Genomic DNA, 65,470 nt, shown 5'->3' with positions numbered 1-65,470 from the left:
TTTTTAGCATGGTCAGCCCCCCCCCCCCCCCACTTTGAAAACCGTTTCGCGGCCCCTGCATACATCTGCAATATATGTATTTCTTTATCATTATATATCCAGAAAACCAAAAACATGAATAAATATAGCTATTCTAGTATGGTGAGGAATACATTTAGGCAATGGTCTTATTTTTCAAGAAGCAGTGTTTTGTCGTAATTAGCATAATTCACTAATTAACATACATGTGTAATACATGTATAGGCCTACATGGATTACTTTGACATTTTATATCCAGAAAGCCTGAGAGGCGATATATCGTGGATGCAATATCTATATGTGTACTGAAGCAATGACATCACAAACATTCTTTTTGCATTTCATCAGTTTTTTGTACCATTTTTCGACTGAGCATGATGTAAAACATTCATTTGGCGGGAATTGGTCCATATGGACCCAAGCTGTGGACATATGAATACACAGTAAGCCCCATTGAAATGAGTGTATATTGGCCTGGTTCCAAACAGTTATGAACCAAGCCAATTAACACTGGTTTCAATGCAACTTATTAGGTATTCATTTCAATAGTCATACCTTGGGCCTACCATGGGCCAATTCATGTCAAAGCTGGTTTGGTTTTTCATCAAGCTCTACTGAGGCTATCAAAAACTCTGAAATGCACAAAAGAAATTTGATGACGCCACACTTGGGGACTCTATTCATTGAAGTTTGGTGTCATGATAATTGCAATATCATCATCATAACATACAGCACTGGAATGCAGTCATTCTAAATCAGAAAACATCTCTCCCAATATTGACATCCTGGCATGGAATGGCTGGGCTGAGCAATTGACGGCCGAGTTCAGTCCTCTCTGACTCAAATGTCTGCCGCCCTCGCTTGAATCCTCCCTGATATAATTCTGAATCCACTTCAACCGATCTTTCCTTCGGTTTAACGTCCTCAAAGCGTGCTCTATCCTGGAGTACTCATCGGTTGCACTGCCGCAGCACGATAGGGCCCCAATGTCTATAGGGTGTGCCTCAGTGTTGAAGATATACCCTCCAGTGCCGAGGAAACATTTACCGTGGGGCGTGTCCACAATTTTGGCGTGGCCTCCGTCTTGGTGGATGAAATTGTCCGGGTCAAAGAGAAGGTAGAGATACTTGAGGGTTTCAGCCAGAAAGAAAGACTCCATGCGGTTGTCCAACCTATGGGTCCTGACATCTTTTACCTGTATTACACAAAAGGAGAGCTTTTAATTTAATAGAAATAATGTATGTACATTTTTTAAAAAAAGTCATTTTTACAACTGCTTTACTGAAAAATGTATTAGCATTACTTTGAAATGTACATGTGAATAGGAGAACACAAAATTTCAAGAAAGTTAATGGAAAATTTACAGGGCAATTTAGAGGGCAAATCAGATACGACCAAAGTATGGGTTAAATGTAAGCAACAATAAGTGATTTAAAATATATTTTTCTATTTAGAATAGCTTTGACATGTTTTATACATGTTAACGAAGAAAACAGAATTTGAATGTTAGAATTTTTGGAAACCTTGAGATTGTATTCAAATCGACTCTTACACTGGTATAGCCACACTCTGTCTTGGTAGTTTCGATGGAAGTTAACACATCTCGGCCCATCTGAAGTAGGAAAGGATCTTTTGTAGCTTGGTATAAATACATCACACTCTCTACAAACTCTAGATATCAAAGACAAATTAAGATAATATGTTAAAAACTTATTGATAAGTCATAGCAACAAATGCATTTGGTAGAGTGTTTAAAGCATGTGTAAAAAGAGACAACTCAAAAAAGGAGCATGTCTACATTACTTTGAAAGAAATCGGTGATGCAATGTCTTATGAGCTAATAAATGTCAGATTAAATTAAAAATCAAGTTGCTCAATCTGATCAATTCATTGCACCATACATACATATGAGCATAAAATATGATTAGAGATAAATGTAAATTATAGTTGTAACAATCTCAAAATTAGTTTGAAGAGAAACCACACCATCCCAGTATTTGTTTGTCCACTATTTCATACCATCATCAATCCCTGAGTTCCGAGTCATTCACTCATCTATTCATTTCTTCCTTTATCAAGCCGTTTATTCCTTCAATTCATACATCTATCCACAGAGCTATTCAACTATTCACACAGCTATTCATCTTTTCACAAAGCCATTAATCCATCCATCATTCATCCTAATCCTACACACTATCCAGCTACCTGGGGAGCATTCCATGAAGAGTTTTGTCATTTATTTTTACTAACTAATTTTCTCTCAGCCAATGAGACAGAGACTCCAACTCTCCCGCTTTGGGCCGGAGATCTCCCACCGAAAGCCCATTTTCGCAAAATCTCCCGTTCTCCCGCTTGAGATTCAGTATCTCCCGCCCAGGCCCTGTGACTCCCGCTCAAGATGAATTTTCCTGCCCGAACACCTTTTTATAAACTGGAATTAAATTTTCATATCCAAGCCGATATTAAAGTTAAGTAGAACGTAAATGTAGCAGGCGCGAGCTAGCTAGATAGCATATAGGCCCTCCTACATTGCATACCAAAGACAGCGCATGCTACTTTGGTAATAAAACGCACACAGAGTGCTATGCACGGGATCGTTATGCTTTAGCTATACGGTGCATCCATGCACTAATCTTTGGTTTGTACAGCCTGGCGCACCCTGCTATGGCTTTGGCCATCTTACTCCAGAGATCATCATTAACTAACAGATGAGACAAGATATGGAAATGTCAATTTTAAGGTAAGGTAGTATTTTAATGTCTTCACTGGTTGATATGAATAAAGGTATCACAAAAATGTATGGTTTTGTAGATGCTTATCAATTTCATATGCATGCATGAATAATGATATATGAAAAGAAGTTTTATTAGGCCAAAATGTATTCTTTGATTCATTGAATTGTTATTTACTCAGTGCCATCATATATTGAAAAATTAACCTGAGATAGCATCCAAAACCCTGGACCCTGGCTGCAAGGGACTTCGCGCACATCAAGTTGAAGTCTCCAGTTTGCTAGGGAATCTAGGTGGGAGAATCTCCATGATCAGAAGGTGCTTGGCATTGGGAGTCTGATGAAACACAAGGATTTCTATTAGCTTATAACATTTGTCAGTGAAATCATTGTCAATTTGCTTCATGAAACAGCCCCCTTCATATTACCCATCAATCTCCAATCCTTCAATCCTTTTCTACATTCATCCACCATTCTATTGCTTCATTCATTTTGCAGTTTTTACCTGGCCTGAGTGGATAGCCCTCTCGCTTATCAACTGCCTTACTGTTGACTATATTGTAAAACTCTGGTAGGAATCCCAGCTGCCGCCACACCTGATGATTATTGTGTAGTGTTTTCATGCCGCTGTCTATCTTCCCTATCAGACTCTGGATGAACAGTAAAGCAGATAAACAATTGCATCAACAAAATCAAAATTATTAATAAAAACCAACATAAAATATACATTACTCTTTAAAGAGAGAGAGAGAGATAGTGTGAGAAAAGAATTAATAAAATACAGCTGAAAACAATAGTAAAACTGGAAGAGACCATGGCCCTGTTGCATAAAAGTTAGTCTCTTACTTTGCCAACCAATAGTAACTACCATGGTAATGATGATCAACAGCCAATCAGAATCAAGGATTCCATGCAAGTTACCATTGGATGGCAAAGTTACCATGATGGTAACTTTTATGCAACGGGGCCCATGAGGGCAAAAGAAGAAAGAAGTCAGATGGAGAGAAAAAAAAAAAAAAAAAAAAATGAATACAGTGGAGAAAGAAAATGAGAGAAATAGAAATAGAGAGGAGAGAGAGAGGGGGAGGCTGAAAAGGGGCCGGAAATGAGGTGAAACTGCCAATATCATATGTCTTGGACCAAAGAAACCTGTTCAACTGTAAAAGGCAAAATTTGACTTAGATGAGGCAAATTACATATTGGTCATTCCATGGAGTTAGGGGCACAAATTACAAAATGTCCATCTAGAATACATGTAGGTACATGTATAATAATGATAATATACCGATTTGTATAGCGCAGAAACTATGTGCATATATTCTACTGCACTGTAATTAAGAGCTTATGAAATGCTTGAGAAAAAAATTAGAAAAGGGGAAAAAAGAATGTATGAGAAATAATTGAAAAGACAGGTTTTTAGTCTAAGTTTGAACGTTTCTTACATCTATGGCAAACCATTCCAAAATCTTGGGGCTGTGCAGGCGAAAGCACGATCTCTCAGAGTTATCTTTGTATTACGAGTGGGGATGTGATGGAGTAAATTATCGTGAGAACTGCGCAGGTTGTGAGTGTGTCTGTGAACTTTTCTTTGTAAAAACTCGGAAATATAGCTGGGGAGTTGGCCACTTAGTGCCTTGTATACAATTAACAAAATCTTGAAAGATATTCGTTGGTGAACTGGAAGCCAGTGCATATCTTTTAAGATAGAGATGATCCTTGAAAATCTAGGTTGACTACAAATCAGCCGTGCACATACGTTTTTTACTCGCTGAAGACCCCCGATTTGAGACGAGGGGAGCCCATACAGCAAACTGTTACAATAATCTACCTTAGTAATAATACATGCATGGACAATTGTTTTCATGCTTTCATCATCAAAGTATTTTCGTATACATCTGAGGTTGTATATCATATGAAATGAGGATTTACACACATTGGTAATATGTGTTTCCATATTCAATTGCGAGGTCAAAAAATACTCCCAAGATTTCTTGCATTAGCATTTGGTTCTATGACTGAACTGCCAACTGATATCCCGTTGAAATCTAGCTTATTCCATTGTTAAGATGTACCGATAACAAGCAATTCTGTTTTACTGTCATTTAGCAGAAGTTTGTTATGCAGCATCCATTCACATATATAACCAACACAGTCTTCCAGAAGATAGATGCTCTGCTGCTGAGCTAGTAAGTCTGGTGTAAAAGACAAATAGACCGTTTCATTTCACAATAATAGACTCTCGGGTCTGAAATAATAATACATCATGATACTTGTATTTATTGGCAGATATTTGCCTGGGAATGACCCATATATATATATGCTTTGCATAATTTGGTTAAAAATATTGTTTCAACTTGGGCGATCACCCTTCTTGTACTCATTCTTCCTTACCTGTAAACCTGGCCAATACGCATCTAGAGACTGAAAGACTGGCATGGTGACCTGACCTTTCATCATGTTGACCCACATATACCAATCGTCTTTCTTGGAGTACTGGTAGATCACTTTCTCATATTCTACAATGAAGGAGAATAAGAGGTGATAAGTTACAATATGATCCACACATATCAAATCTTAGAGCTCTCATTTCTGATGAAAGAGTTGAAACCTTTCCCTCCTCATCAGGAATGTAGGAGAGTGCCTATCTCTCTTTCACACCAACTGATTACATGAGCTGTTCAGAAGTTATGTGTTACTTAACCCATTGGAGACTAAGCACACATACATGTGGGTGGGAGTCTATGGAAATCATGTGTTAAAGTGATTTCATTTAGTCTCCAACAGGTTGACTGTTGACACATTCTTTGAGTCTGTGCTTGTAGACTAGCAGGCCAAGGGAACAATAGAATTATCCATTCTCCATGAAATATCCAGAACTCTGGCAGAGACTTGATATTCCTAGTATAAAATGTACGTTTAATCATATCAGCACCAACCGATCTATCACTAATTAGAACGCTCATGAATATTCTAGCGGGGATATAATTCTTTATACATGTATCAAAGCAGAAAACTTCCTGTCACCAAATTTTCTTTTCTAGTCTTTACATTACTACATGCACATGTACTATATAATTGAATCTGATTCCACATCTCACCTTTAAACATATCCATGAGTTGTTGGTTTCCCAGGAGGAGGCTCCCTTTCACTAAGTACTCAAGGTAAGAGTCAACTCCTGCACCTATTCCTGAATCTAGAGCGGTCCATTTCCCGGTCTGGATATTGACATGATTCCCAACCTATCAATGAAACATATGATGGAGTGTTTATTGAGACTGACATCTAATGCCTATACAACTTAAAATCATTATTTTACTTCAAGTCCAAGATTAAAAAGACATATTCAAAATTGAAATGATTAACAATAAAATAAATTTTAAGAAATAGGAAGTCACGTTTGGTGAAATAAGACCTGGTTTCATGAGTGATGAATCAATTAACTTACTGTATATAACCTAAGAGAATATTAAGCCAATACTTCGGTACACATATTTTTGTGATTTCTTGTTAATTTATTCTGCATTTTCACAAGTTGTGATTTTCATGATTTTGGTTTTGTTTTCATACCATAGCACTATGGCAATAGATGGGAATGGCAATTTTTTTAGCAACATTGAACTTCCAAGACAAAAATAATCCACAATAACTATAATTTGTGAATACACCTCTGCAAAACAGAAACATACCATTCCCACTTCTGACTTGAAGCCCCAAAGTGAATCCAAAGCCCTGAGAGCCTTCTCCTCAAAGACAGGGTCACCGGTGAGTCGGCTCAGGGTACCGAACTCTACTATGAAGGTACCAATACCAGCGGTACAGGACACCGCTGTCTCTCCCTTGGGAACCCCATGAAGAAGATTCACGGTGCCGTATGGCATGCCAGTGGGGGTGTCAAAAGCTAATATAAAAAGTGAAAGAAAGAAGATATATGATCTATTTTATTTAATAATTATTTTTGTTTTTTATATTCATTTCTAATTTATTATTGCTGATGATAACACTTTTTGGAAATCATTTAAAGCGACGACAAATTTGAAAAAAAAATTCTATGTGCCTTGAACAAAACCAGCAGTACAAATTGTTTGTTTGTCAACAAACGGTAAACCAAAATCTATACAATGAAAAGACTGAATACTTCGCTGGCTCGCATAACACTTGGCTTAGATTTTGCGTGTAAAATAGTTTGAGTGCGTAATCTTTCCCATGTAGTGTCTTCGATATGAATATAAATTGCGTGTCCTCTTCAGCCTTTCAGGCGAATAATTTCTATATCACTTCTGATATACGGCACTCGTGAACATCAAGAAAAAGGATTTGGAGTAATCAAGAGAACGATAAAGCAGCAGGAAAGTGACTTCATATTGTTTGGTAAGTTTAATACAATAGTTTAAACCTAAATGACCTTTGACCTTGACATGTAGTGTCTTCGATATGAATATAAATTGCGTGCTCTCTTCAGCCTTTCAGGCGAATAATTTCTATATCACTTCTGATATACGGCACTCGTGAACATCAAGAAATATTATTTGGAGTAATCAAGAGAAGGATAAAACAGTGGGAAAGTGAATTCATATTGTTTGGTAAGTTTAATACAATAGTTTAAACCTAAATGACCTTTGACCTTAATAGTCATGTTCCTGAAATGTGCACAGGATATTCAGGGATACATGGTTGCTCTTAAGTCCAAGTTTCAGGAACTAGATCCATAAACTTTCATATTTACGATGACATGATTCCCCCAACATGGTCTAAGTTCATTGACCCTAAATGACCTTTGACCTTGGTCATGTGACCTGAAACTCAGGCATGATGTTCCGTAATACTTGAATACCCTTATGTCTAAGTTTCATGAACTAGGTCCATATACTTTGACATTTCAAAAACTTAACCTCGGTTAAGATTTCAATGTTGATGCCGCTGCTGTCGGAAAAGCGGCGCCTATAGTCTCGCTCTGCTATGCAGGCGAGACAAATATTGCATTTCCATGAAATTCTATGAATTTTTTGTTCTCTTCAAATTTTGCATTTTTTCTTTTCCATATTGCAGAAAACTGGGGACTTATAGGCAAACACACTTTAGAAACAAATTTTTTTTTTTTTAATACTAGTATTTTTGACAAATATTTAAATAAAATAAAAAAACAGATGAGTGTATATACTAACCTGGAAGTAGTTTCCTTGCTACTGTCTCAGCCATGTCTAAGAGTGGACCTTGACACGGCCAACCAGATGGCACATCCATGCCAGCTCTATGAGATAGAAGATGGGAGGATAGCAGACCACCTACCACTGCAAACAAATGTAAAACAATATATGCATTCGTACTCTAGATTAGTCATATGAGCGTCGGCTATCATGGGGAGTGGATAATCATTTGCTGACCCCACACTTTGTGAAACGAATTGGAAATATCTGTTATAGAGATCTCTGTGGGAAAGCAAATACAGTGTACCAGTGAGAAATCCTTCAACCAAGCCTGCTTTTAGCCTTCCGCAACTTGTTAGGTCGGGGAAAGTGAGATAATGACTTTACCATCATTTAAATTACATAACATCTGCTGATCATAAATCTTTTTCTACTCGGAGCAATTTATATCCACATAATGTCAAATTCCCCATGAAAACAGATGATAATGTGCCTTTAAAGGACAAGTCCATTGCAACAATATGTTTATAGATAAAAGAGAATCAAACAAGCATAATGCTGAAAATTTTGTCAAGCTCGGATGAAAAATAAGTAATCTATATGACATTTTAAAATTTTGCTTACTTTTCACAAATCAATATATGTATATATGTATCGCAAGTATCACATATTTACCTCTTATATTGGTCTCAAAAACAGAAACGTTGAGGTCATCTTCGAATGACAGATGATCGACGAGTAAATTGGCAACTCTCTGAAACTCAGTATGGTTACCTAGGATGACCAGTGTATCCAAGGCATCAACAAGAGTCAATGAATAGCTGTATTATAAAGACACAAATCATATGGTGACAAAATGAACTCAAAGAACAGTATAAGCGATCATAAAAATTATCAGTTTTCAGCTAAGATTTTATGATTTCACAAAGAAAAAGTTTATTTCAATGTACCAGAACTAGATCTATGATAATATGGTGGCATTTAATCTTGATTTTAAAGACAATCTCATAAAATACTTGTTTGCTGCAACTACTTCCTTTTACCTTTAACTTTGTATTATAAGATAATAATAATAAGTCAAATCTCTGAGGACCACAGGAATATATAACAGATAATGTAAATAACATGTTCTGCATCTTCTGATCTGAAATAATAATGCTTCATATTAAATTGAAATTCATTTTATTCAAGATTGTTAATTGATTAAAAACATCATCAAATTAGACATTTAAAATATTGTTACAAGAAAAAAAGGACAACAATAAGAATATACAGTACTAAAAAGATAAGCCTCCCAAAATTTGAGTTAGGCAATTATTTGATGTATCTATTGTCATTACAAAAATAGGGGTTTTTATTTTGCAATAAGTTTTGCACCTACCATTTCCGTTTGTTTCTTTGCTTGCTAAATTTGATACCCATGATTTTCTCTTTCTCTCTTATTATGACAGTTTATTAAAAATTTGATTTTAATTTAATACATGTTTACATTTATGAATATATGTAGGCATCAGCCAATGTGGAGAACCTCTCATAGCATTTGTTATTCTTTTAGGTAATCCCCAAACATTGGCTGGTGCTCAATTTCATACTCCAGTATTCTTCTTTTTGTGTGTTATCCATGTAAGTTTTCAATTGTAATCTTGTCATGTTTGTTATCATCTTGCCTCAAAATAAAATAAATTGATAAAAAAATTAATATAAAATAATAATCACATTACCTGCCCCATGTATCTGTGCCGTCACAGGTCAAGGGTTGAAGCTCATCGTATGGAAAGGCATGCTCCAAGTAACTATCATAGGCAAACTGAAACATTGCCTTTACCTTTTCCCTGCAGTAAATGGGGGAAAAGATGTAGTGATTTAAATTTAATGTCTAGAACAGTCTTTTCACCCAGTAGTGAAAATCATCAATGTGTTTTGAAAGAATTTCTTAGGATTCTAATAGAATTCATTCTTTTAATGATTAATAGTGAAGTCATTTTATGCACAGAAATGACTGTGGCAAAAGGCTCCCGGACCTGAAACATTGAAAGACTCAAAATAATGTGTCCAACACACTACAGGACTACACCCAAAACTGTTGGTGCGACATCTTTAGAACTGATATTTGTTATATTTTGAATGTAAAGGCATTTGAAGAGGTTTTTTGCTCCATTTTTTCATGATATCCTTCCTAAACATTAAAAAAAAATGAAAGCTCACAGCGATAATTCTTATCTTTAATTCTACTTTCATTATTTTTATAAATCAAGTCCATCCCAACAAAAGATGCAGATTTGACAATAAGGAAGCTCTTCATTGATCCCAATAAATTACAATAGTGGAAATTTTGTGTGATGAGGAAAAATAAATACACTTCAAATATCATATAACAAAAGAAATGAATAGTGAATAGGTGGTTCCTTCCTTTGCATAGTGACCAGAATGTGCAAAATCTTCCCTTCCCTTCCTTTTCCTTTCCCTTCATTTTAGTTCCATTTCCAACAGTTACAATTTGTTTTGTACATTTTTATATACTAATTAAAGCAAAAATACAAAAATTGTTATCAAAATTACCATATAAACAGGTAAAATGAAATACGGTGTAATGTTATTTTACATCCAATAATTAGAAATTTCAAGGAAATTTTCAGTGATATGTTTGTTTGATTTTACTCTGTTTATCAAAACCAACTGTTTGTATTAAACTTGGATGGACTTGACCTTTCATATTTAGATTTCATTTCTTAATATATGATGTTTTATAATATTGTTACACTATCTTACCTATAGAGTGGAAGTTCCTCTGTAATATCACCTCTTGACATACATCCTAAATAGGTTACCATGAGCAACAAGGGCATGAATACCACACTGACTAATGAGATATACATTCTCCTCTTTCACAATCTGAATTAAAAATAGACAAACAAAAATCAAATAGCATACCGGTAGTTAAATTGGTAAAAAGAGACTTGGATCATCAAATCAGAAAACAATTGACCTTGATCATGTGACTTGAAACTTGTGCAAACTGCCAAATTATTAGGCCTATACTTGATAACCCATATGCCAAACTTTCATAAAATAGGTCTTTGTACTATGGATTGGAATTTCAAATATGTAAACCAGAGTAAAGATTTTATGTTGACCTTGGCACTCTCATTTGAAAAGTGGCATCTGTATCTCTGCTGCCATGCATGCGCAAAATTAATGAAGAAGTAAAAACAAGTGGAGCGCCTCTGGCAGTCTCACCTGCATCACACAATTTAATATAGCAGCAGTGCCGACTTTGAAATCTACTCCTATAAATTAATTATTCACAAAAAACACCATTCATATGATACAATACTACGTTCATTGACAATAAATTACATTTGACCTTGATCATGCAACCTAAGACTTGTTAGTGATACTTGATTACCCCTATATCCACATTTTATAAACTATATCTTAACTTTGAAAGTTATGATAGCAATCTTATAATTACCTCCAAAATGGCCAAAGTTCAATGACCTTTGACTTTGGTCATGTGACCAGAAACTCGCATGAGATATTCAGTGATACTTGATTACTCTTATGTCCAAGTTTTATGAACTAGATCCATACACTTTCAGAGTTATGATGGTTATTCAACAATTACCCCCAACTTGGTCAAAGTTCATTGACCTTAAATGACCTTTGACCTTGATCATGTGGCCTGAAACTCTCACAGGATGTTTAGTGATACCTGATTACTTTTATGTCCAATTTTCATTAATCACATCCATAAACTTTTTAAGTCATGATGGTAATTCAACAAAGTTTCAACTTAACAAATTCAACATTGATTCCATTTCTATCTCAGGCAATGACATCCCCTTGTCAAAATCATGTCGCCATCTTGGAGTTATCTTTTATTCTCACATGTCCATGTCCAACCAGATCACAAACATTTGCAGTTCGTTATCAATTGCGCAATATTGGTTTCATAAGAAAATATCTCACTCGCTCAGCAACAGAGAAATTGGTACATTCACTCATTTCTTCACGATTCGATCTTGTTAATAGCCTCCTTTACAACTTACCAGATTCTCAACTTGAAAAATTGCAAAGGTTGAAAAATTGCAAAGGTTGCAAAATGCAGCTGCGCGTATTGTAACTCTATCTAGCAAGCGCAGCCACATCACCCCTATATTGAAAACTCTTCACTGGTTGCCCCTGAAGGAACGCATAGTCTTTAAAATCCTTCTTTTGATTTTTCATATAGTCAATGGAACTTCCCCCAGTTACAATAGGTCTTTGATGCATCATTACCTTCTACCCCAGTCTCGATCGGCAATTTTGTTATGATTCATAACAAAAATGGCCGATCGAGACTGGGGTAGGAGAGAACTTTTCATTTTTTGAGGTTCCAGTCTGTGCCTCGATGTCAGGATTTTACCACTCGATAGACCTTCATCCATATAATCGTGGTAAGTGCATAATTTCTGTTTTCAAAATTTATCTTGCTAGATATTTTGACCATAATCTACCCTTGTCCCGTGAGTATGGGTAAATATACGGTGAGCTCCTGGGCTGGTGATTTTTCATAAAAAAGATGCATTTCCTAGGGAAATCCATCTTTGTTTTGGTCAGTCTCTTATATATGGATGGGGGTTCAAGACTCCAATGATGAAGAAGTATTTTATGTCAATTTTTTTTAAAAAGACATCATCATGGATGATGGAGTCCTCAAGACTAGGAAAACCTACGGTGTGTGTAGACCAATGCTATCCCGAACCCACCCACGGGTACATTACCGCCGCCGTGCACAGGATAACCACTGGCACGGCACTTGCAATAATTTGAGGCCTATTGGCAAGACTTCCAGGGGGGCGTTTCATGAAAGGACTTGTCGGACGTTTCATCCGACGTTTTCATCCGACAGTTACCATAGTAACAGTGCTTCTCAGCCAATCAGAATCAAGGAAAGATGTCAGATCTGACCACTTGTCAGACAAAAATGTTGATGAAACGGTCCCCCGATGTCCACTATATCTAAAATCAAGTAAGCTTTGGATATGAAACTTACCAAACGATATGAAGCCAATTTCATTTCCTCTCTGTCTTTCTGGTACTTTATATCGATGATTTTTCTTGATGTCGAAGCAGACATGGAGCCGATTCGCTGGTTTTCTCTAAACGCACAGAGAGGGCGCGCGATATTATTTAATAAACTTGCTTGTTTACGTCGTTTACGTCAGATCAGCTGTACTGCTGGTTGCGTTCTAGGCTCTCCGCATTTTTTCGCTGTTCAGCGTTATTTTATGATGTAGCGCCATCAGCGATTATACGTGAGATGCATCCTGTTGATTTTTTTGGTACAATTTCCTATTATGCGCCGGCGACTTGGATCTAGACTGTTCGATAGGAAAAATTCGCATTTCGATTGTTGTTTGCGTAATTTGCGTATTAAGGATCGGACGGAGTATCTTGGCTGAGATTTAGAGGTAAGCGTTTAAAATCCCTTTTTATAAATACGTTCGAGCACATTTTTAAATTTAATTAAAATGATAAGATTTAGATGAATAAATTTAGTATATTGTGAAGATTTTGGCGTGTGTCATTCTCTCAGACTCAGTCTCACATTCGTGTCTAGACCAAAAGCTTCAGTCTCTGTATTTTGGTTGTTCCGCTGAACTACGTTGGCTCCACTCACCATACATAGACTGAAGAGGATGGGGGCCCGTACCTACAGCCAACATATAGTGAACTAGCGTTTTATAGATCGCGATTTAAAACTGTTTTTTAAGCAAAATTAAAAGTTTCATGGTTTCCATTATCAGGGAAATATAAATAACTAAAGTAATTGCATACCTTGGGCCAGAGTTATTGAAAAAAATCCTCTGGATGATTGAGAAATCTGTCATCTAAGACATTTTCACCTGACCTGACGGTTTTTCTTGCAAGTTGCCAACTTGAATGACGTCATTATCGTTATTAACTTTTTAATGTCTCGATATATCGCGATTATAACTAGTATCGTTTATCTATGGTTTCGCTCGCGCGCATATGGAGCAGATCGTATAATATCGATATCACATTCGTGATTGTTGACGCCCTCTCCGTTCGTTTGTAAATATTTCATAGTTTGGCTGCCATTTTGACCATTTTTATCGTGTTCAACCCAATTAAACATCGGTAAATTATAATTTTCATACCTTTTCATCTATATCATTTAAAGTATTTTAATAATGGAATATGTAGTATTAAAAGTTTGTCGTTTATAAATCCTTAGAGTGTAAATTCGATGTGTAAAATTACATCAAACTTTGGACTGTGAATTGACAAAAGGGAGGGAGTGAGAACACATGCGAGCCCACACGAACACTCTACCGTCGGTAAATGGGGATTACAGTAAAATGTCAGAAATTGTTGAATAAATCCCCAGAAAAGACGGTTATTCCTGTCTAATTCGTGTGATGAATGAAAACGTCAAAATTCATTATGAAATGACATGCGTTGACCGTTGTTCGAGGTTACTAACCTCGCATGCTTTGTGCGAGTGTCCCGAACCAGGCTCCATGGAGAGTAAGCCTACGTAAAGTAGACTGATTTTTACTCTCCAGGAGCCTCCAGGCTACTCTACTAGTACTACTTCAACTTTTTTTGTTTTTTTACTAGGTCTAGTGAAATCCACGTGAAATGAACTAGCCTACGCTGCCGCTGGTCCCCTGGCGCGGCCTGGCCATGTCATGGCCTAACGGCCACGCCCCCGTCCCCGGCCGCGACGTGCGATCAGATCCCGCTGAAGAGACGGTGTCACTTGTGTGTGTGGAGGCAGAGTCAGAGACAAACACAGATGCAGAATAAGTTATGCTACTTGTAATAAAGAAATAGTTTTCCGTATTGATCACAGTGCAATTTAAACAGTCATAATCATGAATAATATAGACGCATTATTATTTTAACTCTGTATAATTAATTACAAATATCAATATTCAAAAGTCCTTACCTCCAACAAAAGCGAAGTCGCAGAATTGCAGGATCGACTGTATGTATCACTGAACTAGAGATTTCTAGTTCAGTGGTATGTATACGTACCGTAATTTGAGAAACGGTATCGTTGAAGAGGGAGAATTAGAAGAAAGGGAAAAAATAATTCATGATCACAGGCCCCGGGTCACAGGCCAGGCCCAATCAGTGGCGTAACAGGCGGGGGGTAGGCTGCCCCCCCCCCCCCCCGGGAAAATAATTCAAAAAAAAATATAAAAATAAAAAAATATAAAAATAAAATAAAAAAACGGGAAAAGGAGAAAGGGGAGGGAGAAAGAAAGGGAGAGGGAAGGGGGGAAAGAGGAAAGGACGAAAAAAAAAAGAAAAGGAAAGGGAAAAAGTGAAAAGTAAACTAAGAAAAAACATTTAAAAAATGGAAGCGGAAGGAACGAAAGAAGAACATGTTAGAAAGGACAAACCATTCCGAAATAGCCCTACTAATACATTAACATGATTAAGAAGGGAAATGAATTAAAAGATGACAAGCAAAAGCGGGAAATTATAATAGAATGAGCCAAAAGCTAAACTTAAAAGCAAAGAAAAGGGATAAGAAGAAAGAAAAAAAAAATCGAGTAAATTGACGTAATATTGACCTATGGCCTATGAGCAAAATATTGTCTGAAAGCATAATTTCTCACATGATATATTATTTGTTTGCAAGGTAGGTGATAAATGCTGTGTTTTGAAAGTCAAAATGGCCTCTACAGGCCCTTACGGCATAGGCGGATCCAGGTGGGGGCCCGAGGGGTCCGCCCCCCCCCCCCCTATTGGCGGAGAAAACAAAGGGAAAAAAGGGAAAGAAAGAAAAAAAGAAGGAAAAGAAAAGAAAAAAAAGAAGAGGAGGAAGACGAGTGAATAAAATAAGATGAGAGGAAGACTTGGAAAAAAAAAACATTTCATGTCACTATATAAAATTTTCGCTCGCACTTCGCGCTCGTATTGCCTGTTAAGTGATTCACATATCTTGTTCAACAAGGAGCTTAAATATCAAGTTTGAAAGTCAATATACAAAACATATTTCTCCGCGGAAATCGAACTTTCATTAATTTGTGTGATTTTCAAATTGATTTTTAAAAAGTGCTCTGTAAAAATGTCAGTTTTATGGTCTGAATATTAACATTTTTCGCTCACGCTGCGCGCTACCGAATTTTTATTTATCAGGTACCTAGTATTTTCATGTATTTCATAAAATTTTCAAAATATCCCTTTTCAGTCAAAACGTATCAGCTAGCACTGCCATGCTTGCATTTTGATTGGTATGTCTCAATATTGATAACAAACTACTTAAAATCCCCTTTTCATGACAGTTTATCAAATTTCGGCTCGCGATTTGCCTCGCATTAATGGTTCAAAATATATAAACTGATTACTGATGCATCCTATTCATAATAAAAAAAAGTGCTTGAAATGTACAGTGTTCAGGCCAAAATATCAGATTCCGCGCCCTCATTATGCATTAATGAATAAGATATCAATTTAATAATTAAATTATTCCGTTTGTTTAATTTCGCGGTTAGTAATCAAGTGCGATTTATATCCACCTTACAATTTTCCTACAAGTGTTTGAAATATAAAGCTGAAGTTGACCCCCTTTTCAGATCGGAATATAAAATATTTCAAGCTCACGCTTCGCGCTTGCTTTTATTTTCATGATAAAAGATGTATTTAGAATGCCTAGTTTCTAGCTCTAAATCTAAAACACGCGCGCGCATGTTTTTCTGATCGCCCTTTGTGCTCGAATTATTAATGTAGGAAGATCCCCATTTTTCATCCCTTTCATTATTTACAAAACATGAATAGAGTGTCCCATTCTAGGTCTAAATCTCGAATTTTTCCGCTCGCGCTTCGCGCTCGCATTATTTGATTGTTGAAATATGTAACGTCTTCATGGCTAAGTGCAAGCAGTCCTTAAAAGGCATTTTTCGATCAGTTCAAAACGTATACAAACATTTTCTGCTCGCGCTTTGCGCTTGTATTATTAATGTAGGAAAATCCCCTCTTACTCATCCTTTTCATGATTTACAAAACATGAATAGAGTGTCCAGTTCTAGGTCTAAAACTAGAATTTTTCCGCTCGCGCTTCACGCTCGCATCAATTGTTTAGTTATATAGCTATCCTGTTCATGATTACAAAAATTGTTTAAAATTTTCCATTCTTTATGTAGAAATGTCAAAAATTTTCAGTTTGCGCTTCGCGCTCGCATTATTTGATTGTTGAAATATGTATGGTTCTTCATGGCTAACTGCAAGCAGTCTGTAACAGGTAGGCCTACCTTTCCGATCAGTTCAAAACGTGTATCAAAAATTTCTGCTCGCGCTTTGCGTTCGTAGTAATTATTGCAGGCACATCTTTTTTTTCAGAATGTTAAAATTTTAGGAAAAAATACATATAATTTCACAAAAAATTTGCTCGCGCTTCGCGCTCGCATTATAAAATAAGGATGATATTATATATTTATGTTAATTTAAAGAATAAAGCTAAGAAGTGGCTTCTAGGACTACAAACAAAAAATCATCTTCGAGCGGCCGATCGGGGAAAATATGGGTAAAAAAATTCCGCCCCCCCCCCCTAATGGCGAAGGCTGGATCCGCCCCTGCTTACGGTATTATGTAGGTCTACAGAATGTGACTAGTGACAAATGACTTCAACGGATTTTGACTTTGCTCGACTAAATGGTGTTGTATGAGTGAAATATTGTCTGAAAACATGATTTATAAAAAATATATATCATATCTTATGTAATACAGGTGATAAATATATTTCAAAATTAAAAATATACACTCTAAAAACAAATCAGTTAAAAAAATGACTAGGTAATAGGGTCAGCTGGGTGCAACTGTTATTCTAGTCATATTTGACTATTTTCTAGTCGTATTTTACTAGAACATAGTTATTTTTGACTATTTCTAGTCGTATTTTACTAGAACATAGTTATTTCTGACTAGAATATATGTCAGAAATGTGACAAGACATATCAGTTGCACATAGCTGACTACTGGTCTAGTCAATTTGACTGATTTGTTTTAAGAGTGTATAAGCCCTTTTTGTGAAACTGACCCCATTCATATTGTACATAATACGATAAGGGCCGATGGTGGCCATTTCAATTTCAAAATGCAGCATTTATCACCTTAATGACACAAGATATGATACATCTACTTAGAAACCATAGTTTCAGACAATATTTTGCCCTTAGTACATCACAATTATATGCAATATTTATGGCCAAGCAAGGTCAAATTCTATTTTTAGCCGGACCTATGGCAGCCACTATGAATTTCAAAGTACAGCATCACCTCTATCCAGTGGCGTAGCTACGGGGGGGGGGGGGCTTGGGGGCACGTGCCCCCCCCCCCTGAGATTTGGTGTGCCCCCCCAGGTGCTTCCCCTGAAAAAAATTGGCAGAGCAAGAAAAAAAGGGAGAAGAAGAAAGAAAAAAGGAAAAGACGAAGAAAGACAGAAGAAAAAAGAAGAGGAAAATAAGAGGAGGAAGACGAGTGAATGAAATAATGTGAGGGGAAGACTTGCAATTTAAAAAAAAATTCTTTTCATGTTACTATATAAAATTTTTGCTGGCGCTTCGCGCCAGAATTGCCTGTTCGATGGGATTCATATCTTGCTCAATAGGCTGATATGGAGCAAGTTTTGAAGTCAATATGCAAAACATATTTTAGCTCGGACATCGAGCTTTCACTCTTTTTTTCATTTACAAATTTAAGTGCTCTGTAAAATTTCCGTTTTATGGTCTACATATCAGCATTTTAAGCTCTCGCTGCGTGGTCACATTGTTTGATTTGCCAAGTTCATATTTTCTACGTGTATTCCATAATGTTCCATGAAACAAATGTATTCAGAATGCCAAGATTCTAGGTCTAAATCTAAAACATGCGCGATAGCCTGCATGTTCTTTTTTAAAATGTACTTCAATTATCCAGTTTCACATCAGAATATCAATAATTGTCTGCTCATGCTTCACGATCGCATTATTAATGAGACCCAATTGACTATATCTTATTTATGACTTACAAAATATGAATAGAGTGTCCCGCTCTTAGGTCTAAAATCTCAATTTTCTTCCTCTCGCGCTTCGCGCTCGCATCAATTGTTTAGTTACATACCTATCCCATTTATTAATACAAAAAGTGCTTAGAATGACCTTTTTTTTAGGTCGGAATGTCAAAAAATTTGCTCGCGCTTCGCGCTCGCATTATTGAAATACATGTATATACCGTCTTCGTGGTTAACTGTAAGCAGTCCTTAACAGGTCCCTTTTCTATAATGCTAGAAAAGTTGATAAAAATTTCTGATCGCGCTTGGCGTTCGCAGTAAACATCTAGTTACATACGAATCTTGTTCAGGATCACACATAACATTGCCCAGAAAATTAAATTTTCAGGAAAAAATACATTAAAGTTTTAAAAAAATCGCTCGCGCTTCGCGCTCGCACTTTTTATAAGGCTTATGAGATTATTTTATGTTTATGTTGTTTTATAAGAATAAAACTAAGAAGTGACTGATATAGGTGAAGATAATTTCGGGCCCCGTCCCCTATTGGCGAAAGTCGGATCCGCCCTTGTGGACACATACACACACACCGGAAAAATGGCCGGTGCCCCCCCCCCTGAAAAAGCAAGGACCCCCAGTGCCCCCCCCCCCCGGGAAAAAAATCCTAGCTACGCCACTGCCTCTATCATGACCAATCTGCGATGTATTTAGTTAGAAATCATGTTTAAGACAATATTTTTACTCGTACATGACAGTCATATGCATTTTATGATCCCCACTCTTGTGAAAATAATTTAGTTAGGGCTTGTAGCGGCTATTTTGAAAGTCAAAATATAGTATTTATCACCTGCATGGAAGATGAAATGCTATAATTCATCAAAATTATGTTTTCAAATGATATTCATACAACAGGATTGAATGGATGTCATAGTCAAGCAAATCCAAATTCTTAAAAAAATATACACTGTTATAGAAAAATCTATCCTTAAAATAAAAGAACTTCCTGCAGCAGAGTCTCGAGAACACCTGTAATCTTACCAGATTGCGTAATCTTATATCATGTAAAATTACAGGACATTGGTATTTGGTGTATGGAACCTTACAAATTTCCTTTAATAAAACACCCTTTTCCTCTTTTTAAACAGACCTGTTCTGTTGAATTGCAGAAAAATTCCTATTTTATGAATTTACAGAATGATTCTGTTATTGCTTTCTGCAATTTTTTTCTGTAAAATCAGGGTTTATTAAACAGTGTATGTCCCCATTTACATGATGTACATAATACTGTTAGGGCCTAAATAGGGGCCATTTTGAATTTCACAATGCAGCATTTATCTTATGCATGACAAAAGAAAATTTAGGTCTCGCTAGAAAACATGTTTTCAGACAATACTTTACTCGTAGACCACAATTATATGTAATTTATGGTTCTTACTCTTGTGAAAATTAGTTTCTCCATTCGCATTGTTCCCCGGCATTGTACATGATAAATATAGGGCCTATGGCGGCCATTTTGAATGTCAAAATACAGCATTCATCACATACATGGCATATCAAATAATATATTTTGTTAACAATTATGTTTTTAGTCAGTATTCCACTCGTTTATCTTAATAATAATGCATTTAAGTGCCACTCTTGTGAATTTTTTGGCCCCCATTACCATTGTACATAATACTGTTGGGACCAGTGGCGGCTGTTTTGAATATCAAAATAAAGCAGTTTTCCCATACATGACATATGATATATCTCGTTAGTAAATGATGATTTGCATACATTGCTTCGTTCATAGATCACAATTACTTGCAGTTTAGTGCTTATTTTTGTGAAAATTAGTTTTCCTTATTCATATTGTTAATAATAGAGTATACATGCAGGGGACAATGGCGGCCATTTTTTTTGGGTCACACCTTTATGAACTATTTTGAATTGTCAATAGATAAATGAGTTTTTCCCTACTTCACTGAAATTAGCCAAATGTGTAACTACAGGCATAGAAGGATATCATCTGTATTATCTTACTATAGACCCATTTCTATTTTATTTTCAGTCTCTAAGTTATACACAAACGTTTATTGTCATATTTAATGTCATAATTTAATACAGAGCGTTGCCATATAGGGCTTTGCCTTTCCCCGTTGAGACTCTTATTTTTTTTAATAACTCATAGATTATGCCCATGTTTTACATTTCATGATCATTATCCTCAGTCTAATAAATGCATGTAAAGGCTCGAGCGGACATCGGTTGTTTGGGGCCGCAGAATATAACAGCCTACACCGACAGCTCCCCCCCCCCAACATAATGCACTCTTAGTCTATGGAACACTGCACCTCGGATCTGCATTAACAAGTCTACCCGATGTCGTCTTCGAGCAGGCGTGCATCTCCTTGAGCTGAGCAAACATCGCGGGGAAAAAATCTCTCAACGTCATCACTCACCACTTTCACACAGAAACACGAGACTGATCAAACCTCGCGCAACTCGAGAATTTTCCCGCCCTTTGGGGATGATCGTCTGTTTGGTGAAGCGTAATTTGCATTTCTCAGATGAGTTGTGAATATTTCAGCTGTATTGTGTGGTGTACATAGTCGATGTATTATCAGGTTCAAATTTGCAAAGACTGCATGGGGTCAACCCTGGGAGCGAGCACCTTTAAAAGTACATTTTGGATCCCACTTTGCACCTAAATTCAGATATTAGAGCACCTTTGAAGTTGCACTTTCAGAAAGGGGTACGTTATCATTAGCCAATCATCATATTCTTCTTCATTATATTCATCATCATCCAGGGGCCGCGGAACGGTTTTTTTTTTTTTGGGGGGGGGGGGCTGACCATGCAAAAAATCATGATTGGATGGTCATTTTACGTTTTTTACACGGTTTTGGAAAAAAGTGCGAGGACTGAAGCCCCCGCTCCCCCCCCCCCCCCCCGCGGCCCCTGTCATCACCATCACCACCATCTTCATAATCCTCATCATCATTACCATTCATCATTATCACCACCACCACAACCGACATAATCATATCTGATAATGATGATGAACATGATGAATGGGGAAGGGGGGCAGATCGACCCATTTCCGCGGGGTCGCCGATTTCGTTTAGAACTGCATTGAGTAGGCCCATTATTATTAATTGCCTTGTAATTATCATAAATTAAAGTATAACAAAATTACAGATATAATATCAAATTTCGTTTCTTAAAAAAAGGGGGGAATATCTTGACAACGGTCAAAGTTCCATTACGGTTATTCCTGATGACAAAGTTTATTGCACATGATAAATCAATAATGCTCTCACCAAGACTCTAATCTTTTACTTTTATTATTGCATTAGGGGTTGGGTCAGTGGTATGATCTCTGTACATAAACGAACAAGAAGTATACACGATTTTAGGATATAGAAATCTATTCATCATTTAACAGGGATCACTTCCGCTTCAAAAATGCAATACACAAAACAATTCTGTAGATGTATTTTATACAGGTAAAATAATGATCTACAACAATTTGGTACTCAAAATCTTATATATACGTACAGGTAGTAATGCGCTTAGTATATAGATCTATAGTAAAATGCAGCTCTATTAAAGTATCTCATTCAATTGCAAAATAAACGATATTGCATTTATAAATTTCACGCGGGGAATTTTCTCGTAAAGAGAAATCCATGCAGCTTTTTGGAACTATTTTGTAAAATGTAAATTACATATACATTTTGTTATTACGATCTACATGTATGTGTTTAATGATGATTAAGTGCTGCACTCTAAATCACAGGCATTTGAAATAAATCCAGATCGACTGTTAATGGCCAGTCAAAATCTTGATTAATTTTCAATATTAAACGTTTGCTTTTTAAATCTCAAATGATTAAAATTATGAAGTTTGGATTTGAATAAGGATAATTCTAAATCCGGTGTTTAGCTGGTCACTAAGTACTCTATACAAGCTCCCGTTTCATAAGCCTTGTAATAATAACAAATTCGCAATAACAGTAGGAAGCTATATACTGAAATAACTAGATTTGATTGGCTGATATAGAATATTTGTTAAAGAAATTGTGCATTTGCTATACCATAGCAAGTCTTTTTGAAAATAATGATTAAAATATATAATGATATTGATAATACAATAATGAATGAATCAATCAATGAATGATGATGGTAATGATGAGGATGATGATGGCGATGATTATGATGATGATGATTATAATATTGATGGTGATGATAATAATGATGATGACAATAATAATAATAATACTGATAATGATATAAATAATTTAAATAATTTAATGGTTATGTATACTTCATTTTTACCCATATAGACACGAAATAATTCATGTCAGTATTTGGGGAACTATACGTTATTTCTACATTTGACTTATCTGAAATTTTCTAGTGCATGGTATATCATAGGTGCTAATACAGATCGATATGCCTATCAGATCACGATATACCAACACATTTATACATTTATAATAATGTATATATATATATATAATTCTAAAATATATATAATCTTATAATCTTAATATATTCCGCTTCGTTTAACCATCGTAATAATGAAAATGGTACTTGGTTCTTATAGTGGTCATATTAATATCTGTCAGATGTGACATTCCTGGCACACCATAATAATTGTTAATAAGGGGAGCGTTTCAAGAAAGGACCCGTTGGACATTTCATCCGACAAATCCAGTTTTATCCCCCCCCCCGAAAGTTTGAAAACAGTTTCTTACACATTTTTTTCTTCACAAAATTCACCAAAGTGTGTATGAAATCCTCCAATTTCATTTTAGAAAATGTAAAATCTCCCAATGAAAAGCTTGGTCGCTTCACTCCCTCGCTTCCAATTTGTTTCAAAAACTTTTACGCGTCACCCCCGCTCCCAGAAAAATAAAAAAAAATGCGTACAACCATGTTCTTCATAATGAATATTTTTTTATGAAAAGCTTTTTTTTTTAACCGATCCATAGTTATTAAGATACAAACTATCTGAGGAATGTAAGTGATAACACCAAACCCGAATTCTTCCGAATAAATTCGGACTGATTTTAACCGAATTCGGATGGTTTCGTTGGATTCGAATGTTCCCGAATTAGCTGCGAATCCATCCGATTACACGTATTCGGGTGGATTCCGGAGTATTCTGCTCTCCCTCCGCGAATGCGAGAAAATTCGAAAGGGATTCGGGAACATTCGAATCCACTGAAACCATCTGATCGAATCAGGCCGTATTCGGGCAGAATCGGTCCGAATTTATTCGGGAGAATTCGGTTTGGGTGTAACCCAACCATAAGACAGTACATACAGAATTCTTCTATTCTTGCTTCATAGAATAGGAACAGGGCAGGGGCCTTGAATTAATTTTTAAAAGGGCAATGAAGAGGGTGTGCTGTTTTTTTTACTAACAAAAAATTGACAAGCAAGCAAATTAGAATTTGTCATGAAGATGATTTTGGTCAGAAAAAAATGGACAAGCCCCCCCCCCAAAAAAAAAACCATTTTGATACATACGCTTATATTATGGTATTTTTCACAAGCTACAACCTACTTAAATACAATAATTTATCTTCATCAATTCATTATAAAGGGGCCGACTTTGTCTGCTGTGTTTGATAAAAACTGTAAAAAAAAAACTAAAGCAAACGACAAATAAAAACAATTATCCTGGCTCTGTGGCCCTGTTCGTCACATTATTTGGACATTGGACAAACTATTATTATAAACTTGCATAATTCAATGAATAAATCCATAGAAATACAAAACATTACAACCTTGAATGTTATTATACAACACAATGAATTCTGAAATATACAGATACCCTCTGAACATGTTGAAAACAACTCACAAAATAAAGCTACTGTATGTGTATCCAATTGCATCTCTCTAATGTTCTGCAGAAACTCTCGGTCCTGACTTTCTGATAGAACACACACACAAAAGAGTGCGTCTGTATAAGTGGCGTATATATCCCTGCCAGAAAAACAAAACAATGTCTCACAGTTTAAACACACTGTGACACTGTGGAAATGGGCAATAAACACAGTGTTCCCAAACTTTTGCTACAATATATACGCTATGATTAACACTTTCCTCTTTTCTGGTTAGGACTCTCCTGAACAAGTATAATTTATATAGGCCTCTACTCTTTTTCTCCTAGATATGCATATAATTTCTGAAGCGGTCTTTAATATACCCTATGTTAATAATAGTAATGGTCCAGCATTTACATAGCGCATTTATTATGCTCTAGTGCGCTGGATACTTATTATTATTACCTGAACCGCCATAATTATAGGCGCTAAATAAAGTGTTCAAGGATATCCATTCATCTCACCTGGGTCGAGTGCATCACAATATGGGTAAATGGGCTAAGTTATACATTGGGTTAATTTCCCGCTGAAGGAAAACACACCATGGCTGGAATGGATTCGAACTCACGTCCCTCTAATTGAAAGACGAGAGTCGTAACCACTACGTTGTATGTTGACATTTAACAATTATTTAGACATTGGTCGCTTCGATTGTCGTTCGATCGGGACCGCGATCACAACTCCGTCGTCTGCCGCTTCGATTGCGACCTTCCGACTTGCAACAACATGACGTCAGCTTAAAAACGGCGGCTTTCTCTGCGAATAGAAATTTGTATACTGAAGCAGCTGAAATCCCGGCAAGAATTGGCGATGCCCAATACACCTGCAGGATGTGTATAAACAAAATGAAAAATGAATATAACTTTAAATGGCTATTAAAAAAAACGAAAGGATATTGATTTACACCGTTTTTTATTCAATTGGTTAAAACAGGAAATATACGCATCTAATCTAAAAACTGAAAAATTAAAGGGCAACAATTATACTTTTGTATAAATAGCTGAATACAATATTCGTTTAAAAATGAATATAGATCTATTGCATAAAGGCATGCCAAGAAACTAGATCAAAACCATTTTCTTCAGCATAAATCTCGTATGAATATATAATTAGGATTAACGTCTTTTCATTCCCAAAATATGAAAAATAATATATATCATAATTGCTTTTCTTAAAAAAGGAAAATTTCCAATTACATTAAAAAATAAGTAAGGATATTTTTAGCAGTAATTCTCAAAACTCCGAATGGTAGAAATAAACTATGAAATCAATAAATATGGTGATATACAGACAAGTATTTAAACAAGTGGAGCGCCTCTGACAGTCTCGCCTGTATTATGCGATGCAATATAGCAGCAGTGCTGACTTGGAAAATGACTATACATTAATCATTAAAAAAAAACCACCATGGTGATAAAATACTATGTTCATTTACCATAAATGGCATTTGACCTTGATCGTGTGACCAAAGACTTGTGCAAGACGATCAAAAATGCTTTATTACCCGTATGTCCACATTTCATGAACGAGATCCATAAACTTTCAAAGTTATGATGGCAATTCAACAAATACCCCCAACACGGCCAAAGTTCATTTATTTATTTATTTCAAATATTTAAAAGAAGGGTAGCCGAATCAGCAACAAGCTGGTTTTCGTTGGGGCCCTTCGTAAACACACACAAATATAAAACATGGTGACATATTCAAATATAAACAAAGAATAGAGCATAAATACTAATATTGAAAAATTAAATAATGAAATAATCATCATTAACTATGAAAAATAACAAAACAAATAAAATATGATACTTTACAAATGTTACCTAAAAGTAAACGAAAATTATATATACACATGAAATGAGATAAAATGTGTACAAAATGAGGAGAAAGAATAGATTCCATCATTAGTCCCTATATTACATATCAAATGTTTTTTCCCATTTTGCCATTTCCCGTTTAAACTGTTTAATGTCTTCTATGAATCGGAGGTGTTCGGGTAATTCATTCCAATGCAATGGGCCTGTGACAAAAAATTATTTCTGGTAAAAGGTTCATTGGCCTTGGTCATGTGACCTGAAGCTCACACAGGATGTTCACTGATGCTTGATTACTCTTGTGTCCAAGTTTCATGAATTAGATCCATATACTTCCAGAGTTATGATAATTTAAAACAAGTGGAACTCCTGTGGCAGTCTCGCCTGTATTACGCGATTCGATATAGCAGCAGTGCTGACTTTCAAAACAGCTATTAAATAATTATTCACAAAAGAAAACACGCATATGATAATGAAATACTATGTCCATTGACCCAACATGACCGTTGACCATGATCATGTGACCTAACACATGTGCAAAACAATCACTCATACTTGATAACCCTTATGTCTATGTTTCATGAACTACATGTGTAGATCCATAAACTTTCTAAGTTATGATGCCAATTCGTCAAATGAAGAGTTTAGTTGCAAAAGGGGTTAGGTCCGCTTTGGACCATTCCGATAAAAAACATGTTTTTTATTCTCACTTATTGAAATATTCTTTTGAGAAACTAAATTGTCATGATGTACTACCCTATCATGTGAACATAAAATTGGGTATAAAAGAAATCTACCTGTCCTCAATTTTTTCTTTATATTTATAAAAAAACAATCATCATTGTGGACCTAACCCATTTTGCAAGTAAACTGAAATGAATCCAATCTCTTTTGATTAAAAAAGTGAATTTTCTTTGCCACTTTCATTCACGTTTTTATTTGAATTTCAAATTGTCTTTGGTATCATCAGAGTGACTAAAAATTTAGAGGTTTAGAGACAGGAAACAATAAAATTTATGAAAAATGGACCGAACCCCTTTTGACAAATGAGTTCTTCAGAAGAGTTTGGTTTGCAAAAGGGGTTATGTCCACTCCAAGAAAATCATTTTTTTTAATTCTCCCATATTGCAATATTCTTATGTGAAACTGAATTTTCATGATACCCTACCATGAGAACATAAAATTGGGTAAAAGAGAATTCTACCTCTCTTCATATTTTTTAAGATATTCTTTTTCAAAAAAAATCTGTGTGGACCTAACCCCTTTTGCAACTAAACTGAAATGGACCGAACCCCTTTTGAAAAAAAGGGATTTTTCTTTGCCATTTTAGTTCACTTTTTAATAGGAATTTCAACTTTTCTTTGGTATCATCTTATAGAGCTACTAAAAATCTATACATTGAGACATAAAAATAAAATTTGATAAAAAATTGACCTAACCCCTTTTGCAAGTGAGCTCTTCAAATACCCCCAACACGGCCAAAGCTCATTGACCCTAAATGACCTTTGATTTTGGTCATGTGACCAGAAACAAGCACAAGATATTCAGGGATATATGGTTACTCTTATGTCCAAAGTTTCATGAACTATAGATCTATAAACTTTAATTTTAAGATGACAATTCTACAAATACCCCCAACATAATAAAAGTTTGTTGACCCTAAATGACCTTTGATCTAGGTCATGCGACCTGAAACTCGCACAGGATGTTCAGGGATACTTAATTGCTACTATGTCTAAGTTTCATGAACTAGGTTCATAAAATGTAAGAGTTATGATGACACGTTCGTTGACCCTAAGTGACCTTTGAACTTGGTATGTTACCTAAAACTCATGTAGGATCTTCAGTGATAAAATATCACTCTTATGTCCAAGTTTCAATAACTATTTCCTCACACTTTAGTATGACGACATTTCAAAAACGTAACGTTGGTTAAGATTTCAATATTGATTCCCCCAACATGGTCTAAGTTCATTGACCCTAAATGACCTTTTACCTTGGTCATGTGACCCGAAACTCACACAGAATGTTGAGTAATACTTGATTACCCTAATGTCTAAGTTTCATGAACTAGGTCCATATACTTTCTAAGTTATGACATTTCAAAAACTTAACCTTTGATTAAGATTTGATGTTGACGACGACGCCGCCGTCGCCGCTGTCGGAAAAGCGGTGCCTATAGTCTCGCTCTGCTATTCAGGCGAGACCAAAAAAACCAAGGTATTTTTGGCAGGATGATGAATGAACTTCTTCTTACCCAGTGATCCTTCCAATTAAGTGCAACTAAAGCTGGGCCGAATGATCTTGCTGGATTCATACTCGCCCCGGTATATGGTATCTGACAAGACAAGAAGAGAATTACAAAATTAAATGAATGTGATATCGTAATTATACAGACATTCATTCCGATAAGAAAAACAAATGACACTTATTGCAGAGTTAGCGAGGACTTTGAACAGAAAAGTAACGAATGATTATCATCGCTATCTTAAAAAATTGAGGAGACATTTGATAATAATTGTTTAAAGGGGAATCCAGCCTTGGCCAAAAAATGTTGTGTTGGGAAGGAGAAAAATATATTAAACAGAATGGTGAAAATTTGAATGAAATCGGACAAGCAATAAGAAAGTTATAGCTGCTTTAAAATTGGGATCACTAATAGTATGTAGATTGCAAATTGGCAACTGGGTAAGTAAATTATGACAAAGGGCAAGGACAACTTTCCCATAGGCCATGTACTTTATTATCAGGGTTTTGTGGTTTTCTCTTAAGTACCCATTCCCCTGGGGCAGTAATCTAAATATAACCCAGGTAGTATATTGTTTAATGTCCTCATGAAAGAAAAATGTAATTTGAAATAAAACTTTTCGGAAAATGACATTTTATCCATAATATGTAGTAGAGTACATGGAAGAGTAGTCCTTGCCTTACATCACTATGACATCCCATATGTGGCCAATTTGAAGTCTCCATGAGTATAGTGATTACCAATATTTACAACTTTTAAAAATTCATAACTTTCTTGTTGTTTGTTCAATATTATCAACTTGTCTGATTTATCTTTTTCTTATAAAAAACAAGTTTTTATTTGGGTTGGATTCCCCTTTAAAGACTTTGCAATATCTGATATTCGAAAAGCCAAATTTTAATCCTAATAATGACCTATACAAATACATTATGTGTCCTGGAGTACGGTCTGCATGAAAAACAGCACCATCAACCAAGAAATTAATGTGCATTTAATGATCCATGTCCTTTATTGAATATTAATTGCAACTAACCATTTCTCTCTATTATTTACGCACAGGGGGACGTTCATTATTTTAGGGCACCTTGTAAAATGACTATACCGAAGTCAATTTTGATCGCCCCCGACGAATTGGCAATTTCGCGAACATCACAATTTATGCAATTTAGTATTGACCTTCCATCGTTAACGCGTGACCTTTAGAATGTTTATCAGTAATATTATGAAGTGAGGATATTTTGGTCAAAGATGAGAGACGAGAGACGATTCTCCCTCAGAAAACACATAGGACGGTCGGAGACAACCCGGGTTGTTTATAACATGGCATTTTCCACGGTCCCAATTCCATGTCATCCATGATATCTCGCCACCGGTTTGATCGACGAAGGCGTACCTGAGAATGTGTGGGTGAGGGATGGGGTATTTCATGACATTTGCTCCGGCGACAATGCTCCACTCTAAATTCCACACACTAATCGAATGACCAACTTCACCCTAATCCTACCATACAACCCTATATCGCAACCCTAACCCTACATCTAGACGAAATTAAGCCCGGAGCAAATGTCGTGTTACAGGGGTGAGAGCATGCAACCAGTAGCGTCATGAGCCAAAGAAATCAAGGGGACAGACAGGCGGTTTGGCAATTTTTTTTAATTAGTTCAATAATATTGACATGTTGGATACAAAAATCTATTTTTATGTCAGATTTTGACGTAATCATATTCAGAACAAATTCTAACGTTTCTCTTTTCTTTCACTTTCTCTCTCTTTGTTTTCAGTCGTTATCTGATTTTTTTTACATGTATTTATTTTTTTGATGGGGGTCCATGGTCCCCTAGCCGACCCCCAACTGTGCACCAGCGAGAGCAACTGTTACCTGTTGCTGCTAACTTTATTTCAGGAGATTTATATATTCCAAAAATAATTCAGAAAGATTATCGCCGCAAGTTGTAATATATTCCGCGATGAAAGATCAGTCACGTCCATGAGGCATGGCTGTCTTGTTTTGGAGGATGAATAAAAAAAATACAAAATCGAAGAAAAAAAAGCATCGTTATTATTCATATTGAGGACGGACAACAAACCATACAGTCTCGTCATTTTCGGAAACTCTTAGCAATATTAGCCCCAAGGTATTTAGGATAAAATCACCGATAGCTCAGATTAACATATCAATATTAGACCGTGATCTCCTTTTTCTCAAAATTTTGAAGAAAAAAAAAGCGGATACCCTTTTTTGCGCCATCATCAAAAGATGGCTAAGATATATACACTCAGATCATTATCCTGATCCTTTGAATAATATCAACACTGGTACAAATTGGTCAATATCATACTGTCACAGTTGCTAATTTGCTGTCTATACTACAGTTGTATGCCATTTTATTCTTTGATAAATCAAGCTCATTAAATTAATTCGTCACTATAATATCAAATAGACGGACTGCATAATAATATTTGCTTTCACGATTCAAGCTAAATGTAGATCTAGATAGGTAGAATTTGACCTCAGATAAGAAATAAATATCTGAATACTCACGGCATCAAGCCATTACATACGTATCAATGCAAATAAAATAATTCTTATTGGTCTTTCATTTCAACGTTATCCAGTGGCGTACCGTGGGGCAAGGCAAGGGGGCCCCAGCCAAATTTTCGGGTCACTTAGTGGGCGCGCGAAGCCGGCTCAATTGCCAGGTATACTGACCTAACAGGGTTATTTTAAGGACTGTGCCATTACTGATCAAATAATGCGAGCGCGAAGCGCGAGCTCAATTTGGATATTCAAACTTAAAAAAAGGGACATTATAAGCAATTTTGTAAAAATCATGATACGTGCTTGTCTCACTAAACACTGATGCGAGCGCAAAGAGCTGAAATTTGTGTATATATTGGCCACAGCTAAGGACATTTAAAGGATTATTTTTTTATGAATTCATGAAAAGCACACATATCTCACCATAGTCAGCTAATGCGAGCACCAAGCGCTTGCTGATTTTGTTAGAATTACACCTAACACATGACATACTTTTTGTAGTCATTGTAATCATGAACGTATCTCACTAATCAAATATTGCGAGCTGAAATTTTTTGAAATGCAGACTTGAAGAGGGGCATTCTAAGTCTTCTTTGTAAGAATTCACAAAGACATACGTATTTCACTAACCAAATTATGCGAGCGCGAAGCGCGAGCTAAAATTTTTTAATACTCAGACCATTATGAACGGACATTTCAAGGACTGTTTTTAGGAATTTATGAAAAGCAGACATAGATTACGATTATTATCACCAATCCACTAATGTGACCGTAAGCACGGACTGGAAATGTTTTATATTCAAACCTTAAGACAATAATAACTCGAAGTGCAAGGAAATATATTTGGTTAATATTGATGAGACGGGATGTTTTAGTAAAACAGGATTATAATTATATCTCATTAAACAGATAATGCGAGCACCGGGTATGATGAACACATAGGCCCTAAGCAAACGATGTTTCATAAAGTTCTAAAAACAATATTTCTTATGTAATATAATCTAATAATATACAATAATCTATTCTTCCCCCACTACGTTTCTCTTTCTTTCTCCCTCTTTTTCACCTTTTCTCCCCCTTTTTTTTTGGGGGGGGGGGCACGTGCCCCCTCCCGTAGTTACGCCACTGAAGTTATTGATTATATATAATTAAAGATTATTCAATAAATTTGGGGGGGGAGGTAAATATTCTGTATTTCACATTGCTATTTATTAGCTGTATAGAATCAGGGGTGTAGCCATGGTAATCATGAACATCATTGTGCGCGTAGGGGGCACAGGACCGTCCGAGTTAGAGCCCTCGGCGTAATAGCTGTCGAGATTTACCGTTTTAAACGCTATAAGCAAGGACATCGGTGTAACACAGCACAAATACTTCAATGCAGCGGCATAATGAACTAAAAATTGGGACAATATTATTGCGTTAAATTTACCTAGCCATATTGTAGACATTACACACATACGTCATTTCAATCTTTTTCCCCATTCTCTTCTCCATGCATCCTCGGCAGTCCGTCCAGCGTTTTAGTTCATTTTCCTTGCCTTTCCTTCAGTTTCCAATTCAATCCTCTCTTTTAGCTTTTCCGCTCATTCCAAATGAAAGACTCTTTGCCGTCCTTTAAGTTCCCCTCCCTCATTTGATTTCTTCACATTCCGAAATGTTTGTTCTTTATCTCCTGTTCTCCTCTCCTGCCTTTTGAACCTTGAACCTTGAAGAAGTACTCTCCCAAAAACCAAACACGCTGTCTTGGAGAGGGTTGTGCCGTGTCAGGTGCTGCCAGTGCTTCAGGTGATGTGGGGATCCTGTGGTGGTATTCTTGGTGCATAGTGTGCTTTCCCTCTTTCCTTTCGTTTACCCTGTCTTTTCTTCCTATTATTTCTTTCCTTTTCTTTTTCCTCTTTCCTCATTTTTCTTCCTTTTCCCTTTTCCTTCTTTCTCTCTCTCCCTTTCTTTCTTTCTTTCTTTCTTTATTCCTTTCTCCCTTTTCAGTTTATTTTCAATTTTCACAGCGAAATCCTCCATGGGGGCAGATTGCTACCCTGTTACGCCACTGTTGATAATCAAGAACACTTGATTAAGGTGTTTAGTCGTAAAAGCCAACACAGATTTCAAAGGTAACATCATTCGAAAATTTCAATAAGATCCCTGAAATTGGAGGCATACGTTAATCTTTGAATACAAAAATGCGATCGATGGTCGATGTTTTTAGTTCTACTACATCATTTCGAAGTTCATAGTAAATCAGACTTTTCATAATAGACCAGTTCCTAGTTACTTCATGGACAAGTTTGGTCAAAAGACCTTTTATTTCTTTCACTATATATGATAGGCAGATTTCAAAGCAAGATATTATTAATCATGCCTTACATAGCAAGATGAATAAATTGAATAGATCGGGTGACTAGAATAGAACACAAATGAACCTCTATGTCCAGGATAGGCCCCTAGAAATTGAATAAACCTTGTTTTTTCATATATACAATATTTTTTTATTGTTCTTGTCAATTCGAGGGTGCTGATTACGAATCTGAATGATGCCACTCATGTAACCTTGAGCATTTTCTGCAAATTGGCAAAATCCAATATGGCCGCCAAAATATGCAAATTACCCATGATAATCATAAAATTGCCCGCACATTGGCTACAAAATGCATGAAATTGTGTGGCAGGAGTGAAATACTCTCTGAAAAAAAGGAATTTTTGACAAAATATTTATTTTCTGGATATTCAAAATGGCCGCCATAGGCCATTGTATACTCTACGATGTACAATATGAATAGGGAAAACTAATTTTCACAAAAAATGAGCACTTCACTGCAAGAAATCGTGATATATGAACGAAGTACTGTATGCAAATCACCATCATTAACGAGATATATCATTTATTACGTCATGTATGGGAAAATTGCTGTATTTTGATACTTAAAATAGCCGCCACTGGCCCAAACAGTATTATGTGCAATGGCAATTGGGGCCAAAAAATTCACAAGATTGAACACTAAAATGCATATTATTAAGATAAACGAGTGGAATACTGACTAAAAACAAAATTGTTAACTAAATATATTATTCAATATGCCATGTATGTGATAAATGCTGTATTTTGACATTCAAAATGGCCGCCATAGGCCCTATATCTATTATGTACAATGCAAATGGAGAAACTAATTTTCACAAGAGTAAGAAATATGAAATGCATGTAATTGTGATTTACGAGTAAAATATTGACTGAAAATATGTTTTGTAGCGAGACATATCATTTCTTTTGTCATACATGAGACAAACGCTCTATTGTGAAATTCAAAATGGCCCCTATAAGCCCTAACAGTATTATCTACAATGTAAATGGGGACATGTAATTTTGTAAGAATTTGGATTTGCTTGACTATGACATCCATATAATCCTGTTGTAAGAGTAAAATATTATTTGAAAACATAATTTTTATGAATTTTCATTTGCATTTCTTCTGCCATGTAGGTGATAAATACTTTATTTTGACATTCAAAATAGCCGCTACAAGCCCTAACTAAATTATGTAACATGCGTATAGGGAAACTAATTTTCACAAGAGTGAGAATCATAAAATGCATGTAACTGTGATGTACGAGTAAAAATATTGTATTAAACATGAACTACATACATCATATTCATGGAGGTAATGTTGTACTTTGATATCCAAAATGGCTGCCATAGGTCCTAAAAGTATTATGTACATTGTAACTTGAGACATAATTTTGACAGAATTTGGCTTTGCTTGACTATAAATATTACATATAATTGATTGATTGATTGATTGATTGATTGATTCTTTATTTCCATGCAAAAATAAATCATGCAACAGAAAATATATTGACAATATCTCATGGTAAAATAACAATAAACAATCATTGCATGGGAGGGAACAGTCATAAGCACAAGGCTTGAAAAGGACGCCCCTCAAGAAAGACTACGGCCCTGAATAAAATCAATATAAGTCATATTTAAAAATTACAGTAAAAGCAGGGCCAAAAGGAAAACACATCAAGCATGTCAAGAATAAATCAAATGATAATAACACACCAGCCGTGTATCGATTAATATTACTATGTTTAACATAGATACGTCGTATAAAATAATACAAAAAATAAAGTATGCAATATGATGAAAGTCATGAAACTGATGATAGAACAATATCTTAACTCAAATAAGTGCTAATAATTGAATGCTTAAACTCAAACTTAAATTTGTTCAATGTAGGTGCACCACGTATAGTTAAAGGTATATCATTCCAGGTATCTGGGCCAGTATGTCTTATTGACCTATGGGCTAAGGCAGTTAGCGGATTTGATAAATGTAAATTTGTTGAGGTTCTCGTAGGATAATTATGAATAAACGAATTCAAAAGGAACATATGATCAAATGTTAATGGTAATTGGCGACAGTGAAACTTAAACATAAACAAAGCAATTTGAAATTTATGTATATCATCAATGTTTAAAGTCTTGAAACGGTTAAAGAGGGGACCAGTATTTTCATAAAAACCAGCGTCGGCACACAAACGAATAGCTTTCTTTTGAAGTAAAAGGATATGGTGATTTTTTTTATTTGAATGAGCCCCATACAATATTGCAATAAGTGATATGTGGAAGTAAAATAGAATTATAAATTGAGAGTAATGCTTGAGGAGGTAAATAGTGTTTAACTTTAAACATTATACCTATACATCTTGATACAGACGTCAATATTTTAGATACATGGTCATCCCATGTTAAAAACTCATCTAGAATGACACCTAAAAATCTCACATTATATTTTTGTCCGATAGAAATCCCACTTATCTTTATTTCTTCTGTATAATGATCAGCTATTATTTTGGAGTTCTTGAAATCAATATAATATGTTTTTTGCAAATTTAAAGACAATTTATTACTTTGGAACCATGTGGATATTTTGGGCAATTCATTATTCAACATTTCAAAAAGCATTCTTTTATTCGAGTTTGAAGAAATAACTGTTGTGTCATCAGCATAAACAATATATTGTAATAAGGGTGAAGAATATACTATGTCATTTATATACAGAAGAAATAAAAGCGGGCCCAGAATTGAGCCTTGAGGCACACCACAATTAATATACTGTGAATTAGAACTTACTGAATTTATACATGTAAATTGTTGCCTATTTGAAATATAACTATTAAACCAATTAAGAGTAGTACCTCTAACACCAAAATATTTTAATTTGTAAAGCAATATAGTATGATCCAGGGTATCGAACGCTTTACTTAAGTCCATGAAAACACAAACTACATGTTCCTTTTTTGCTAAAAGAGAAGAAATTTTATCATAAAGATCAACAAGAGCTAGATCAGCAGAATGAAATTTGCGAAAACCATATTGGGATGGATTTAATAAATTATGTAATGACAAAAATGAAACTAATCTATTGTAAACAAGACGTTCAAGTATTTTTGAAAATGACGAAAGAATAGAGATAGGGCGATAATTCTCAATGAGTGTCCGATCGTCCTTTTTATAAATTGGAATGATTTTCGCAATTTTCATGTGAAGTGGAAAAATTCCGGTTGACATTGAAATATTACATATGTGAACAAAAGGAGTTATAATGCTTAATATAATCTTTTTAAGGAGAAAATTACTAATCTCGTCATGTCCAAAAGAACGACTGTTTTTAAGATTGTTTACGATTTTCAATATTTCCTCAGAATTTGTTGGATTAAAAAACAATGTATGTTGACATGAATTGCGTAAATAATCTGCAAAATTAGTTGTGGTATGTGGTATTTTTAATGCTTGTTCCTGCCCAACATTAACAAAATAATCATTAAAACCGTTAACAATATCATCTAATGATTCATATACAAAATCACCATGTGAATAGATTTAAATTAGCATCCTTTGCTTTCCCCAATAATTCGTTAATATTTTTCCAAGTAGCTGACATATCTCCTTTAGCATTTTCAAATTTTTGTGAATAATATGTTTTCTTTGCATTTTTGATGATACATGTTAAAAAATTTCTATATCTTTTATATTTACTAATATTTTCAGAGAAAGGATTCTTCAAACTAGTTTTATAAAGTTTGTTCCTTTTTCGAATTGACTTTACAATCCCAAAAGTAATCCATGGTTTTCTAGGAGTTTTTGATGACCTTTTTCGTCTAACTTTTGGAATTGTATGGTTTAAACAGCAATGCAATTTATCAATAAATGATTTATATGCTATATCAACGTCATTACAGGATAAAACATCAACCCAAGATTCGGCTTCAAGTTCGGTTATAAAATTTTGCATATTCTCAGGAGACATCTTTCGAATATAAGTAATATTTGTAGCAGGCTTTTTACTTTGTCCAAGTGTAGTGATAATAAATATAGGAAGATGGTCAGAAACATCAGAATATAATATACCATATGAAATATGTCGCTTGTCAGTGTTGGAAAAAATATTATCGATTAAAGTAGAACTTACAGCAGAAACACGTGTTGGTTTATCTATAAAAGGATATAATGCATACGAATTCAATACATTGACAAATGTTTGGCTTTGTTTATTAATATTTAGAATATCAATATTGTAATCACCAGATAAATATATATCTTTATTTTCGGTTGTAAGTTTATGAAGAATAATATCTATATCAGAGAAGAAGGATTCAGTATTTAAGTGGGGTGGTCGATAAACAACACCTATAACAGAATTTTTGGAATTACAATTTTCAACTTCAACAAATAATGATTCAGCGCTATTACTCACAAATTGTAAGTCTTTCCTGATAAAAAATTGATAAGATTCTTTTATATATATAGCAACACCACCACCTTTCATATTATTTCTATCAACATGAAGAAGTAAATAACCACTGATATTAAATAAATCTGGAGATTTGTCATTTAGCCATGTTTCAGTTACACATATAATACTATATTCATATTCAACAGAAGAAAGCAATTCTTGAAAAGTATCAAAATTCTTACATAAACTCCTTGAATTTACATGAAGAATACTGAAATGATTTTCTTGGTAAGTAATCTTATTTTTGAATTCATGGGGTAAATAATATTGGCAAGATGACGTTGCAATGACCTCATTTAGTTCCAAATCTATATTACTATCCATCATATAATAAACGTGTGAACAAAAAATACTTGTATATCATAATGATAGTAATGTAGTAATTGGAATATCATAATGATAGTAATTGGAATGAAAGGGTAAAATATTGTCTAAAACCATGGTTTCTAATGAGATATATCATATCTTGTGTAATTAAGTTGATAAATAATGCATTTTTAAATTGAAAATGAACACCACAGGCCTTTTAGATAATTTTCACAAAATGGCAAATGGCGGCCATTTTGAATGTTGAAATACCGTATTTATCACCTAAATGATATAAGATATGATATATTTTGTTATAAATCATGTTTTCAGACAATATTTCACTCATACAACACCATTTAGTCAAACAAAGCCAAAATCTTTTGAAATCATTTGTTCCCATTCACATTGTACATAATACCGTATACAAGGGCCTGTAGTCGGGTAGTGGCCATTTTGACTTTCAAAATACAGTATTTATCACTTAACCTGCAGAATGAATGATATATCTTGTCAGAAATCATGCTCTCAGACAATATTTTACTCATGGATCACTATTACTTGCATTTATGGTGCTCACTTCTGTGAATATTGGTTTCCCAGTTCGCATTATACAAAATACAGTCAATGTCTATGGCGACCATTTTGAAAGTAAAAATACAGTATTTAACACAAACTTGAAACCTGAATGATATATTTCGTTAAAAATTACTATTTTTTAGAGAGTGTTCCATTACTTTATCATATATAAATGCATTTTAGTGCTTACTATTGTGATTTCTTTGGTCCTCTTTCTCATTGTACATGATACTGTTAGGGTCTTTGGCGGCCATTTTGAATATCAAAATACAGCATTTATCACATACATGGCATAGTAAATAATATATTTCGCTAAAAATTATGTTTTTAGTCAGTATTCCACTCGTTTATCATAATAATATTCATTTTAGTGCTCACTCTTGTGATTTTTTTGGCCCCCATTGCCAATTTACATAATACTGTTTTGGCCAGTGGCGGCTATTTTAAATATCAAAATACAGCAATGTTCCCATACATGGCATAATAGATGATATATCTCGTTAGTGATGGTGATTTGCATACAGTACTTCGTTCATAGATCACAATTTCTTGCAGTTTAGTGCTTATTTTTGTGAAAATTAGTTTTCCCTATTCATATTGTACATAATAGAGCATACAGGGGCCTATGGCGGCCATTTTGAATATCCAGAAAATAAATATTTTGTGAAAAACCATTTTTTCAGAGAGTATTTCACTCATGCCACACCATTTCATGCATTTATAGCCAATGTGCGGGCAATTTTATGATTTTCATGGGTAATTTGCATATTTTGGCGCCCATATTGGATTTTGCCAATTTGCAAAAAAATGCTCATGGTTACACGAGTAGCATCATTCAGATTCGTAATCAGCACCCTCGAATTGACAAGAAACCATCAATATATTTTGCATATATGAAAAAACAAGGTTATGCCTCTTCTATCCTGGACTATATTTGTTGCATTTCTGCTTTGAATGTATATTTGAGCATGTTGTACAGTGTACTTGGCAAACTGTGAAATACCAGTCGTTCATGGACGCATTGTTGTGTTTGTGAATGTAAATGAAAAACACAATTCAAATGAATATATGATAATCAAATTTGGTGCTTATCTAATTAAATTTTAACCCACAATGTCACTTTAGTATAGTACCAATGACCTTCATCTGATCATGCGCAGAGTGGAACTACGAACTGGCTTAAAGAAACCGATTTCTGATTTAGGGTCGCAGGCATTGATCAAAGAAAATACTAGGAGGGATGACAGATGCGACCAGTTTACAACACTCTGGTAGACTCAATCAAAGGATACTAAAAAAGAAAAAAAGGAATAACGTTTGAGCCATTTTTTAAATTGCACAATCAAATCTCACACAACACAATGATAATGTTGTAAATCTAGTTTGGTTTAAGTCTGTTAGTGTAAATGGCGGCGGAAGCAGTAAAAGTTAGGGGGACGCAGAGGCAAATCGAGTTTTCGCCGACAGAGGGGAGCCGGAAAATATTTTCATTCACATCTTCCCCGATCGGCTGTTAAAAGATGATTTTGTTTTAATTTTCCTTTTAAATACTCCGTAATTCCCGTATTATATGAATCAGAAAAAAGACGGCATATATATATACCTCTCAAAAAAGTTTGGAAATCTGAGTTTGGCCATTAATTTCTCCCAACTCCAAATTTTACACAATGTCTATTTGACATTATTCAAAAGGTCATTTAATTCTCTTTAAAATGATACCATGCTTGTTATGATCATGCCATCACAAAAAGAGCAGGATTCAAAAGTGTTGGATGAAGTCTGAATTGAAAAGCTGCAAAACGAGCAAAAAAAGTTTGGAAATCTGAGTTTGGTCATTAATTTCTCCCAACTCCAAATTTTACACAATGCATATTTGATATCATTCAAAAGATCATTTAATTTTCTTTAAAATTATACCAAAGAGCAGAGTTGGATGAGGTCTGAATTGAAACGCTGCAAAACGAGCAGAAATAGACGGTCATGAAGGGTCAATACAGAACATGATTCATTTGTCTGTGTCAATAGAGATGAAATCCATTCAAATCAAGCCCCTGCTTTTTCATTGTTTATGTTTTGTTGTGGTTTATGTAGTGATGGTTCGTTATGTGTTTGCTTGTGCAGAGGTGTGTTTGATTCCATGTTAATGTTGATGTTAAGGTGCATGAAAACAACTAAAAGAAACCGTTGAGAAACTCACTCATCACCACGGAAAAAGAACAGTGATTTCAATATTGTGTCATTTTGCAACTTTTAAATTTTGACCTTGCCCCACATTTCAAGGCACTGCACCTCCATGTGAACCATCATCATATCATGAAAATTATGATTTTAAAGAGAATTAAATGATTTATTCATTAATATTAATTACACATTGATATTTACCAAAATCGAGGAGGGATTATCGATCAAAGTAAAAAAAAACCGCTAAGAAACTCACTCATCACCACGGAAAAAAGAACAGTGACTTTCAATATTGTGTCATTTTGCAACTTTTGAATTTTGACCTTGCCCCACATTTCAAGGCACTGCACCTCCATGTGAACCATAGTCTTATCATGTAGGGTATCATTTTAAACAAGGCAAAAGCGATTTTGTGTCTCGCCCACTTATGAAAATAACCAGAAATATTGCGATTTGCGAGGGCACGCAACAGAATTGTATCAAAACTTCATTGTGAAATGACTGGGATGGAATAACACTTGTCATAACAGCCTTGCGCGTAAACTTTAATGTTGACCTGAAAATGACATTTGACCTTACCATGTGACCTCTGACTGCAGCATAACATGCAGGTCGCCTAAGTCCATCTACCATCCAAGTTTGGTTGAAAAGTGACTTCCGGTTGCGGAGTTAGGTGTCATAAGAGAGTCTTGCATGTAAACTTTAACGCTGACTTGAAAATGGCCTTTGACCTAACAATGTAACCTACGACTGCAGCATAAGATGCAGGTCCCCCAAGTCCATCTACCATCCAAGTTTGGTTGAAAAGTGACTTACGGTTGCGGAGTTAGGTGTCATTAGAGTCTTGCATGTAAACTTTAACGTTGACCTGAAAATGACCTTTGACCTAACCATGTGACCTCCGACTGCAGCATAACATGCAGGTCCCCCAAGTCCATCTACCATCAAAGTTTGGCAGTGAAAAGTGACTTTAATACGGTTGCGGAGTTAGGTGTCATAAGAGAGTCTTGCATGTAAACTTTAACGTTGATCTGAAAATGACCTTTGTTTGTTTGTTTGTTTTATTTCCGTCATAAAAAATACATAACAATATATATACATGTCAAGAGATACAAGGACTAACATATACATACACAATGAAATAAATTCTAAACATTGATTAAACAAAAGAAAAGAAAAATTAATGATTGAAGCATGTTAAGAAAGTTAAAAGATCAAACTTAAGACAAAAGACGGTTGGATAACCCATATTCAGCTGCACCAATTATAATTATGTGCGGCTGGTCTTCCATGGGGACCATTGACCTAACCATGTGACCTCTGACTGCAGCATAACATGCAGGTACCCCAAGTCCATCTACCATCCAAGTTTGGTTGAAAATTGACTTACGGTTGCGGATCGAGTTAGGTGTTATAAGAGAATCTTGCATGTAAACTTTAACGTTGACCTGAAAATGACCATTGACCTTACCATGTGACCTCCGACTGCAGCCTAACATGCAGGTCCCCAAGTCCATCTACCATACAAGTTTGGTTGAAAAGTGACATACGGTTGCGGAGTTGCGGTGTCATAAGAGAGTCTTGCATGTAAACTTTAACGTTGACCTGAAAATGACCTTTAACTTTACCATGTGACCTCTGACTGCAGCATAACATGCACGTCCCCAAGTCCATCTACTATACAAGTTTGGTTGAAAAGTGACTTACGGTTGTGGAGTTATGTGTCATTAGGTTTGTGACGGACGGACGACAGACGACGGACAGAAAACGGACGACATTTGGATCCCTAAGTCTCGCCTTCACCTCTGGTGGGCGAGACAATAAAATTAAATGATCTATTAATAGATATTAATTACACATTGATGATATTTACTAAAACCGAGAAGGGATTATCGATCAAAGTCAGATTTCCAAACTTTTTTTGAGGAGTTTACATACGTCTTGCCCCCCCCCCCCCCCCCCACAAAAAAAATGTACCCACCGTTGTTCCTTGGTCTACAGAATCCCTGAATGTGCATATTTCACAGATTTTTTGTTAAAGACCCTGACCGGTGTAAAAACAATCATATATCAAAATAAAGGTAATGATTCATACAATACGAATATACCAAAAATATTACATATATCTCCTTCCAATAGTTAAAAATGTTAAATAAAAATCAAAGACACTGCTCCTCCAAAGTACGCTTCGATTGAGCACCCCCACGTTGCCTGGAAATGATGACGTCACGTTGTGTCAGGAGGGTTGTGATTCCATAGGTTTGTGTACAAAAGCATTGGGTATTTTCTTCCATTTCCATGTTATGAATCCATTTTTTTTTCGTTTTCAGATGAAAATGGCACTCAAAATTATTCACTGTTCAAATTGTTGTAAACCTATAACTATTCACTACCTTTTTTGTGATTTCTTTGTTTGGCTCTTATTGGGCCTAAATTGCTATGTCAGGAAAAGTTGTTATAAATGCAGATAGAATTGAAATCTGCGCCAAATAAGCAGGAAATAAAATATGGCAAAAACTAGTTCAAAACTGCAGATTTCATAAATTCAAGCTTGTGGGTAAAAATATATGTGATATCCCTCTGTGATAGAAGTGAAGAGAATGAAATGCGTTATCTGGAAAGCAAAAAAATCACCCAGTTTTTCTGTGTACAAACCTATGGAATCACGACGCTTCTTACACAACGTGACGTCACGGTCTCGAGGCAGGTGAAAAGCACAATAAAGCCTATTTTCTAAGCGGGGTTCGAAACCCGATAATTGGAATATTCTTAAGCAAAATACTCAGCTGGGAAGCGGTGAAAATGCATAAAGCATACCTTGGTGTATTTAGTAGCTTATAAGCTTTCGATTGGTATATAATTTATCAATTTCATTTTCGGGTCCGGTCTGGATCTTTAAAGGTTATAAAGTTATGATGACTTGAAAATAGCCATGTATATTATGCCCTCAATAGTAGGCCCACCTGATCATTGTGATATCAGCATTGTGATATTACCAAATTAGGCCAAGAGCATTAAGCCAAAATAGGCTTAAGAAAGGAAATTTCGGGTAACAAGCAGATTTTTTTCAGGATAGGTCCAGGAATATGTATAGAATAAAATCGAATAAAGACCTCTCCAGCTCAATCGTGCTAGTAGCTTAGCCGGCTTATCCCAAAAGGCCAATATAATGTGTATTTAGGGGGGGGGGGTCCGGTGTGCACTTGACGGTTGCAATGGTTGCAATGAGAGATTTGTAAGACTTTAAGTATGCTGTGAACGTTAGAGGTTTAACACTCCATTTAGATTTACTGAACCAAGTCAGAGCACCAAAATCACGGTAGAATACAGGTAGATGTTTAGTTTGTGCAGCCCACATGGTATACTCATGGCAAATAGTTTGGTAATACAGAACTTATATATATTCGAATATTGAAGTGTGAAATTGGTTAATGGACATTTTACAAATTTGGTGTTTATTGGAAAGGAAAAAAGTTATTACCAATGAGTTTATATGGAACAATCAATATATCACATTTAAAGGAAAATCTATTTATAAACCAAACATAAAAGAAAAGGGATTCCCTAAAGTTACTGATATGTTAGATGAATTTGGACGCCCACTACGCTGGAGGGAAGCGAAAGAAAAGGTGTTAAAGTTTACTGAGTATTTTGAATTGTATATTGCTATGAAACAATGCCAGGGAAATGGAAAGTTTTCTTTTTACAACAAAACTACCATCATCTTGTAAAAGATCCTGGGGATTTCCCTTCTCTTTTCTGTGAATCTGCATTCAGACAAATTCAGAATATATCGACAAAACAATTTTATCGCACTTTTTTAAATATCAATAACCAACCTCCGAGGTGTTTACTCGTTTTAATCAACTTTACAATATCGATAGGCAACAGACTTCCAAATTGTTCACTCTTCCATTACGAATCACTATTGACACCAGACTTCGAATCACACACTATAAAATTTTAAATAACTTAATACCTACATATGAATGGCTCACAAAAATAGGAAAGAAAACCAATGCATTATGCTCTTTTTGCAATGCTAGACATTGGATCATTTGTGTTTTTGCATGCCCTAAAATAGCATCCTTTTGGAATGCGTTGCGTATGAGAGTGATTGATTTTAATCCTAATTATTTCTATTCATGTGAAACTATTTTATTTGGATTACTAGAACCATTAAGTCAATCCACCTTAGCATTTTATTTTCTAATTCTACTTGGTTAACAATTCATTTGCGGTGTAAATACCAAGAGGCTCTCCCTAGTTTGAAACAATTTAATTATTATCTTTATCTTATAAAGTTACTGAGGAAATTATTGCAAAAAACAAAAACAAACTCAATAAACACAATGTAAAATGGCAAAACATAAACAAGAATTTTTCCATTGCATAAATTGTAACCACTGTAGATTAGTATTTTGTGTTAATTGTCTTTTTGTGAGTTTGTTTTATCTTCTGTTCATGTTGTAGTGGTGTTTTTTTTTTTTTAATGTCATACGTTCGGTCATGTTGATACATGAAAATGTCATATTTTTGGGGTTGCGCTATATCCCGGCGATGCCACCAAGACGACTATATGGACCGACGGGTATTACCGTACCCCTTTTTTCGGTCAATGGATCGTCCTGGCGGCAGGACTAGGGTACAAGTTGCATGTAGATTATTCTGAGTACACAATTTATTTAGGATATTTTTTATGTACTTTTACAGTTTGTATCAATGTTCTGTTTGATTGAAGTGCAACGATATATGTTTTGTATACTTTGATTGTGTTTGTGACGAATAAAAACTGCAAAGATAAAAAATATATCGAACTTAACCGCTCAGGTTGACTGAGTCTATTGCCGTCAGCTATTAGGCCAAGAGCATTAGGTTTAAAATGGAAATTTCTGTTAACCAGCTGATTTTTTTTTCAGGAAAGGTCTAGAATAAAAAACCTAGAATAACATATAAAAGTCCTCATAAATCCTCTTTGATGGTTTTCCGTATTCTAAGATGGCGTTCAAAATGGCCGCCATTCACAGATAATGGACATAAGCGCTCATTATCCACACTAGACATCTAATTTTGGTGCATATATTTCATGGTTTAAAGGGGTAAAAATCTTAGAGTGAAAATAAACACATAAACAGACCAACAGCGGCGTACCCCGGATTTTCCAAAAGGGGGGCAAATTTTTTGGAGGATATTTCGTCCGCGAAAAAATTTGACAAGCAAAAAAAAAAGGTCTTCAACCGGAAATAAAGAACATTTCGTACCAGAAAAAAAAATTGACAAGCAAAAAAAAGAAAGAAAAAAAGAAAGGTCTTCAAGTTCAAAAGAGGAGGCACACGTCGGTTTTCTTTGCATATTTACATTACAAATTATTAATTTTGCTTCTTAAAAGGGGGAGGGAACGTCCCCTGGATCAGTTGTGACTCGTCAGGGGGGCAGGGGTACGTCCCCTGCATGAGTTGTGACTCGCCGACGCAGAACTCTTTGATTTATATATATATATATATATATATATATATATATATATATTGGCGAAGAAGCTCAAAAAGCATTGAAGCTAAATACGTAGCCTGGATTTCTTATAAATCAAAGAGTTCTGCGTCGGCGTCATAATGTAGAAACAAAAGAAGACTTAATAGAAACTACATGAGGAGACATAATCTTCCAAATTTTCGGTCATAGACCTTATTCAGGGATGATTTTATTATCCAAAAATGATATATACTTCGGGAATTCTATCCTTGTATAGAGTGCTCGATGTCCTTCACAGGAAGAGCTTTGAATAATAATAATAATAATTTGATGAACCTCCAGTCAACCTTGTGAACTTGTGTTTATTATATATATATATATAAATGTGTAAAGTTATACATGTACAACAGCTTTGGCAACTCTTTTTATTTAAATATTGTAAAGAAATTGATGAAGAGAACAATTTTTCCAAAGGGTAGATAGCTCTGGGGAACCTTGATTTAAGCTACGCCTACCATTGTTCTCTTCATCAATTTCTTTACAATATATATATATATATATATATATATATATATAAAGATGGCTTCCAAATATGGAGTCTAAATTGACTGCTGTAACTGAAAAAATGACATACTTCATTAGAAATCCACCTGAGAGATATGATTTATTGTGGTGTCTAAACTATGGTTTAAAGGGTAAATATATCAGGACAAGTAAATATGACAGTCAGTGGTCCAGTATGTCCAAAAATCAAAGACGGTTTCTTAAAATGGAGTCTAAATTGACTGCTGTTACTGAAAAGAATTACATATATAGTTCATTTAACATCTGCCTGGGAGATAAGATTTTGGTGTCTAAACCATGGTTTAAAGAGTCAAATAATACATAAGGACAAGTTAAAAGGACAGTCAATGGTCCAGAATGTCAAAATAATCCAAGATGGCTTCCAAAAATGGAGTCTAAAATGGCTGCTGTAATACAAAATAACATAGTTCATTTCATATCTGCCTCAGAGATATCATTTTGGTCTCTATACAGTATAGTTTCAAGGGTCAGATAATACTTTGGGATTGCTCATGATATGCAATTGTCCATTTTGCATGAAAATCCAAGAGGGCTTCCAAAATGGCTCGCAACTCCCATCACTTACAAATTTACATACTTCATATCCATCTGTGAGAAATGAATTTGGCAAAATAGGACAAGTAACAAGTATGTTCAGTCTTCCATTATGTGCAAATATCCCAAGTGGTTCTAAAATTGCGCAAAATGCCTGCTGTTATACCTACCCCTGAACATGCTGAAACCATAGGATTACCTTTTCCCAATGTATTTTAGCGTTGACACTGCAATTGTTCCCCAAAGGTGGATATTGTATGAATTCACACTATTTTTAAATGATGGGATTCATTGAGACGCCATTTTGGAAGCCATCTTGTAGTTTTATGCAAAAAAGACAACTGCATATCATTGTTAACAGTCCCAAAATATAATTTGACCCTTGAAAACATAGTGTAGACACAACAATCATAGCTCTCGGGTGGATTTTTAATAAATATGCAAATTTTTCAGTCACAGCAGTCAAATTAGACTTCATTTTTGGAAGCCATCTTGGATTTTTGGACATACTGGACTACTAGCTATGTCCTTGTAACTTATGCCAATGTATTATTTTGAATCGGGATTTTAGGCTCTGGTAGCCATTTTGGATGCCATCTTGGATTTCTAGGTACCCTGGGTTGCTTATTTTCACTCTAACCTGTATCAACAACTGTTCTTACCCCTTTAAACAATGAAATATGCACCAAAATTTGATGTCTAGGGTGGATAATGAGTGAGTTATGTCCATTTTCTGTGAATGGCGGCCATTTTGGATTACGGAAAACCCTTAAAGAGGATTTATGAGGACTTTAATATGTTATTCTAGACATATTCCTAGACCTGTCCTGAAAAAATCAGCTTGTTACCAGAAATTTCCATGTTAAACCTAATGCTCTTTGCCTAAATAGCTGAAGACAATAGACTCGTTCAACCTGAACTGCGAAGTTCTATATTACCTAACTATTTACTATATGAATAAACCATGTGGGCTGCACGAACTAAACATCTACCTGTATTCTACCGTGATTTTGGTGCTCTGACTTGGTTCAGTAAATCTAAAAGGAGTGTTCATCATCTAACGTTCACAGCATACTTAGTCTTACAAATCTCTCATTGCAACCGTCAAATACACGCCGAAAAAAAACACATTATATTGGGATAAGCCTGCCAAGCTACTAGCACGATTCAATTTCAATTTATTTTATTTCATTTTCAACAGAACAAAGTAATGTGGTCAAAATTGTTACAGTGAACTTATACAGACAAAATAAATTCAGGCATGTACAGTATATGATATTTATCTATAAGTAAAAGCAAAACAAAACAGAGTATTATATATAAGCAAAATATCATAACCATTTTAAAATAAAATTCTGAGAAAATGGAGGGATCCACTAAAAAGCAGTGCTTGTATTGTGTGGACCCCTCTAAATAATTATTTTAGAATAGCCTACGAAGACAGACACGAAGATGACAAAACAGGGAACAGCAAAAAAAAAAAAAAAAAGAACAAGAAACAAGAAAACATGGAAGCACACACAAGGGAAATGAAAATAAAAAGGGAAAAGAGATAAAGAAAGATAATAGAGCAGGACTTCAACGCGCGGATAATAGCAAAAAAATAAAAATAAGTTGAGGCATGAAATGGTGAATTTAATGATATAATTATTTAAAATTGAGGAAATGATGACCTGTATGATTTCAGAAAATTATTTTTAAGTTTCATTTTAAAAGAACAGAGGGATGGGCTTTTAATGATATCTTCACTAAGGGAGTTCCAGAATCTCGGGCCATCGTATATAAATGTTTTTTTAGCTAACAGTGTTCTTAAAAGAGGTAAATGGAACTCATTAGACTGTCTCGTAGGGTAATGATGAAATGAACGATTTTGAGGGAACATTGAATCAAATACATGAGGAAGTGAATTGTTATTATATATTTATACATAAATTGGCCTAAGTGAAACGATTGAGCTGGCGATGTCTTTATTCGATGTTAAATATCCAATAATCAATACGTTAAAAACTATGCACTTTGTCATACAAATGAATTGCTTCACAAACATGAAAATTTGTTTACTTCATCAGTATTTTAGGATACGTCATCTTCATAGGTTTTATACCCTTACTTAGTTGTAACCAGGGATATTTAACTCGAATATTTCCCCATCATATTAGCATGATTAGCCCGGGATGAAAAAAAGAAGAGACAAAAACTAATAAGCACAAAAACTCTGAAAAACCCATAGGCTATTACAACTGTCGTGATTAAGTTAAGTAATTGATTATTGGCAATTATCTATTAACTCAGGTGAATAATTTGTCTACCAAAGAAAAAAAAGACCTGTTAGTAATCGTGCTGTGGAAGGCTAGAATGGTTATTGGCCATATCTACGTCTTTTCATATTTTTTACCGTATACATCATCTTCCAATTATCCAACTATGGGCACTCATATTCTTTTTTTTAAGTCTTGTATGAGGGCATACTAATTTGTTTTGATATAACCTACAATGTCCTATTTGACATGCCCTATATCTACTAAAGCCATCAATTTGGGAGATATGACGACATGGTTGCCACGGTTACGTCAGTCCCTCATCTGAAAAAATGAATATCCGTTCTGATCGAAATCGAATTCACACGGCGGGTTTGATAGAATATTTTTTTTAAATACAGAAAAAGAAGCATCCTGAAGCATGAGTGACATGCATTTAATGGAGAGGGTTTTTTTTAATGAGATGTGCACGTGGTATAGGCCTATTTTAACCACCATGGTCTCGGGTGCACTTTCAAGGTGGTGAAGGCAAGGTGATGGAGACCATTAAAATCAAAACGGCATTGCCATGTGATAAATTGGATGGATCATTTTAGCGTTGTGGATACTAAAGAATGGATACAGCCACGTCCCCTTTTTTATTCAATGCAAAGGTGTATAATTGTGACATCAACAAAGAAAGAGAATGATAAATAAAACAGATTAATAAAAATGATCTATTTAAAGTCTTAAATAACAAAGTTTAATTAAGCATGGTCGTTTTAATTGTTTATCAACTCCTGTAAATTTCATACAGTAAACAGCGTTTTTACTGGATATGACGAATCGATGACTGACAGATGATCATGAACGAATCAGAGACACATGTTTTTCAATCAGTCGCTGGAGCACTGTACGGGCCTAACTATACATGGATCACCACTTTGTTACCATGTATAGTGCATGGGCATTTCTTTTGCAATTTGCATCACTTTTCATTTGTAAATTTTCTGTATTATTGCTGCATGAAGCCCTGCGCCAAATGAGGTCCGGATATAGGCCTACGTAAAACAAATAGAGGAAACAATGATATACATTTTGAAAGCTGAGAAAGGGATGGAAAATTTATTCGTACATGGTATAATTCTGACCCGGAATTCGGACTGAGTGGAAATTTTGAATAACATATGCCTTGCTGTCTATAGTGATTTAAGCCGAGGAATATCACCTGTTCTGAAATATTAAGCAGGAAAAAAAATTACAATCTGTGTGGTTCAGAGTTTTGTCTTTCTTTTTTTTTATGTCCTCCGTCGAAATTAATTTCATAGCTATAATCAACTGCCACAGAACAACCCGCTCTTCCCGTACGTAAAGAGAAGTTGTGTATGAATTACACACAAATATGGTGTGTATAGGTATTTGGACACTCCCAACGTACAAAATTGAGTTCCTCTCGCTCTTGCTTATCGAGAATATAACTCGACTCAACGTGATTGGTGGGAACTCTCAACGAAACTTTCAAAAGCGATTGCCATTGGTCCATTTCACGGAGAAGGTATTGTTTTTGCACACGCTCTCGACAAACATGGCAAATTTAATTCTTGTACATTTTTTATTATTATTATTTTATTCGGCATTTCAACAAAAACAGTTTACTATCAATTTACAAGAGAATATACAATTACAAGTGAAAGGGAAGTATACAGAACAAGTCCTGGTTGCCTGGAAAAGGAAAAAGTTAAATAAATTACTGTAGCCCGCAGGCTTTCCTCCCCGACCTGGACGTGTATGTTAACACCCCAAGAATAAAAACATATATATAGATTATTATATTAATACAAACAATAATTCATATAGAAAAGCATATTGACATTGAGAACAATCAAATATAGTGTGATTAGAAACGTAATTACAGGACAACTTAAAGAAGGTGTAGTAAATTGGTATTTAGATATACATTTAAATTGGCCAGGTAAATATAAACTTTAAAATGAAGTACAATGTATTGGGAAAAGATGTATAAGCAGTAAAACAAACCTAATAAGATTTGGAATTAATAACAAATGAAAATATGAATGTGAGAATAATGTACCGGTAAATGAGTGTATATTTAAAAAGAAATTTGTCAGGTTCACTGTTCACTTAGGAATTACAATATATATGTTTGTTTAACGTAATTCAAACTAAAAGTATATAAAATCAATGGGTTAAAGAACATTATATTTGACAAATTAATGCGGTGAGTATAGAAAAAAATAATTTGGTTACACTTCGTAATTCCGAAACACGTAAATTTTCTATACCTCGATTTTTGTTAGTCCGAAAACGAAATAAGGATCGTTATTCCGAAGGTTCGTTAATTTGAACAATGAAATAATCTGTGGCAAAGCCGGGAAATCCGGAAGGGCAAGCGTGGGGGGGGGGGGGGTGGGGGTAGAAACACCGTTTCATGGAAGGGGCAAAGCCAAAAGGGGCACTTACATGAATATGTAAAAATGGGCCTTTTGTAGTAATTAAGTTGAGCAAAGCCCTAATGAAATGATTTCTGATTATATATTTATGCTTTTTACGCGGTTTGGAAAAATCATTTTTCGAATTCTAAAATTGGTCAATAATAATGGGGCTCATTAGGCCATACTGTTAAAAGGGTATCCTGCGCGAGATGTTGCGAGTGCTAATCGCAAGCTTAAACTTTTTGAAATATCAATTAGAAGTTAAAATCAAACATTCCGAGCAGTTCTCGTAATAAAAAAAAAGTGTATTAACAAAAGAATTAACGAGAGCACGAAGCGCGAGCTGAAAATTTATGATATTCCAACCTGAAAACTGGACATTCTAAGCATTTTTATGACCAGAAAAGGGGTGAGTACCTTACTGCATAATAACTGAGGCTAATAAAAAGTGATTTTCTAACCTGAAATGTATTATGTTGCACTTCCGAAAGAGTATTTAATTCCGAAAAAGGGCACATTTCATTTTGAAAAAGGGAATTTTCCCTTTTTGAAGAAAGGGCAATTTTTCTTGCGAGGATTTTTTTTAATTATAACCAGCAAAAGCTGTTAAAAATGACACCCTCCCCTAAAAAAAATCCCCTTATCTGGAGGTTATTCACATGTGACCAACACACAGTCCCAAACATTATCAATCCATTCGCCCGATCAGGCAGCAATATTGCTCAGAGAAAATCAAAATTAAGATGTTTGATCCAAGCGCCAATTCTTGTTGTAATACATGCTTTGACCACACCAGACAGTCATGTTTCATCCTCCGTTGAAACTATTACTGCATAATATCCTGGGTTTTTTTTATTACAATACCATTTTTGTTACTAAAATAAATTAATTTTCATTTTCGGAAAAAACGAACCTTATTTCGTTTCGGACTAACGAACCTTCGGAATCACGATTGTGTTTTCTGACTAACGAACCTTCGGAATATAGATAGTTCCGAACTTAATTTCGTTTTCGGATTAACGAACCTTTGGAATTATGAATGTTACCCTATTTTTGGTATCATTATTAATGACTAGCCAGAATAAATAGACATTGTCTTAGGTCAAAATCGTGCATGTTTAAGAATACATTCACACAGATAATTTCTTCACCATTTGGTATATACATCGTGAATTAATGTATTTTTTTAAATCAACGTATGTTTTTATTTATCCAGGAATAGAGACAAATTACTTTTTTTTTATTATTCATAAGGCGCTTTCAGGTTTGCAAGTCTCCTTTGATAAGCGGAAAATCGAAGCGTTGCTATCACAATGAAATCACTATATGAATGATTAAAAAAAACAATAAAAGCACACTGAGGTCAAATACAGATTTGCCAGGGGATAAGTAAAAAATAAGATGTATTTTTCTCAACTATTTTGTACCATATCAGCTAATAGCAGTCCTACGGCGTCGACATGCATTTCACTTTAACTGCCTGTTCCATGGGCATTTCCTATCTTGGTAGAGTTAAATTACATGGCGTTCTATTCAATTTAAGTCAGTCATCCCCTCAAATCATTCAATTACTGTAACTGTGGGTTATGACGTCATCTATTTGATACTAGTACCTCGAACAGCCATGCTGTACAAGATAATAATACGAATGCTATACATTACCCCGTATTTTACAGATTGATGTAGTATTTCTTTTTTTACATACTCTCTTCCTTTCTTCTATTCAGAATTTAATTTCCCCTTTCTTTCTTTCTTTTTTATTTATTTTAGTACCTCGAACAGCCCTGCTGTACAAGATATAATAAAACAAATACAATACATTACCCCATATTTTACAGACTGATATAGTATTTCTTTTTTTTACTTACTCTCTCCCTTTCTTCTATTCAGACTTTAATTTCCCCTTTCTTTCTTTTTTTTTTTTTTTTGTATTTCTTTATTCTCTTTCTTTTTTATTTCTTTTAGTACCTCGAACAGCAATGCTGTACAAGATAATAATACGAATGCTATACATTACCCCGTATTTTACAGACTGATGTAGTATTTCTTTTTTTACTTACTCTCTCCCTTTCTTCTATTCAGACTTTAATTTCCCCTTTCTTTCTTTCTTTTTCTTTCTCTCTCTCTCTTTCTTTCTTTTTTATTTCTTTATTCTCTTTTTTTTCTTTGAGTACATTGAACAGCCATGCTGTACAAGATAATAATACGAATGCTATATGCATTACCCCGTATTTTACAGACTGATATAGTATTTCTTTTTTATTTACTCTCTCCCTTTCTTCTATTCAGACTTTAATATCCCCTTTCTTTCTTTCTTTCCTTCTTTCTTTTTTATTTCGTTATTCTCTTTCTTTTTTTTATTTCTTTTAGTACCTCGAACAGCCATGCTGTACAAGATAATAATACGAATGCTATACATTACCCCTTATTTTACAGACTGATATAGTATTTCTTTTTTTACTTACTCTCTCCCTTTCTTCTATTCAGACTTTAATTTCTTTCTTTCTCTCTCTCTTTCTTTCTTTCTTTCTTTTATCGCTCTATTTTTATCTACTCATGTATTTATTTACTCCTTTATCCCATATCTCATTCATTCTTCATTATTGTTTTTTCCCCGTACTAATTATACCAGTTACAAAGTCTACAGTTTGTTTCGTGCTTAAAGAAATGCAGATAATTTTACGCTTGGATTAAGAATATTGGTAATGATAATGTTGGCAACTATTATCTTTTCACTCGTGATTGTCATGAAACCTGGCACAGGAAGCGTACTATAAATTAACAGTGACCATTTTACTGTCGTGAGACACAGCGAGAGGTCTAACTATCATTAAAAGAATATTGCATGAACTGATTCAACACTCTATAAGTAATAGGTTGGAGAGTGCGGTAATCCCGTAACTCATATACCATTGCGAATTGTTCCCATATTATTCAAAGTAATCCACTGGTTTATCAATAAGCTTGCACTCAATCTCCCATACCACCTGAATTTTTAAAATATTATTCACCTTTTCTCTTTAAAGGACAAGTCCACCCCCAACAAATAGCTGATTTGATTAGAAAGAGAAAAATCGAACAAGCATAACACTGAAAATTTCATCAAAATCGGATGTAAAATAAGAAAGTTATGACATTAAAGTTTCGCTTAGTTTCACAAAACAGTTATATGCACATCCTGGTCGGTATGCAAATGAAGGGACCAATGACATCACTCACTCCCTATTTCTTTTGTATTGTACTATATGAAATTTGAAATATTTTAATTTTATCCTCATTGCCCTGTGGAACAAAGTTTCATTCCACCCTGAACATGTGGAATTCAATTGTTTTAACATTTTGTGGTTCAAATAAGAGGATCCTGTTTGTCAAATCCATCATCGACTCTCTCATTGCATATCACTGAATTGTGCTTATATAACTGTTTTGTGAAAAATAAGCGAAACTTCAAAATGTCATAATTTTCTTATTTGACATCCGATTTTGATGAAATTTTCAGCATTATTCTTAAATAATTTTTCTCTACTTATTCAAATCAACTATTTTCTGGGTGGACTTGGCCTTTGATTAAATGATAATGGTGAATTATAATAATTCATGACAATGCAGCATAAAATCCATCGAACAAAGGCATTAAATGGTCTTTCAGAGTTATTCATCCAACGCGGTAAATTGACTTCACTTTGTCAACCGTACACTATTTTACAGTATAGGGTCATATTCATACCAAAACAATATGTTGCAAAACATTAAAAGATCACAGCTCGCCTACAAATTTCCCAAGAGTAATATCTGTCGTCTATAAGTTCAGCCAATATTATGACTGATTAACCTAGACGTAATTGGTTATACCTTGGTCACATTTGTTCTACGGCGGCCGTACGGCGAGTCGAAAACAGCCGTTTTAACATTTTGTGTACCAACTACATATAGGTGGTTTGAATTAAAATTAATGAAACGGCTGTTTTCGACTCGCCGTACGGCCGCCGTAGATCAAATGTGACCAAGGTATTACTACAATGTAGTATATACCAGCTTAGCGTTTACCAGCAAAAATGTTGCCCTGTCGAGTTAGCGTAAACAGAAACATATTGAACATGGTATTTGTAATTATGTTGTAATGTGTATCTATTTTGTTGGCCCCCGTTGTGTGAACATGGAGTACCGGGAGAACAATAAGCTAGTAGAGAACATTATAAATTTTGTTATTACAGCCACGTCTATGTGAACATTAATTGTATTCAGAATGTCACCATTACGTTTTTTATGACGCTGTCATACTAAATGAGAATAAAGGTAACAATGTATAGTTTTTCATTAATGAGGAATATTCATAGGACTCACAAAAACTTAACCCCCAAAACATTGTAGCCTTCTGATACCGTAAACTCAATCCAACTATATAGCATGTCGAAGGAATAAACAGGAAAATCATTCTTCTTTCATCCCGAACTCCATAATCAAACTTTATCTTTGATATTTTTCCGTGGGTAATTCATGTATATCATACGTTGCATAAATCCTTTAATTTTCATCCTGTATACTATATTTAAGGGGAATCCTACCCAAAATAAAAACTTGTTTTAGGAAAAAGAAATGTCAGACAAGCTGAGAGGTGAAAACAATAAGAAAGTTATGATTTTGTAAAAATTCACTATTAGTCCAGGATAGGCCCCATAGAGAAGGGGTCGAACCTTGTTTTTTTAGATATACAATGTTTTTTTATGATTTCTTGTCAATTCGAGGGTGCTGATTCCGAATCTGAATGATGCCACTCTTGTAACCTTGAGCATTTTCCGCATATTGGCAAAATCCAATATGGCCGCCAAAATATGCAAATTATACCCATGAAAATCATAAAATTGCACACACATTAACTATAAAATGCATGTAGTTGTTGTGCAGAAGTGAAATACTCGTTGGAAAAGCGATATTTGACAAAATGTTTATTTTATTGATATTCTAAATGGCCGCCATAACCCCTGTATACTTTATTATGTAGAATATGAATGGGGAAAAATACATTTTAAACAAGAGCACTATTATTGCATGTGATTGTGACCTACGAGTAGACTACTGTCTGAAAACATGATTATTAACAAAACTATGTCATTTGTATACTATCTAATGTGATAAATGCTGTATTATGATATTCAAAATGGGTGTCATAGACTCCTTATACTGTGTTCAATATATTAAAGGGGACAAATAATTTTCACAATATTTGAATTTGCTTGACTATAAAATGCCAATAACTGCGAAATATTGGTGTAACACTGTCTGACAACAATGATTTCTAACAAAACATATCATTTCCCTTGCAATTTTGGTAATTATGCTGCATTTTGACATTCAAAATGGCTGCCATAGGCCCTATCTGTATTATGAACAAAGCGAATGAAGAAACTAATTTTCACAAGAGTAAGAACAATAAAATGAATGTAATTGTAATCTACGAGTGAAATATTGTCTAAAAACATGTTTTCTAGCGAAACATATCATTTCCTTTTTCATGAATGAGATAAATGTTGTATTGTTAAATTCAAAATAGGGGCCATTACAGTATTATCTACAATATAAATGGGGACAAATACTTTTGAAAGAATTAGGATTTGCCTGACTATGAATTCCATATAATTCTGTTGTATAAGGAATATATTGTTTTAAAACGAGATTTTTTAATGAAATATAGTATTTCCTCTCCCATGTAGGTGATAAATACTGTATTTTGACTTTCAAAATGGCCGCTACAAGCCCTTACTAAATTATGTAACATGCGTATAGGGAAATTAATTATCACCAGAATGAGAACCAAAAACGCACATAACTTTGTGATGTATAGGTAAAATGTGGTCTTGAACATGATTTCTAACTAAATTCATCACATATTGGTCGAGAAGGTAATAAAGGCCTTACTTTGAAATTCAAAATGGCTGCCATAGCCTACAGTAGTATGTACATTGAAAATGGGGACAGATAATTTTGACAATTCTTACTATGAAAATTGCTTCATTTTTATGTAAGTGTTAAGTATTGTCTAAACCCAATGATTTCTAACGAAATATATCATAGCTTGTGTCAAAAAGGTGATGAATGCTGCATTTTAAGATTGAAAAATGGCCGCCATAGTCCCTTATCTTAATATGTAAAATTCTAATGGGGAAAGATAATTTCCAAAAAAAAAATACCATATTGCAGCCATTTTGAATTTTAGAATATAGCATTTGTCACCTAAATAACATAAGAAATGATCTATTTCGTTAGAAATCATATTTTCAGACGATATTTCACTCATACATGCAACACCATTTAGTCAGGCAAAGCCAAATTCTGTTAAAATTGTATGTTCCCATTCACATAGTACATAATAGGTCCACCGTTAGGGCCTGTAGCGGCCATTTTGACTTTCAAAATAAATTATTTATCACCTACCTGGCAGAATAAATGATATATCTTGTTAAAAATTATGTTTTCAGACAATATTTTACTCTTAAATCACACTTATATGTATTTTTTGGTGCTGACTCCTGTGAAAATTGGCGGGTTTCCCAGATCGATTGTACATCATACAGTCAATGTCTTTGGCGGCCATTTTGAAAGTCAAAATACGATATTTAACACAAACATGATACCCGAATAATGTATTTCGTTGAAAATTATATTTTAAGACAGTATTCTACCAATTTACCACAAAAACATGCGTTTTAGCGCTCACATCGTACATCATAATTTTAGGGCCTTAGGCGGCCATTTTAAATTTCAAAATGCTGGATTTATCACATACATGACGTGTTCAATAATAAATTTCGTTTTAAAACAATAATGTTTTTAGTCAGTATTCTACTTGTTTATCTTAACAAATTGCATTTTAGTGCTCACTATTGTGATTTTTTTTGTCACCATTCACATTGTACATAATAGTGTTATGGCTTTTGGAGGCCATTTTGAATATAAAAATACAGGATTTATCACATACATGACATACAAAATTAGATATATCTTTAGCAATCATGTTTTCAGGCATTACTTCACTCATATATCATTATTACTTGCATTTCAGTGCTCACATTTTCCTTCACTTAATTTTCCCAATTTGTATTGTACAGGGATCTGTGGCGGCCATTTTGAATATCAAGACAATAAATATTTTGCCAACAATTATTTTTTTCAGTTATTATATCACTCCGGCAGCACAATTGAATGTATTTTATAGCCAATGTGTGGACAATTTTATGATTTTCATGGGTAATTTGAATATTTTGGCGGCCATTTTGGATTTTGCCAATTTGCAGAAAATGCTCAAGGTTACACGAGTGGCATCATTCAGATTCGGAATCAGCACCCTCGAATTGACAAGAAACCATCAAAAAACATTGTATATCTAAAAAAAACAAGGTTCGACCCCTTCTATCCTGGACTATATACCCATGGAGACTTCAAATTGGCCGCATATGTGAGGTCATAGTGATGTAAGGCAAGATGTACTTCAATATATAAAATGGCTAAAATGTCATTTTCCCAGAAGTTGTATTTCAAATTATATTTTTCTTCCATGACCTTGTAAACCAATATACTACCTGTGTTATATTTAGATTTCTGCCCCAGGGGAATGGGTACTTAAGAGAAAACCAAAAATCCCTATTTTATTAAGTATATGGCCTATGGGAAAGTTGTCCTTGCCCCTTGTCATAATATACTTACCCAGTTGCCAATTTGAAATCTACATGGTCTTATAGTGATCTCAATTTTAAAGCGGCTATAACTCTCTTATTGCTTGTCCGATTTCTTTCAAACTTTCACCATTCTGTTTAATTTATATTTCTCCTGTCCAACATATCACTTTATGGCCAAGGCTGGATTCCCCTTTAAATGGAGAATGGTACCTACCGGGGTACCTACCAATCAAGCAAAAGTGATATGCTCTTTAAAGGTTAAGTCCACCCCAGAAAAATATTGATTTGAATAAACAGAGAAAAATCAAACTAGCATAACGCTGAAAATTTCATCAAAATCGGACGTAAAATATGAAAGTTATTTGACATTTTAAAGTTTTGCTTATTTTTCACAAAACAGTGATATGCACAGTTCAGTGATGACATGCAAAATGAGACAGTCGACGATGTCCTTCACTCACTATTTCTTTCGATTTTCATTGTTTGAATTATCCAATATTTATTTTTTTACATATTTGACAATAAGGACCAACTTGACTGAACCTTATAGTATTAAACAATGCTTAAACAATTCCCTACACTAAGGCAATGAGGAGAAAATTCGAATGTTTCATATAATAAAATACAAAAGAAATAGTGAGTGGATGACATCATCAGTATCCTCATTTGCATATCGATCAGGATGTGCATATAACTGTTTTGTGAAATTAAGCGAAACTTTGACATGTCATAACTTTCTTATTTTACAACCGATTTTCATGAAATTTTTAGTATTTATAATGCTTGTTGGATTTTTCTCTTTTTATTCAAATCGACTTTTTGTTGGGATGGACTTATCCTTTCATGAATTACTCTCATAAGTAATTAGAACTTTTTAAACTCAAACATATAATTGAATAGGTTTACAGGTGTTTTTGTAATGCTTTTAATGCATGTATTTCACATTGTAACAACTAAAAGGAAACGATGTTTGGATTTTTATACCAATATTTCACTCATTTTTATCAAAATTTCTGTATGTGGTGGAAGACATTTATATCATTTTACAAAACTACGTCATCTTTTATATCTTAAGTAAATGTTTTCAGATTTGAGCAGGACGGATTCTTGGGACGAGCGATCACTCACCCCCCGCATACTTTTTTTTTATCCGTATGTTTAATGAGTACAAGGTGCCAGGGGTGACTGCTGGGTGGGTGAGTTCAGTTGTTTGACTTAGTGTCTTTATGGTCGTTGGATGAATGAGGAGCGTGGTATGAATGTGAGTGCGTTTTGTTTTGAAAGTGATTGTTTGTCGGCCCTATTAATGCATAGCTCCGGTGAAGTTAGCTGACCCTACAAAGTTCCACCTGAGCGATGGATTTGAATAACCAATTCCATTGCTCAGGTTGAATGGTGTTGTGGGATTAGCAATCCTTGGCTGGAGCTGTGCATTGGACTTGACTGCTCGCTCGTCCCCAGACACCCTCCTGTCTTTCGTTTGTGTTCCTGCTTAAAACTAAGTTTTTTATTGTTTAAATTAAGACGTTTATCAATAAGCATCCTTCCACCACCACATGTGTTTGTATTTTTTTATTACTTCATCTTTTCCTTTTAGTATACATAATATATTAAGTTGCATTATATTTTCGTCATCATTTCAAGTTTGATGTTTTTAAATCTGTACACTCTATGTATATATGCCTGTAAATTGTACGCAATTCAGCCTTTTGGCTGCAAAGTGCAATAATTTCAATAAAACCTTTTCAATTTCAATTTCAATTTCAATTACCCCCCCCCCATCCCTCCTCGGAAACGAGAAGCGAGGTACAGGTAGGCCCTCCGGTAGGCTCTATATTATACTCACGCCATAGAGAAGTCCCGTTGCTACTGTAAACCCAATTGCCACTGCAGAAGATCCTTGTATATCTGTCCTCCGAGGGTCGATGGTAGCAAAGACCATAAAAACAAGATGGAAGGTGATCACAAATTCGACCCCGAAAGCTTGCCACAACGATACCCCCTCATCGTAATTGATCAAGGTCATTCCGACATTGGTCTGTTTATCAGCTGGGGTGACAGCCCTGAGGATAGCGGCTCCACATACGGAGCCTAAGCATTGCGCCACCACATAGAACAGTCCTCTGCTAATGCTGATCTGACGGTAGATGACAAGCGGGATGGTCACGGACGGATTAAACTGAGCCCCGCTGACATGTGAGAAGCACTGGATCAAAGTAGCTATCCCTAGTCCATTTGCTAAAGCTATGAGAGTGTTTGTTGGTGTGTTACCCCCAGACCATCCCACCGAGGACCCAGGGGCTATAGGAATGAATATAGCAAGAGCTAAACATTCTGCGAACACTCCCCGCCAAAAATCCACGTTTCCTAAATCATCCTTTTCCCAGCGCGTTTTCTGAGAGTCGTCGTCTGCCGTCTTTGGGATGCGGTACGACACCAAAACATGTCCGACACTGTTGAAAACCATTGAGATTATATTTTGGTCTAAACAATAAAAAAATAATAATCACAATCATGCACATCTATTTTTATGAAAACCACAGATCAAGTAAGTATTCCACAGAATTCAGAGTCGTGAGGTAGCGAAACGGTAGCGAGTCACCTGTGGGGAGTTTCAGAGAGACATCACTTTATTGATAATCCTCGACAGGCACGAAACTGTGATCGTGCATCCACCGAACACCAAATATCAGATAGACCAAAGTACAGTTGACGATGAACCTTTTTATGCGCCGAAATCTGCTCTGGATTTATATGCTCTGCGGCAGTAGATTCAGGGATCGCCTCAGATTTTCATTCGATCCGATGTGGCGCCACTGACACCCCTGATAACCGTACCGACAAGAGCTAAACATTTACTTCAAACTTTCATTTGAATTTTGTTCACGCATGAAATGCATATTAACCATTTAACTTTTCACACGACAATACTCATTTGTCCTAATATCTGTTCATCAAGTAATCGCGGAAAATGAGAATATTTTCACACATTATTTCAAATCTTTTACTTATTCATAAAAAAGAAAATAATAAAGAAAGCGGAGTGACTACTATATTTATACACCAATCCATACTCGTATTCTTTCTAATTTCATTTTTTCTTGTGCGTATCTGAAAAAAAATGTTTCTAGCTTTATAAAAAGAGGTAAACGTAAAAAATGCCTATCATTATATATTCTTACTTACCAACATGCTATGCCAAAGAAATTTTTAATTAAAATATCACTATGCAATCACATACTGCACAACAATGGGTTTGGAAAAGGAACAATTAAATTGATTTTTATATTTTCTACAGTGATAAACCACAGATTTCCTTTGTATTTTTAAATATTTATCGTTTACTTATTCTCCCCTGACATAGTTATAGTTACAGTTTTGATTCAAATAGTTACAGTTTTGATTCAAATAGTTACAGTTTTGATTCATATAGTTACAGCTTTGATTCATATAGTTACAGTTTTGATTCATATAGTTACAGTTTTGATTCATATGTAATATTTAGATATCATGCCCTGTGTGCTTTAACCATAGATTTCCTTATTCAAATGTTATCACACTATATAGTTAAAAATGACATCCTATAGCTACAGATCATTATCATTATTTTAACAAACTATATAATTATAGTTTGTCGAAATAATGATGTCACAAAAATATATCATCTTTAATTAAGACGATTATTATAAAGATGTAAAATAAAGGATGTTATTCATGGAAAATAATAATGATACCACAATTTTTTTCATATATCTTATTTCCTTTGTTCTTATTTTTTTGTGGTATATCTTTGACATTAGTCGAAAACTAGACATGAGTTAGAGAACAGACTGACATCATTCGACACAGCGAAGACCAGAGCATGAATGATAGATAGAGACTGAAGTCGAGATTGAATTTCTCGTATGATTAAACACTAACCTTTTCTGTAGCGATACGTGCGTGGTATGAGAAAATGAGAAAGGAGTATGAACATGATGAAGTGTTCCGAAGTAGAAGAAGAAAAAGCGCAACAGAATAACATTGACTCGTTGAGTTCGATTGTGGGGTCCGGGAGAAGGTATAAGCAGACAAAAAAAAAAACACTGATCACTGGCTTACAGATGGGGGGGGGGGCGATCGAGGGGCCATAGACCCCACAAGTTTCACGACGAAGTAAAAATAGAAAAAGAATGAAAAGGAAATGAAAAAGGGTGAAATATAATATAATTTTCTGAATGTAATCCAAAATATATCAAGGTCGCAACATTTGCCCACGCGTATCGCTATCTCAAAGTCTTCTAGAATTTTTTCTAATAGGTCATTAATTATGCCCCATTGAATTTTGAGTTTATCACGCCACTAATATTTATAATAAGGGAAAGCAATGATAACGGAAGGACAATTCGCAAGAACAGATTTAAAGAACACATTTAAACAATATCATTGATCGACTTCAACGACAAAATTATGTTTTCGATGGATCATTATAAAAATTGACATTCCCCTTGTAATTCCTGATGATTTTCAATCAAAATGAATGATTAAGATTGTCACATATTGGAATAGATTTGATTAGTCTGGTTTCGTAGGTGTGACCAAGGCATAGAAGGCACATGGTCATAACAAACCTGTCAATTACTGAAAGGTCGAGAAGAGAAAATATCATTTCCACAGGCAAACCACGTCATGTTAGTTGATTTGATTTATTTAGATGTTTCATTCTAGTGTCATCTCAAACATGATCATCAGATGTAGAGTGATGTTTGAGATTCTAATTTATGATCCAACGTGCCTTCTTAATGAACAAGGAGAGAAAATGAACTCTTTCGTTCTGCTGGGTGGGGATTTTGATTTGATTTGATTTATTGTTTCACATTCCACAAAAACATATATCTTGAACATAATTATGAGAAGATGACAAAAAATACATAGTTGTACAGTGTTTTACAAAGAAATACAAAATCGTGAAATATGAGGAACCTATTCAAAAGCAAAGCTTGTAGACATATAGGTCCCCAGAAGAAAATAATCAAGGATTAAAAACTCCTAACGCAATGAAGCGAGATAAATCAAATGTAGAAAAATAATACATTATAAAGAGTTCTACATGATAGACAAACCATTGCATCATCTTTTTTTAATTGTGATAACTGTCCAATTTATTTAAATATCTGGCCAGCTGAATCGTTGCAGTCCAGATTTATGAGATAATATTGAAAATTTAGATTTTCTTGCTCGTTCGCTTCGTTCACCTACATTTGTGCATCAAAATTAAAAACCCACCGCCCCTTCGAAT

The 65,470-nt window shown here is 34.9% G+C and overlaps 2 protein-coding genes across 2 annotated transcripts in view; both read right to left on the bottom strand.

Annotated features, from left to right (window-relative positions):
- The window catches only part of LOC129254209 (ER degradation-enhancing alpha-mannosidase-like protein 2), a 15,100-nt gene extending 197 nt beyond the window's left edge, over positions 1–14,903 (bottom strand). The window contains exons 1-11 of the mRNA XM_054892666.2: positions 14,853–14,903; positions 10,664–10,786; positions 9,616–9,726; positions 8,570–8,715; positions 7,913–8,038; positions 6,437–6,648; positions 5,848–5,989; positions 5,141–5,265; positions 3,255–3,399; positions 1,571–1,689; positions 1–1,213 (exon numbers count right to left, since the gene is read on the bottom strand). The exon at positions 1–1,213 is cut by the window's left edge and continues 197 nt beyond it. Of these exons, the coding sequence (XP_054748641.2) occupies positions 764–1,213; positions 1,571–1,689; positions 3,255–3,399; positions 5,141–5,265; positions 5,848–5,989; positions 6,437–6,648; positions 7,913–8,038; positions 8,570–8,715; positions 9,616–9,726; positions 10,664–10,770 (1,683 nt within the window). The 5' untranslated portion in view covers positions 10,771–10,786; positions 14,853–14,903 and the 3' untranslated portion in view covers positions 1–763. The remainder of the gene's footprint in view (positions 1,214–1,570; positions 1,690–3,254; positions 3,400–5,140; positions 5,266–5,847; positions 5,990–6,436; positions 6,649–7,912; positions 8,039–8,569; positions 8,716–9,615; positions 9,727–10,663; positions 10,787–14,852) is intronic.
- An 8,751-nt stretch (positions 14,904–23,654) lies between these two features.
- On the bottom strand, positions 23,655–62,892 carry LOC129279237 (aquaporin AQPAe.a-like). The gene is made up of 3 exons (XM_064094862.1): positions 62,039–62,892; positions 28,850–28,930; positions 23,655–25,601 (listed from the first exon to the last, which is right to left on the bottom strand). The coding sequence occupies exons 1-3, from the start codon at positions 62,657–62,659 to the stop codon at positions 25,410–25,412; spliced, it is 894 nt and encodes a 297-aa protein (XP_063950932.1). The 5' UTR covers positions 62,660–62,892; the 3' UTR covers positions 23,655–25,409.
- Positions 62,893–65,470: the final 2,578 nt, after the last annotated feature.

This window comes from Lytechinus pictus, chromosome 2, assembly GCF_037042905.1.
Source record: "Lytechinus pictus isolate F3 Inbred chromosome 2, Lp3.0, whole genome shotgun sequence".
Taxonomy (NCBI): Eukaryota; Metazoa; Echinodermata; class Echinoidea; order Temnopleuroida; family Toxopneustidae; genus Lytechinus; species Lytechinus pictus.
Note: the sequence above shows the minus strand (reverse complement) of the source record. Positions and strands in the feature narration are given on the sequence as shown.

Excerpts from the sequence above, each read along its gene's own strand:
- LOC129279237 (XM_064094862.1), bottom strand. The coding sequence starts at position 62,659 with ATGGTTTTCAACAGTGTCGGACATGTTTTGGTGTCGTACCGCATCCCA. Across the intron at positions 28,931-62,038 it reads CAACGGGACTTCTCTATGGC|ATACCATATACCGGGGCGAG; the intron begins GTGAGTATAATA and ends TTGTCTTGTCAG. Across the intron at positions 25,602-28,849 it reads TTAATTGGAAGGATCACTGG|GTGTATTGGGCATCGCCAAT; the intron begins GTAAGAAGAAGT and ends CACATCCTGCAG.